The sequence below is a fragment of the Arachis hypogaea genome, chromosome 4 (assembly GCF_003086295.3).
Source record: "Arachis hypogaea cultivar Tifrunner chromosome 4, arahy.Tifrunner.gnm2.J5K5, whole genome shotgun sequence".
Taxonomy (NCBI): domain Eukaryota; kingdom Viridiplantae; phylum Streptophyta; class Magnoliopsida; order Fabales; family Fabaceae; genus Arachis; species Arachis hypogaea.
Genome location: NC_092039.1, coordinates 49,078,834 through 49,150,922, shown reverse-complemented (window position 1 = coordinate 49,150,922; position 72,089 = coordinate 49,078,834). Strand labels below are relative to the sequence as shown.

The window sequence follows — 72,089 nt, the reverse complement described above, 5'->3', positions numbered from 1 at the left end:
CTTCTTCCCCCTCTCATGCGATCGCGCGCCCCACGCGATTGCGTGACTCCCATTTTCGCCCAAACTACGTGTCCGCGTGCCCCACGCGGCCACGTGGATTCGAAAGTATAACCCCCCCCAGCCAAGCGAACCCTATCAGTCGCGTAGCGCTTCACCCCTAACCTTCTTCCCCTTTTCTCTTCTTCTTCCCCCAGCCACCGCCAGCCAGCCGCCACTCCACCACCCCGACGCCGCCGCTTCCCAGACGCCACCGTCGTACCATTCCCCCCTTCTCTCTTCTCCCTTCCTCCTCTTCCTCTTCCCTCTCCGCCACTGCCACCGCGAGCACCGCCCACCACCGCGCCGAACGCCGCCGCAGCCACTTTTTCCCTGTTCCACCCCTTCCGCTTACCAGGTTCCGCAACACGCAACCATTTTTATCTGTTCATCATTTTTTCTGTCATTTTTTCCATTTCTGTTCATAATTAGGATAGCTAGCCTTGCATGTTGTAGTGGATTTTTAGGTTGTTAGGTAGCTTAGGCTGTGGTTAGTGGATATAAGTCTGTTTCCTTGCACTGTTCTTACTTCTGTTTTATCCTATGTGCAAATCTGTTGCTGCTATATTCACGATTCATCTGCTGCTTTCTTGTATGTTGCTGCTGTTTACATTGAGTTTTTTATGTTTCTTTTATATCTATGTACATGCAGCTTGCTTTCTTTTAATTCATATGAACTGATACGATTGCTGTTTATTTTCCGGGACAATCCAATTTTAGCCGGAATGCTGCCCAAATTTTTGTTGAAAATTATTTTCATTCATGTTTTGGTTTGGCATTTCTGAACTCTATTTTACTCTGCTTTACCCAGCCTATTTCATGAATGCTATGGCAGACTTTCTTATCCTCTTTGATTTCTTGGTTCATAAACTGCATTTGTGATTCACTGATTCCAATTTTTGCTTTTTTTTTATTATTTCTATTCAAATCAGCATCACCCTGTTTCTCTTGTTCGATTATGAGTACTTCTATTCTTACCTGTGAATCACTGTTATATGAAATTTTTCTACGCTACTTACTTTAACCCGCACTTTACTAACTCCCTAATTTTAATTTACTAATTTTTTTTTCAAAATTCTAACCATACTAACCCTTTTGATCTCTTTTCTGATTATTTTCACTTTCCTCTAACTTTCTCACTATGGCATATTGATTTTTTCTCTTTCCATTTAACACTCATTCATCCACATTTCCATTACTCATTTTCCTTATTTTATTTCTCCCTTAGCGCTTTGAGTTTCCTTTGTTTGCATTGCCTATTTGCTTTCCTATTTTATCCATATCCTGGTTTTCTATTTTTCAGGATGTCTTCTTCACAAAGGAAAGGTAAAGGCAAGGCTACTGGCAAGCGAAAGCATGGAGCTTCCTCCCAGTCCATCATTGCTCTAATGCACGATTCTTCATGGCGGGAGAAGAACTTCACACAGCAGGAAAAAGCTGACCAGCTGCTCCCTTCGACTGATCCTATAAAATTTGCAAACCGGTACTGTGAACTGAAGTACCTGACTTTTGCAAACTCCATAAATCTATACCTGGAACGAACTCTGAAAATTCCAGAAGCCCTCCAGCAGTACACCACTGAGCAAATCAAACAAAGGGGCTGGTTCTTTCTGGAAAGAACACTGACAGAGGTCAACGCATCTTGGGTCCGGGAATTCTATTGCAACTACTACCTTACTACCCTTGATGCAGTAAACCTGAGGGGAAAGCAAATTCTGGTCACTGAGGAGGCCATAGAGACCATTCTCCAGCTCCCAGCCAAGTCCGATCAGCCAGATGGTTATGCACAGGCTGAGGAGGACATGAGTCAGATGCAGTTTGATTGGGATGCCGTGAAGGCACGGATAGCTCTCGATCCGACAGTTCCTTGGGAGATGGGTCAGAACACTACTATGCCCAGAGGGATCAAGAGAGTGTACTTGAATGATGAGGCTTGGCTTTGGCATCAAATCTTGAGCAACTATGTGATGCCGAGTACTCATGAGACTCAGATCCCGGTTGCCATGATTACCCTCCTCTGGTGTGTGTTAGAGGGTAAGGACCTGTACTTGCCTCGTTTTATCCGGCTTTATATGGCCAGGGCCCACGTCCGAGGCACCCTCCCCTTTCCTTATCTGGTTACACGGCTAGGCCGTCAAGCTGATGTACCTTGGGAGGATGCCGATAAGCGACCACCAGCAGCGGACTGCAGGAAGATCATCCCGCACAGCAGGAACTTCCTTGCTTTGGGCTACAGACCACCACCTGTCACTGCTACTGATGAGACAGCCCCTCCGTCTGCTGGACCTTCTTCATCCACAGCTGCTCCCTGCTTCCACCACTGCACCTCCACCCGCCTCTGAGTCGGTTTATCGCCTCGTGCACCGTCTATTCCGCCAGCTTGATCAGATGGAGCGCCGTAACAGGCACCGGTATGAGAGATTGGAGCACCGCAGCAGGCGACGCTATTCCCATCTGAAGCTGATGATCAGACAGGGCGCCGACATCCCCTCGCCTGACACTCCATCAGATCCATCAGAGGAGGAGGATGAGCACGAAGAGGAGCCTCATTCCCATGCAGAGACTCATTTCCAGGAGGAGACTCATCAGCAGGCAGCCACTGAGCAGGCTACCCCGCATCAGGAGGCTATGCCCCAGCTTGAGGTTGCGGATCCGGAGATCCCACTCCAGTCAGTCCCTCTTCTACAGCAGCCAGACTCTCAACCCACCACCGCCACGGAGACCCCAGCTACCATCCCTACCAGTGATGACACTCCTTCACACCTGGCTTGATTGAGCATCAGGGACGATGCTTCATTTTAAGTGTTGGGAGGTCGCCATCTCTGGCGTTTATTTTGGGGAACCACTACATACTTTTTCTTTTATTTTGGATATTTTTCTGTATTTTTCTTTTTACTGTTATTTTCTAAGTATTTATACATTGCTTTTATGTATTTTTACTCTATTTTCTGCATTTTGCATCTTTAGTTCATATCTTAGCCCTTTAGTTTATTTTAGTTATTTAGTTTAGTTTGCAATTCTGATTTATTAGTGGATTAATTAGTATAGTTTACCCTTTTTAGCATAAGATAGTATAGTTTAAATAGAAAAATATAAAAAGGAAGTAAGCTAGGTAATTGAACATATCAGATTTAAATCCATAAACCTTGTATATAGCATTACATGATGTAGTTAAGCTGACAGCATTTCATCAAGGAGGAACATTAAAACTTTAAAAGCCACCCTAAGTAATTTTTTTTATGAGAATAATGGGAAATTTTAACTAAACCTGCATACAATATATAAATGATATATGATGCTTGAGTTAGAGAACACACAGCCTGTGAGTCTTGAGCTTAAATTGTATGGTTGCATTCAAACCATAATTTCATTTCTGTGTGTTACATTTCTTTTTATTCTGATGTTCTTTCCTTTGCTTTAATGTATATGTCCAATTATAGAATATAGAATAGATACATACCAAGAGAATGATTGAGGCCATCATTTGATTTTAGCTCACTTATCCCAAATTAGCCTACCTTTTACATCACCCTTGTTAGCCCCCCTTGAGGCTTTTAAAACCCCTTTATTCTATTTAGCCAAATTAATAGCCTTAAGCTGAAAAACAAAAGAAAACCCCAAGTGAATCCTTGGTTAGCTTAAGATAGAAAATCATGAATAGAGTTAAATATGGGAAACCTTGTGGGAATATGAGTGATAAGAACAAAGGATTAGGAAGATTAAAAAGAAATAAAAAAATAAATTTGGGAAGCATGCTTATAGGAAAAGCAAAGTGATTTAATTACCATGTGCATAAAAAAAAAATCAGCATCTAAATAAAAGGGGATACAAAAAGAAATTCCCCCAATGAATACAATGCACATGGGATAAAAATAAAAAGTGAAACATGAGCATGTAACAATAAGTGGGAAATATGGGAAAATAGGTAAAGAAGTTTTATCTTGCTAAATATGTATGTTGGGTGAGATCTTAGTCTAATTAAGGATTCACTTATTAGCTCAGTTGACCATATACATAAATCCTTACCTTTACCTTGGCCCCATTACAACCTTAATTAAAGACCTCATGACTTTTTGGTATGACTATATTTTATAATTGTTGATTGGTTAGATGAAAAACAAAGCTATAAGAAAGTAAGAATAAAAAGAAAAATAGAGTGAATAAACCCAATAAACACTGGGTGACTAGAGAGTAAACACAAAATCCAGTGAGGGTTCAATAACTCATCAACATATATCTGTGCTTCAAATTTACTAATTGTTTTGCAAGTTTGTACAATGTTTTCTTTCCCATCTTATTTGCTAAAATGCTTTATTATTAAAGGTTTGGCTATATATATATATATATATATATATATATATATATATATATATATATATACATAACTCCTTGAGAATGTGAATTAACTTAGCTACATGTAAGCTTTATATATGAGTGAATAAATTAGAGTTGCATGATGCATCATTCATTTAGGTAGTTGCATTTAATTTAGATTGCATTGCATTCCATCACTATAACCTCATTTATTTACCTTGGATTTAGCATGAGGACATGCTAGTGTTTAAGTGTGGGGAGGTTGATAAACCCATATTTCATGAGATATTTTGTGCTTAATTTGAGTGATTTATACAATCCTTCACCTACTTATTCACATTAATTGCATGGTTTTACTTTCCCTCCCTTATTATGCCAAGCACGAATCAGCAGCGACGCAGCCGCATGACTGACGCGACCGCACGCCTTTAGCAGAACGCACATGACGCGATCGCATGACTGACGCAACCGCGTGGCAAGGAAAAGCTCCGAATGACGCGACCGCGTGACACACGCGGATGCGTGACAGAAGCCACGCACCAGAAAATTACAGAACACACCCCATCGAGTTCTAAAGCCCTTTTTGGCCCAAATCCAAGTCCAGAAGGCATAGACCAGAGGTTATGAAGTGGGGGAATGCATCCATTCAAAGGGAGCTCGCATAATTTTAGTTTTCAATGATTTAGATCTAGTCTAGAGAGAGATTCTCTCTCTCTCTTTTTAGGATTTAGGATTTCTTCTTGTTTTAAGAGTAACTCTGGATCCAGGTTTTAATGTTCTTCTATTTTAGTTCCATAATTATTTATTCCGGCATTTGAATTGATCATTTACTTTTATAATTTAATTTATGAATTATTCCATGTTCCAGATTGTTATTTGAATTAATGATATTGAGGTATATTCAGTTTATTATTGCTCTTGTAAATTTATGATTATCATTGTTTACGAATTGAAGATATTTTATTCCAGCAATTTTACTTTTTCCCCTTTTGGTTCTGATTAAGAATTTAGTAACTCAACAATTATTAGACTCAACATAATTAATAACCGTTATCTTGCTAATTGAGCTGAACCTGAATAATCCCAACCTTTTCTTAGGAAATAATTAGGATTCATAGGTCAATTTAATTAGTCCCTTGACTTTCCTTTGCTCTGGTAAAGGTTGACCAAGTGGAGTTTAGATTCAACTTTTATTATAGTTGAGAGAGATAACTAAGTTAGACCTCTAAATTCCCTTATCTTGCCAAAAGTTGTTTTACAGTTATTTATTTATTTTTAATTGCCATTTAATTCACTCCTCATTTAAATTACTTGCTTCTCACCTTCTAAACCCCAATTACAACCTTTATAACCAATAATAAGAACATACTTCCTCACAGTTCCTTGAGAAGACGACCCGAGGTTTGAATACTCGATTAACAATATTTAAAGGAATTTGTTACTTGTGACACCCAAAACGTTTGTATGAAAGGACTTTTGAAGGTTTAGAAACTATACTTGCAACGAGGATTTATCCGCAAATTTCTAGACCACGCAAAAGTTCTCTCATCAGTGGGTTATTGTTAGCCACTCCCTCTGGTGGATTAGGGTCATTCCCTTCCATCTCTTGATTCTCTTCCTCTGAGTCTGCTTCTCCAACAACTCCCTTCCCTCTTGCTTCTCTTCTCAATCTCAAGAGTGTTCTCTCTGGCTCAGGATCAAAAGATGTAGATTCACCTCTTCTTCCTCCTGACATAAAACACACACAAAACTAGAAACCAAAAGCAATTCACTCTACTGCTATAGTGAGGTTAATGTTACTTTAAACAAAAACTCAAACAGTTAGTGTGCTTGACAAAAACAAAGAAAAGTGCTTAATCTAGGTTATCACCCAACTTAATCATTGTCAATCTATATCAATCCCTAGCAACGGCACCAAAAACTTGATGAGGGAAAAGCGATTCCACACAAACTCACCGACAAGTGTACCGGGTCGCATCAAGTTGTAATAACTCACAAGAATGAGGTCGATTCCACAGGTATTGATGGATTGAGCAATTTTAGTTAGGTGATGAATTTAGTTAAGCTAATATTTGGTGATTTCGGTGAAACTTGATTAACAAGAGTAAAATTACAAGAAACTAAAATGCAGAAGGAAAATTTGCTGAATTTTAAAGTGTAGATTGCAGAAACTTAAAGTGTAAGAAAGTAAAATAACTGAAACTTAAAGTGCAAGAAATTTAAATTGCTGAACCTAAATTGCTGGAAAATGTAAATTGCTTGAAGAATAAAGGGATTTGGGTACTGGGATTCAGAATTGAACTAGAAAATGTAAATTGAAGTAAATCAGAGAATTATAAGATGAAGAGATTCAGATTAGGATCTCAATAGCAAAATAGAAATGTAAAATTGCAGAGAAACAAAAACAGCAAGAAAGCTTAGCTCAATTATAAAATTTTAAAAGAGAAATTGACAATTGCAAAAGAGTAACAAGAGCAGAAAGTAAATCAAAATCTCAATTACTCTTTTCACCAAACAGTAAGTTCAGATCCAATTTCCAATTCTTAGAACTATAAAAAGAAAAAGTAAAAGATGATTCTCACATGAAGAATTTCAGTGGAGTTCTTCAATCTGAGTTCAAAACCCAAAAAAGAAAATAGAAGTTGCAGAAGAAAGAAAATGAATACAGAAAGGAAACTTAAACCCGATCCCAATTCCCCAAATTGAAAAATTAAAAGAGAGAACTAAAAGGTAAGTAAAATGTAAGCTAAGTGATAAACCTATATTTCATGGTTTATCTTGTGCACAATTGAGTGGTTTTTATCAACTCTTTATCCACTTATTCATACTATTTGCATGGTTTTACATTTGCCTTCCTAATTATGTGCTTTGATTGAAAACATGCTTCTTTGACCTTAAGTTCCCTATGTTTAATCATCTCTTATTACCATTAGATGCCTTGATATGTGTGTTAAGTGATTTCAGAGATTACAAGGCAGGAATGACTCAGAGAATGGAAAGGAAGCATGCAAAAGTGGAAGGAATACAATAAGTTGGAGAAATTGCTAAGCTGTCTAGCCTGACCTCTTCGCACTCAAACGGCTATAACTTTAGCTACAGAGGTCCAAACGACGCGGTTCCAGTTGCGTTGGAAAGCTAACGTCCGGGGCTTCGATTTGATATATAATTTGCCATAGCTGCCCCAACGCCAGGCGACGCGAACGCGTGACCTGGCAGGAACGCAACCCGCGCGACCACGTGAGCCATGCGGCCGCGTCACTTTTCCGCGACCTGTACAGACCAGAAAGCGCTGGAAGTGACTTCTGGGCTGTTTCTGACACAGTTTTCAGCCCAGAGAACACAGATTAGAGTTTATAAAGTGGGGGAATGCATCCATTCATAATCATGCTCTCATAATTCACTTTTCATATTTTTAGATATAGTTTTTAGTGAGAGAGGTTCTCTCCTCTCTCTCTTAGGATTAGGATTTAGGACTTCTCTTAGTTTTAGGAGTGACTCTCAATCCCAGGTGCTTTATTTTTATTTATCCCAATTTAATTTATGAACTCTTCCATGTTACAGATTACTCTTTTAAATTAATGTTATTTGAGATATTTCAGATTGATGATTGCTGTCTTTTATTTATATAAATAATTTGGATTTTCCTGTTTCTCTTTTGGCTTTGGTTGAATAATTGGTGACTCTAGAGTTATCAAACTCATTGTTGATTGAAAATTGGATTTCTTCATTTCATTAATTCATATTCCAATAACTTTGGCTTTTTCCAAGGAAAGACTAGGACTTGAGGAATCAGAATTAATTTATCCACTTAACTTACCTTCACAGTTAGAGGTTAACAAAATGGGAGAAAAATCCAATTCTCATCACAATTGATAAGGATAACTAGGATAGGACCTCCAGTTCTTACACCTTGCCAAGAGTTTATTTTACAGTCATTCATTTACTTTTATTGCTTTGAAAGTATACCTGTGCCCATTGCTCAACTAACCTTTTACCTTAATCCAAAACCCCAAACACACTTTTTCATAACCAATAATAAGAACATACCTCCATGCAATTCCTTGAGAAGACGACCAGAGGTTTAAATACTTCGGTTATCAATTTATTTAGGGGTTTGTTACTTGTGACAACCAAAACATTTGTACGAAGGGATTTCTGTCGGTTTAGAGACTATATCTACAGCGCGACTGTTTTTATGAAATTCTTTACTGGCAAAAATCCTAACGTCAAAATGGCGCTGTTGCCGGGGAATTGCAAACGTGTGCCTTATTATTGGTTATTGTAAATATTTTTCAAAAAAAAATTTTCAGATTTTTATTTTTAAATTTTTTATCTTGTCTTATCTTTTTCAAAAATCATATCTTTTTCAAAATTATTTTCCTATCTTTTTCAAAAATTATATCCTTTTCAAAATATTTTCTTTTTATTAATTTTTGTTTTTGTTTTCCCCTACTACTATGAATTCTCACCCCTCTCGCTTTGAGTTTGGTTCTAACTTTGTTGAAGGAAACAGAAACCGTAGCAGGAATATGCGTCAAGGTCAGACCAATCAAAGATGGATGGAGCCAAGAGGATCTAATCAACCCTTTAGGCAACAACACCCTCCAAGATATCATGGACAACGACCATTCTACAATGCAAACCCAGCTGAAAGATATGGTGGACAACCTTGTAACTACGAACAAGTCCCACCCCGTGCCTATAGACCATCCTCTCAACATAACTTTGAACCGCCACACTCACGAGCCCCTTTCCACCATTCACCTCCATATGACCCTAACCCTCAACCACTATACCAACCACTTTATGAGCCATATGAACCATATATAGAACCACCCCAATTCCAAACCAATTACTCCCACAAAGCACCACCTCAATATTTGCCATCTCCATATCCATCAATCCAAGAGCACTATGATCCTACTTATGATAGCCAAGCGCAGCAAGATTCAACGGATAGTCTCATGGAAACATGTGCAAAACTTCAGGCAACCATTCGTCAATTCGAGCAAGCAATAATGAGTCAATTAGCTTCCCGACGTTCGGACACTCAAGGAACCCCCAGGGCTTCATGTGGGCAATCTAATGATGAACGTAGCATGAAGGAGACACAAGAAACTCCGGAGGACAGTACGGAACATGACTTTGTACTGGAACAAATTGAGGAAGCTGTAATTATCAAAGAAGAAGAATTGGTTGAAAACTTAGGAGATGCTGAACCTCCATGGGAAAGTCAAGTTATAAAGCATCCTTCAAAGATGATTGAAGCTGATGTTGAGGAGGGTATACAACCTCCAAAACATATCATGGTTGAAGACTTTGAAGGAGACGATCAAGAGATGGATTCAATCATTAATGAATTCTTATCTACATTTGAATCCTCTCCCATTGGACTTGACATGGAGATTACAGAAGAAGAAGCACAACCTCCTTTGCCCTTGGTAAACACTGAAGAAGAGATTGAATTGAAAGAAATCCACCAAGAGGAAGAGGTTGATATTGAAGAAGATTGCCAAGAGGTGGAAGATGTCGAAGAAGAGCACAAGGGAGTGGAGCTTGCACGTTCATTAGAAACACCTCCCCCTAAGTTACCATCATCCTTCACAACATTCAAGTGGGTAAAATTCATATCCCTTAGCTTTCTAATTCCACTTGAATACGGGCTACTGGAGACGGATGGTCAACTTAGAGCTCTTTGTGACATTAAGAGTAAGCGAAAGATGGCCAGTGGTAAGAATTGTCCTGCAAGGTTCATTATGGTTGGAAGCTTTAAGTTTAAACGCAAAGGTTGGTATAGAGCTCAACTGAATGGGTCTAGGAAGCTGTTTGGTCGCTGCAGTGAGACTTCAGATCACCTTTCACCCGGCTGGAAAAATGCAGATCAAGACAAAAACGGGTGTAAAAGTAAGGTTTGGGATCCTGGAATCTGTTCTGACATTTGTCACCTAGGAGCCTAAAAATCTGTTTGAAGCTTAGTAAGGGCTTTACGTGCTTAGTCTGGGACCCCGGAGGTTACTGGAGATACAAACATTGGTGGGGATTCCTGGATCAGTACAAGCATAAGCCACCATGACAGAAAGCTCATCAAATGTCCAACTTAAGGACTTTAACTAAAAGTGCTAGGTGGGAGACAACCCACCATGGTATGATTGTTCCTTTTTCATTTTTATTTAGTTTTATTTGTTTTCTAGTTTTATTTTATTTTATTTTATTTTTTTGAACCTGGAGTTTTGCAGAACATTCATATTAACACTGCATTCTTCATTTAAAAAAAAAAAGGGATTTTCGCATGCGACGCGACAGCGTCGTATGTGCGTTTGGAAGAAAATAAGGTTGAATAGAGAGTCACGCGAAAGCGTGGCTGGAGGCGCACTAATGGCACAAATTGATCCACGCGACCGCGTCGCTGATGCGACCGCGTCATATGGGAATAATGGCCTCCCACGCGACTACGTGACCCACGCGGCCACGTGACCAAGATTTCGACGTAAAATGATGCACAACCAATTATTGTGCTAGAGTGGTGCCGGATTGGTGCTGAACGCACAATTCTATCCACGCAGCCGCATGATCCACGCGACCACGTCACATTCTTCTAGAGCCCACTCACGCGATCGCATGCCCCATGCGATCGCGTCACTTAAAATTTGGCACTAATAATAATTTGAACAGAGAGTTGTGTGAGCGCGAGGCTGCCCTCGCGCCAATAGCATGAATTGTGTCACGCAACCGCGTGACCGACGCGATCGCGTCAATCAGTATCAGCGCAAGTCGCGCGACCGCGTGCCCCACGCGGCTGCGTCGCTTGCGTCGCACAACTTATTCTGATTTGCCAAATATCTTATCTTTTCTTCCCCAATCCTAATTTCTTCTATCTTTTCTTCTTTCTTCTTTCTTTCTTACTTTATTTCTTTCACTTCTCATTCTTTTTCACCTTCATCCTATTTTACTTCATTTATTTTCATATTTCATTCATTGCATTTTAAAATTGTGCATCTTTTTCTTTCCTTTTCTGAATTTTTATTGGTGTTAAAAAATTTTTCTTATTCGACCGTTGCATATTTTCTTGAATTTATTTTGGTAACTTATTTTACACTGTGGGATGATATTAATTATCGGCCAATGCCAATCTTTTATGATACTTGCACTCCATTTGCATTGGCATGAACTTGTATTGATACTTCCATTACCCACTGATGCCAGGGCATTTTTGCCAGTTTCACTGACCTTTTCTTTACTATTTTTAGGTAATTTCATGCATTTTCTTAGGAAATAAGTTAGTTTTGGGCAAATATTCACTCAGACCTTGATTCAAGCATACATTGTGTATTTTACATTATTTCATGAGGATTTTGCATGATTTTAATGACAAAATTGTATATTGCATTACCCATGACGTGGACTAGAACTTTGATGCACTCTATTGCTTGATTTCAGGACCAAAGGAAGCAAGGAATGGGAGGTAACTTGCAAAGTTAAGAAGAAAAGTGATTGCCAAAAAAAAACACTCTCAAAAGCCATCAATGCCCACGTTAAAGAGTCACGTTAACTAAGTTAACGTGAACTCTAACGTGGAGAAGAGAAGTTGAGCCAACGTTAGTGACACTTAACATTGTCACTAACGTTGGCAATTGCTCACAAATGGCCACGTTAGAGGCCACGTTAACCTAGTTAACGTGGCCTCTAACGATAAAGGGGGAAGAGAAGCCAACATCAGTGACACTCAACATTGTCACTAACGTTGGCCTAAGGTGCAAAGAGCCATGTTAACTCTCACGTTAACTTGGTTAACGTAGGAGCTAACATAAGAGATGGAGAGTTGTCGACAACGTTAGTGACACTCAACATTGTCACTAACGTTGGAGCAACCACACAAACCCCAAGAGCCACGTTAACCTCCACGTTAACTTGGTTAACATGGAAGCTAACGATGAGGAATGAAGAATGAGCCAACGTTAGTGACACTCAACATTATCACTAACGTTGGGATGGCTAAGAATGGCCACGTTAGAAGCCATGTTAACCCAGTTAACGTGGAATCTAACGTGAAACCTAGGGGCACACTTGAACGTTAGTGACAATGTTGAGTGTCACTAATATTCTCGAAGGTTGGCAAAAGCCACGTTAGACGCCACGTTAACCTAGTTAACGTGAGCTTTAACGTGAAGCAAGAAGGGGCACACTTGAACGTTAGTGACAATGTTGAGTGTCACTAACGTTCTCGAAGGCTAGCAAGGCAAAGTTAAAAGCCACGTTAACCCAGTTAACATGGGCTTTTGATGAGCGGATAATTTATACGCTTTTTGGCATTATTTTTAGGTAGTTTTTAGTAAGTTCAAGCTACTTTTAGGGATGTTTTCATTGGTTTTTATGTTAAATTCACATTTCTGGACTTTACTATGAGTTTTTGTGTTTTTCTGTGATTTCAGGTAATTTCTGGCTGAAACTGAGGGACTTGAGCAAAACTCTGAAAAAGGCTGACAAAAGGACTGCTGATGCTGTTGGAATCTGACCTCCCTGCACTCGAAATGAATTTTCTGGAGCTATAGAACTCCAATTTGCGCACTCTCAACGGCGTTGGAAAGTTGACATCCAGAGGTTTCCAGCAATATATAATAGTCCATACTTTATTCGGAAATTGACGACGTAACTTGGCGTTGAACGCCAAGTACATGCTGCTGTCTGGAGTTAAACGCCAGAAAAACGTCATGATCCGGAGTTGAACGCCCAAAACACGTTATAACTTGGAGTTCAACTCCAATAAATGCCTCAGCTCGTGGATAGATCAAGCTCAACCCAAGCATACACCAAGTGGGCCCCATAAGTGGATTTATGCATCAATTACTTACTCATGTAAACCCTAGTAGCTAGTCTAGTATAAATAGGATAAGTTACTATTGTATTAGACATCTTTTGATAGTTTAATCTTTTGACTATTCGGTCTCTTGATCACGGAGAGGGCTGGCCATTCGACCATGCCTGAACCTTTTACTTATGTATTTTCAATACAATTATTATTACTTTCTATTCAATTCTCTATCCTTATTCCAAGATATACGTTATACTTAACTTTGATGAATGTGATGATCCGTGACACTCATCATCATTCTCACCTATGAACGCGCGTGATTGACAACCACTTCCGTTCTACTCTAGGCCGGGCGCATATCTCTTAGATTCCCCAACAGAATCTTCGTGGTATAAGCTAGATAGATGGCGGCATTCATGAGGATCCGGAAAGTGTAAACCTTGTCTATGGTATTCCGAGTAGGATTCTGGGATTGAATGACTGTGACGAGCTTCAAACTCCTGAAGACTGGGCGTGATGACAAGCGCAAAAGAATCAAGGGATTCTATTCAAACCTGATTGAGAACCGACAGATGATTAGCCGTGCTGTGACAGAGCATAGGAACGTTTTCACTGAGAGGATGGGATGTAGCCATTGACAACGGTGATGCCCTACAGACAGCTTGCCATGGAAGGGAGTAGGAAGGATTGGATGAATGTAATAAGAAAATAGAGATACGAGAGGAACATAGCATCTCCACACACTTATCTGAAATTCCCACTATTGCTTTACATAAGTATTTCTATCCCTTTTTATTTTCTGTTTATTCCATTAATCAAATTTAAACTAATAATCCAATTATCCTTGAATCCGCCTGACTGAGATTTGCAAGGTGACCATAGCTTGCTTCATACCAACAATCTCTGTGGGATCGACCCTTACTCACGTAAGAAATTACTTGGATGACCCAGTACACTTGCTGGTAAAGTTGAACGGAGTTATGATCACACCAGGGATTATTAAGAATCCCAATTTATCACACCATGATCTCTTTGGGGTATTTTTGATTTCACACGAATACAAAGAGACCAACTTTGAGGATCACAATTTCGTCCACCAGCTTTAACGTGAGGTAAAGGGGTGCATGGCAACGTTAGTGACAATGTTAAGTGTCACTAACGTTCTCGAACTTGTATTTTCATTAAATGTTAAACACCCCTAACGTCTTGAGCTAAAGTCTCTGCCCACTTCACACTTTCTCTTTGCAAGTAAGCCAAGCCCAATTGAAGAAAGGAACTGCTTCAAGCTCAAAGATCCAGAGGCCCAAGACTTGAAGAGCTAACTAGAAGCTAAGAAGAGTAGTATATATAGGAGTAGTTTTGAAATAGAGAGGAGCTTTTGGGAGGAGCTAGGAAAGAGAACTACTCTTTGTATTTACTTTCTTGGCACTTCTAGCTTTATCATGTATTCTCCATCTTTGATTTTGATTTCTAGAGCTATGAACAACTAAACCCCTTTTATTGGGTTAGGGAGCTCTGTTGTAATTTGATGGATCAATATTAATTTTCTTATTCTTCTTCTATCTTTCCTTTTGATTTTACTTGAAAGCTTTCGATCTTCATCCAATTGGATAGTTATCTTGGAAAAGAAGCTATTCAAACATGGATCTCTTCGGATCCTTGAAAGAGGAATGAAGAGATTAGCTAGAAATGCTTTCTCATGCTGGACCAAATTGAGTGTGGATGGGTATGTGGCTATAACCCTCTAAGCATTTGATTTGGGAAGTGCATGTGGTATAATCAGTGACCACAGTTCATCTCTTCTCATGAGCAATTGACCAAGGAATTGGCTATTGATCAAGATTTGAGAGATTGAATTGCAAGAAATTGTGATTCAATCACTTAAGATTGCCAAGGAGATCAATGAGTGCATTGATTGAGGAAGAGATGAAAATGAAATTGATCCGGAGAATGCAACATCTCCTAAGCCCAATGAACTCCCCATTTCTGATCTTACCCATTCTCTTTATTTTCTGCAATTTACTTTTATGAGCAATTCCCCCATTCCCATTTACAATTCTGCTATTTACTTTCAGTCATTTACTTTCTCGCCATTTTAATTTCTGCAATTATCAACTCTATTCATGGATTCGCTCAACTAGATCATTCCTCTAATTAAAGTTGCTTGATCAATCAATCCCTGTGGGATTCGACCTCACTCTATTGTGAGTTTTTACTTGATGACAAATTCGGTACACTTGCCGAACGGGAATTTGTTGAGAGACAAGTTTTACCCCGATCAAGTTTATGGCGCCATTGCCGGGGATTGATTGTGCATCGACAATGATTACATTAGAGGATCACTAGATTGAGCATTTGTATTTTGTTTGATTTAATTTTCTGTTCGGTTAATTTGCTTTCCGTCTTAGTTTAATTCTTCCCCTCCCCTGTTTCTTAGTTTTTCTTTGCTATTTACAATTCAGTTCACTAACCCCACTAACTGTTTGATATATTGCATCACTGACACTAACAAGTAATTCTAACAAGATACTTTCTGCATTGCTTTTCTTTGCATGTAATCTGTGGGTTTGTATGACAGGGAGAAGAAGTGGAGCTTCAACTTTCTTTGATTCTGAACCTGAGAGAACCTTCTTAAGATTAAGAAGGGAGGCAAAAGAAAAACGTGTAGTGGGTGCTGAAGAAGATGAGGAACACTGTGAAGAATACTTTGAAACAACCATGGAAGACCATCGTGAGGAAGAGGCTCACAACCATGGTGGAGGAGGTAGAGCAAATCCTGGTGGGCTCTTATATCAACCCAAACCCAGGGAATTGCAGAAGTAGCATCCAAAAACCAACCATCCATGCCAACAACTTTGAAGTAAAATGGTGGACGAAATTGTGATACAAGAGTTCCAGGCACTGTTAGAGAATTGTTGGTATGAAGCAAGCTATGGTCACCTTGTAAATCTCAGTTAGGCAGATTAAATTGGTTTATGATGAGTTCGAAAATTAATAATAAATAGACAATAAAAAGGGACAGAAATACTTATGTAAATCAATAGTGGGAATTTCAGATAGGCGTATGGAGATGTTGTGCTCCTCTCGAATCTCTACTTTTTTATTACATTCATCCAATCCTTCCTACTCCTTTCCATGGCAAGCTGTATGTAGGGCATCACCGTTGTCAATGGCTACATCTCATCCTCTCAGTGAAAATGTTCCTATTCTCTGTCACAGCATGACTAATCATCTGTCGGTTCTCAATCATGTTGGAATAGAATCCCTAGATTCTTTTGCGTTTGTCATCACGCCCAGCCTTCAGGAGTTTGAAGCTCGTCACAGTCATTCAATCCCAGAATCCTACTCGAAATACCATAGACAAGGTTTAGACTTTCCGAATCCTCATGAATGCCGCCATCTATCTAACTTATACCACGAAGATTCTGTTGGGGAATCTAAGAGATATGCGCCCGGCCTAAAGTAGAACGGAAGTGGTTGTTAGTCACGCGCGTTCATAGGTGAGAATGATGATGAGTGTCACGGATCATCACATTCATCAAGTTGAAGTGCAACGTATATCTTGGAATAAGAATAAAAGAGAATTGAATAGAAAGTACTAATAATTGTATTGAAACTTGAGGTACAGCAGAGCTCCACACCCTTAATCTATGGTGTGCAGAAACTCCACTGTTGAAAATACACAAGTGAAAGGTTCAGGCATGGCCGAATGGCCAGCCCCCTGAATGATCAAGAGACCGAATGATCAAAGACTACAAAGTCAAAAGATTAAACTGTCAAAAGATGTCTAATACGATAGTAACTTATCCTGTTTATACTAGACTAGCTACTAGGGTTTACATGAGTAAGTAATTGATGCATAAATCCACTTCCGGGGCCCACTTGGTGTATGCTTGGGCTGAGCTTGATCTATCCACGAGCTGAGGCTTTTCTTGGAGTTGAACACCAAGTTATAACGTGTTTTGGGCGTTCAATTCCGGATCATGACGTGTTTCTGGCGTTTAACTCCAGACAGCAGCATGTACTTGGCGTTCAACGCCAAGTTACGTCATCAATTTCCGAATAAAGTATGGACTATTATATATTGCTGGAAAGCTCTGAATGTCGACTTTCCAACGCCGTTGAGAGAGCGCTATTTGGAGTTCTGTAGCTCCAGAAAATCCATTTCGAGTGCAGGGAGGTCAGATTCCAACAGCATCAGCAGTCCTTTTGTCAGCCTTTTTCAGAGTTTTGCTCAAGTCCCTCAATTTCAGCTAGAAATTACATGAAATCACAGAAAAACACACAAACTCATAGTAAAGTCCAGAAATGTGAATTTAACATAAAAACTAATGAAAACATCCCTAAAAGTAGCTTGAACTTACTAAAAACTACCTAAAAACAATGCCAAAAAGCGTATAAATTATCCGCTCATCATAACACCAAACTTAAATGAATGGGTGCAGCTGCACATCTTCTATGAAGGACTGTCATATGAATCTAAGCCGTAGACCATTCATCTGGAGGTTCTTTGAACAAGAAGAAGACCATTGAGGAAGCCATAGATGTCATTGAAACTGTAGCTGAGAATGACTACTTCTATGTTTCCGAAAGAGGGAACACTAGAGGAGTAATGGAGCTGAACAATGTAGATGCTCTGCTTGCTCAAAACAAGCTCATCACCAAGCAGCTAGCTGACCTCACCAAGAAGATGGAGAGAAGTCAAGTGGCAGCAATCACCACTTCAACTCAAGAGGAAGCAAGTGAAGAGGAAGAAGGCACTCAGGAGCAAGCCAACTACATTGGGAATTCACCTAGATACAACCATGATCCATACTCCAAGACCTACAACCCTGAATGGAGGAATCACCCAAACTTTGGGTGGGGTAATCAACAAGTCCAAGGCCAAGACCAGAGACGTCACAACCCCAACAACAACACAGCTCCCCAACAATTCACACAAAGGACATACCAACAAAACCACAGCAATACATCTCACTCTTCTACCTCTACCCCCAACATACCATCATTTGATGACAGAATCTCTAAGATTGAAACCTTACTTGAAAGCATATGCAAAGACATTCAAGACAATAAGGTGTTCAAAGAGGAGGTGAGAGCCAGTATGAAGAATCGGGGGAAGCAATCAAGAAGCTGGAATTCCAAGTGGGATATTTGTCTGAGAAGATGCCCAGACCCACTGATAGCTTCCCAAGTGACACGGAGAAGAATCCGAGAGGTGAAGCGAAGAAAGTAAGATGGGAAGACTTCAATATGGTCACTACAAATGACAAGGAGACTGAGGACAAGCCAAGCAAGCTGTCAGAACAACCTGAAAATACCTTAGTAGAGAAGGAGAAGAAAGACCAACAAGAACCAGGAATCTCACAACAGGAGCTGCTGAGACTATATGCACCATTTCCGCAACTGCTAAAGGGTGCTGTGGGAAAGAGAATATACTCAAGGTTCTTAGACTTGTTTGCATCTTTGAATGTGAACATACCGTTCATCAAGGTCATTCAGCAAATGCCAGCATTCATCAAGTACATGAAGGAACTACTTCCCAGGAAGAGCTTAGTCAAGGGGGGCCAGACTACAGTGATGAACAAGGATTGCAGCACCCTCATTCAAACACAATTGTCCGCGAAAAGAAAAGACCCAGGGAGTTTTCATGTCCCTTGTGCTATAAGGGAAACAAATTTTGATAGAGCACTTTGCGATTTGGGAGTAAGCATCAACTTAATACCCCTATCCCTGGTAAAAAGGCTGCAGATCAGTGAGATACTACCTACAGATGTAGTCATAAGGCTGGCTGACAAGACTCAAAAGCAAGCAGTAGGAGTGGTGGAAAATGTGTTGCTCAAAGTTGGAAAATACTTTCTCCCAATAGACTTTGTCATCCTGGACATGGAAGAGAGTCACCTGCACCCAATCGTATTGGGGAGACCATTTCTAGCTACTGCTAGAGCACTCATAGATGTGGAGAAAGGGGAGCTAATATTAATGAACCATGATGAACAACTGAGCTTCAGTATTTTCGAACTCTCACTGGAAAAAGATGAAGAGGACAAAGAACCGAGCAAAGGGCATCATGAGATACTAAAGGAAGAAGCAAGCACTGAAGCACAACCAGCTCATCCTGAGATTCACTAGGTTGATGGACAAGGCTAGCAGCAAGTGCCACAGGTCAAGGAAAAATTGGAGGAACCTAAGCCACCAGAAGTTTGTGAGGACATTAACAAAAGCTCATCAAAGAAGGAGGCCACCAGGAGTAAGAAAACATCACCAGGGGCAAAGAAGAAGGTACCAAGGGGGTGGCGGAACAAGAAGATTCCTACGGAAAATTTCTCTCCATGGGATAAAGTAATCTCAGCCTACTTCGCAGATATCCCACCTAATCTCCCCACTGTACCATCTCAGCTACCTAAGGTCTTCACCATCAACAGAGTTCTCTCTTTGGAGCATGTAGAGATCATTGATACAACCAACGGATACAAGTCCACTGCCAGAGGAGAAGACTTCAAGCATTACCAACCACCATAATAAGGGGGTAACGTAAAGCTAGTGACGCTAAAGAAGCGCTTCATGGGAGGCAACCCATGTTTTACATGCTTTCAGAAGTAGTGAATAAATCAATATTCATGAATTCCAACCAAAAATTGACAAACACGTGTGAAATTTGTATATGCAGAATATAGTGAAGAACAAAGTTGGTGTTCAAAGCATTATCCTTAAAACTTTGAACACAACTTTTCATCATAGTGCTCCAAACTAAGTTTGGTGTCACCCTATGGTGCCACCAATTTGCATATGAAGATACACAGTTAGTCAGTTGGTGGAATTCAGGAATAAACAAATTCTTTTATTATTCAAGCTGTAGATGTTAAAGCATTTTTGTTTCTTTTATAAAAGTAGTTCTTACTTTTCTTATTTCATCTTTATAGGGAAAAGAAAGGAGCATTGAGGAGATTGATAGGACAAGTGAAAAGAAATGGTTCAGCACTTTATGAAGAGATACAACACACACGTGACTCAAGGAAGAATGCATTGGAAAATGTTGCCATGCAACATGGAAGAAAGAGGAACCTTGATGACCGAACCAATAATCACAATAAAGTGGTGATCCTTGTCCATGAGCATGCATAACCCCAACCGTCCATCGAGCGACAAGTCCATCAATCCACACCATCCATTCACTTACAACTTCCCTATATAAGTAGCCCTTGTTCCGTACCCAGCCTTAACTCTCCTCACACACTCTTCATACATATTCATTTCGAAACGCAGCACTTCTTACCTCCTTACAAACGTTCCCCCCCTCACTCTCTTCATTGCCATAAAACCCTAAACAACCAGAAGTCTCCACAACCTTTCCATCTTCACATAATAACTATCATTCATGGTGTCCTCAAGTGCCAAGAGAAGGAAGGGAAAGGAACCCATGGAGGAACACTCGTATGATGAGAAGAGGTTTAGAAGCTTGCATCATGCATTGGAATACGGGTGGATGGTTGGTAAGGAAGTCATCTATGAGTTCGGATTTCAAGTTAAGAAGAGTGAGTGCCCAGAAATCTCAGAGAAGGTAGAAAGGAGAAGATGGGAGCTCCTCACTGACCCGGTCACTAAGGTGAATGCAAACCTCATAAGAGAATTTTATGCAAATGCAGTCCGGTATGATAAGAAAGATGAGTCGTATATAAGCTTTGTGAGAGGAAAGATGGTGGATTTTGGTCCCATGAGTGTAATGAGGGCATTGAAGCTACGGTCTATACCATTTGAAGAAGAAAGTTATCACTCAAGGATGGACAACAACCCCAATTATGACCAGATCTTGCGAGACCTTTGTGTACCCGGAGCTGACTGGGAAAGGGGCACGGAAAATAAGCCAAAATTCATCAAGAGAACGGATCTCACTCCTGAAGCCAAAGGGTGGTTTGAGCTAGTGAGGAGATCTATCCTCCCAGCTGCAAACAACTCGGAGGTGAATCTGGAGAGGGCAACAATGGTGAGAAATCAAGGTTCATGAAATCATAGCTCAAGACATTAGAAAGATGGCAGAGAAAAGTGACGCAAGAGGAACGTTAGGTTACCCCAGCAGTATTTACCGACTATGCAAGAAAGCTGGGGTGGAGTTTGAAGATGAGGATCCTGTATGGATAAAAGGAAGGCATTCCAATAACTATTCGAAGGATGAATGCTGCAGCATCCCCCATACCTCAAAAGAAGCAAAGAAAGAGTACAGGGCCTCAAGGAGTGGAAAGACAAGCCCCAGAGGGGCAAACACCATAGACCTTGGACATGCATCAACTACAGGAAGCCCTTGATGGCTTGTCTAGACAATACTTGGAAGGCCAAGGAGCACAGAAAGAGCTACAACTACAGATGATGAGGCAGCAAGAGGAAGCACTATCAAGATGGATAACTCAACAAGGAGAGTGGCAAAGGCAGATGATAAAACAGCAACAAAGTCAAGGGCAACAATGGGGAGAAACATTCAACAGGATGGAGCAAAGGCAAAATGAGCAACAAGAGTCCATCCAGAGGCTAATCAACATCCAAGCACATCAAGGGGCACACATACATGAGATGCATCGAAGGCAGATAGAACACACAGAACTACTGGACGAGCAAGGGGCATTTGCAGAAGGTGTTTACATGAGCGAGACAGGACATCACATAAACACTCAAGCCAGGCTCGGGTACCTAGTAGGACAGTTGCCTATATTACACCCAGGAATCGCAAGGTATGAAGAAGTAAGGGATGAATTAGCACGAGAAGAGAGCTAAAGGGTGGAAGAGAGCCATGAATCAGTGAGGAAGGCACTTGCGGATTGGAAGCAAGCAAGATTGGCACGGCTACGAGGAAGTGCAAGAGGACACAAGGAGGACCAGCAAGGAAAAGGGCAAGGACGGCCACATGAGTAAAAGGTGGTAGAGCTTCTTTCTTGGTTTTTAGTTTATATCATAAATAAGGAGGATCTTGTATGAAATAGAACATGCCTCCATAGTAGCTAAACAACTTTCAATTATGCATTCTAAGTTTTTAGATTAAGAAGTCAGTGCCTGCTAGCCTTTATGTTACTGCATTCGTATCTTTACTTATTGTATGCTTGTCTTTTAAATCAAATGAAAAGAGAATGTTTTATGTTTACAAAAGACCAGAAAGGAGTTCATAATATGGAAGTGCATTCATGAATCTTTGGGGGTAGTCATAAGTTAGCTAAGTTGGTTCAACCACAAGGTTAGGATGACAACTATCTATCCTGAATGCTTTACTTTTGATATACCCATGAGACTAAGATAACAACAAGATCCTAATAAGTGAAAAAGGGAAAGAACAAGGGAAGTGAAAAACAAAAGAAAAAGAGTAAGCAATAAAGCTAGGCACTAATGGTTTACCCTAAGACATGTGTCTGTGGTGATCCTATGTGAGGAATCTACTTAGAGGAATAAGCTCTTTGGGGTGCTTCATCACCTGGTAACTTGGTTTAACTAACCCGGGATTATCTGCTGAAAATCCACTATCAAGAGTAACCCTCACCACAGAGCATTTAGTAACCCAAAGAGGTGCTGGACACCAAGGTCTGAAGGAAAGAAAATAAATAAACTATATGCCTGTGGTGTGTATGTATGGGGGAGAGACTTGAGCAAGTAAGTCCTTAGGGGTGCTTCAACACCTAGCACCTTGAACCAACTGGTTCGGGAGTGTTGGCTGAAAGCTTATCCTAAAGAGTTGCCCCCTTACAAAACACTTAGCCTAAAAACACAAATAAGCCCTTGAAATAACAATAAAAGGATCAATAAATAAAGGTCTCATGGGATATAACAAAGTGAGTATTTTAGGAGATGATAAAGGTCTGAAAGCCAGTAGTGGAATGAACCTAAGTTGCTATGCATGAAACCACCATAAAATAAGTAATATGACTTCCACAAGAATGACTCATTTCTCTGGAGATTCCATTCATCATTCTCTTGTTCCAGTACTTGCTTAGGGACAAGCAAGCTTTAAGTTTGGTGTTGTGATGCCAGGGCATTTTGGCCAGTTTCACTGACCTTTTCTTTACTATTTTTAGGTAATTTCATGCATTTTCTTAGGAAATAAGTTAGTTTTGGACAAATATTCACTCAGACCTTGATTCAAGCATACATTGTGCATTTTACATTATTTCATGATGATTTTGCATGATTTTAATGACAAAATTGTATATTGCATTACCCATGACGTGGACTAGAACTTTGATGCACTCTATTGCTTGATTTCAAGACCAAAGGAAGCAAGGAATGGGAGGTAACTTGCAAAGTTAAGGAGAAAAGTGATTGCCAAAAAAAACACTCTCAAAAGCCATCAATGCCCACGTTAAAGAGTCACGTTAACTAAGTTAACGTGAACTCTAACGTGGAGAAGAGAAGTTGAGCCAACGTTAGTGACACTTAACATTGTCACTAACGTTGGCAATTGCTCACAAATGGCCACGTTAGGTTAACGTGGCCTCTAACGATAAAGGCGGAAGAGAAGCCAACGTTAGTGACACTCAACATTGTCACTAACGTTGGCCTAAGGTGCAAAGAGCCATGTTAACTCCCACGTTAACTTGGTTAACGTAGGAGCTAACGTAAGAGATGGAGAGTTATCGACAACGTTAGTGACACTCAACATTGTCACTAACGTTGGAGCAACCATACAAACCCCAAGAGCCACGTTAACCTCCACGTTAACTTGGTTAACGTGGAAGCTAACGATGAGGAATGAAGAATGAGCCAACGTTAGTGACACTCAACATTGTCATTAACGTTGGGATGGCTAAGAATGGCCACGTTAGAAGCCACGTTAACCCAGTTAACGTGGAATCTAACGTGAAACCTAGGGGCACACTTGAACGTTAGTGACAATGTTGAGTGTCACTAACGTTCTCGAAGGTTGGCAAAAGCCACGTTAGACGCCACGTTAACCTAGTTAACGTGAGCTTTAACGTGAAGCAAGAAGGGGCACACTTGAACGTTAGTGACAATGTTGAGTGTCACTAATGTTCTCGAAGGCTAGCAAGGCAAAGTTAAAAGCCACGTTAACCCAGTTAACGTGGGCTTTAACGTGAGGTAAAAGGGGTGCATGGCAACGTTAGTGACAATGTTAAGTGTCACTAACGTTCTCGAACTTGTATTTTCATTAAATGTTAAACACCCCTAACGTCTTGAGCTAAAGTCTCTGCCCACTTCACACTTTCTCTCTGCAAGTAAGCCAATCCTAATTGAAGAAAGGAACTGCTTCAAGCTCAAAGATCCAGAGGCCCAAGACTTGAAGAGCTAACTAGAAGCTAAGAAGAGTAGTATATATAGGAGTAGTTTTGAAATAGAGAGGAGCTTTTGGGAGGAGCTAGGAAAGAGAACTACTCTTTGTATTTACTTTCTTGGCACTTCTAGCTTTATCATGTATTCTCCATCTTTGATTTTGATTTCTAGAGCTATGAACAACTAAACCCCTTTCATTGGGTTAGGGAGCTCTGTTGTAATTTGATGGATCAATACTAATTTTCTTATTCTTCTTCTATCTTTCCTTTTGATTTTACTTGAAAGCTTTCGATCTTCATCCAATTGGATAGTTATCTTGGAAAAGAAGCTATTCAAACATGGATCTCTTCGGATCCTTGAAAGAGGAATGAAGAGATTAGCTAGAAATGCTTTCTCATGCTGGACCAAATTGAGTGTGGATGGGTATGTGGCTATAACCCTCTAAGCATTTGAGAAGAATAAGAAGAGAAGCCAGAGGGAAGGGAGTCATTGGTGAAGAAGTTTTTGAGGAAGAATACCAAGAAATGGAAGGGAACACTTTCAATGTTAACCAAGAGGGAGTGGCCAACAACAATGGTCAACCACAGAGGAGAGTTTTGGCTTCCTATACATTTGCAAATCCTAGACGTTGTGGGAGTAGCATCCTTACCCCAAGTGTCAATGTAAATAACTTTGAATTGAAGCCACAACTCATCACATTAGTCCAAAACAACTGCTCCTTTGGAGGAGGACCACTTGAAGATCCAAATCAACACTTATCCACTTTTCTGAGGATTTGTGATACTGTCAAATCTAATGGTGTGCATCCTGACATCTACAAGCTGTTGCTATTTCTATGCTCCCTCAGAGACAAAGCTACTCAATGGTTGGAGACATTTTCAAGAGAGAGCATCAACACTTGGGAAGATCTAGTGAGCAAGTTCTTTGCCAAATTTTACCCACCTCAAAGGATTATTAGATTGAAGACTGAAGTGCAAACATTCACACAATTGGATGCTGAATCTCTATGTGAGGCATGGGAGAGATACAAGGCTCTAATTAGGAAGTGTCTCCCTAAAATGTTCAATGAATGGGACATATTACAGAATTTCTATGATGGTTTGACATTAAAAGCCCAAGAAGCACTAGATCACTCAGCAGGAGGATCCTTACAACTCATGAAGACTATAGAGGAAGCCCAGAATCTCATTGATATGGTAGAAAACAACCAATATTTCTTTGCTCATCAGAGACAATGCCAACCATCGCAGAGGAAAGAAGTGCTAGAGTTGGAAGGAGTAGACACAATCCTGGCTCAACACAAGGTAATGCAGTAGCAGATTCAGCAACAATTTGAGAAAATGGCCAAGAGAATTGATAGCCTCCAAGTTGTAGCTGTGAATACAAGCCAACCATCAACCACATGGGTACAGAATGAAGAAAACCAAGAAGATCAGCAAGAACAAATCCAATATGTGCACAACCAAGGTTCTGGACAGAATGAAGTGTATAGTGACACCTACAACCCATCCTGGAAGAACCACCCAAACCTTAGATGGGGAGATAACCACAATCAAACCCAACAGCCATGGCAAAGAAATTCAAACCAAAACTACCCAAGAAACAACCAGCAAAAGAACAACCAAAATTCATACAGAAAACCCCAAAATAATTACCCCAACTCCAACTTTTATCCATCCAATAACCAAACCACCAACCAAAATACTTATCATCAAACCTCAACATCTCACAACCAACCACAAATCTCACAAGACTCTCAGAGAATCTCGAATCTGGAGATCTTAATGGAGAAAATGATGAAGAACCAAAAGCTTACATGCAAAAATCAGGAAGCTTCGACGAAAAATATGGAAAGGCAGATTGGACAGCTTTCCAAGCAAATTGCTATTGAGAGACCATCAAGCTCATTACCAAGCGACACCATTCCTAATCCAAAAGAAGAGTGCAAAGTTATACAGCTAAGGAGTGGAAAGACATTGGTGGACAATAAAGAAGCAACCAAAAAGCCTATTGAAAGCAACAAAGAGCCAACAGAGAAAGAGGAAGCTAACAACAAGGATGTGACAGCAAGCAAGCATACTCTAGAGAAGCTCAAAGAGAAGGACAACGAGCCACACAATTCAAGGGGAGAAAAGGAAGAACTAGCCCAAGGACAGAAGCAAGTGGGGAAAACTTTCATACATCCATTGCCATACCACCAAAGATTCAACAAAGAAGCAAAGGATCAACACTTTCACAAGTTCCTTGAAGTTTTCAAGAAATTGGAGATAAATATTCCATTGGCTGAAGCATTAGAGAAGATGCCTCTATATGCCAAGTTCTTAAAGGAGCTTATCAATAAAAAGAGAAGTTGGCATAAGAAGGAAACTATATTGCTCACTGAAGAATGCAGTGCATTAATCTAGGAAGGGCATCCCCCTAAACTTGAAGACCCTGGAAGTTTTTTTTGCCTTGTACCATTAGCAATGTGTGATTTAGGGGGCGAGTATCAATCTAATGCCCTCTTCTTTGGTGAAAACGTTGTGCATAGAGGAAGTGAAGCCAATACAAATGTCTCTAAAATTGGTGGACAAGTCAGTGATATGTCCCAGGGGTGTGATTGAAAACCTTCTAGTTAAGGTGGACAAATTCATATTTCCTCCAGATTTTGTGGTCTTAGACTCAGATGAAGATGAAGGTGATTACATTATACTTAGAAGACCATTCTTGGCCACAGCAAGGGCCATTATAGATGTGGAGCAAGGAGAGCTGACCCTCAGAATGCATGATGAAAGCATCACCTTGAATGTCTTTCCAAAAACACAACACATTGATGAAAAGAGAAACTACATGGAGATTGATAAAGGAGACTTGCAATGGAAGAAAAAAATCAACAAGACAATCATTGATTACCTTCCAAAGCAAGAAACAAATAACATAGCAGTGCAAAAGGAGAATGAAACTGTGCAGAGTAATGAGGGAAAGCAGGAAGAAATTGAAGTGTTAGTTACTGAGAAGGAAAGTCCAAAGATGCAGTCCATTGTCAAAGGGGAAGGATCCACACACAGAAAGAAGAAAAGCAAGAAAAGGGGTAAAAAGAGGTGGAAGAACAAAATGATCCCAACTGAGGGATTTCAAAAAGGGGATAAAGTGCAGTTAATCTAACAACAATTAGGGGCAAGCCAACAAGCTGACGACTACTACACTGTCAGCAAAATACTCTAACTAGAGCATGCTAAAATTGAGCATCAATGCACTAAAAGGAAGATCACAGTGAGGGGAGACAAGCTGAGACACTACAGTCATCTACCACCCTAATGAGGGGCCAATGTCAAGCTAATGACAATAAAAGAGTGCTCCATGGGAGGCAACCCATGATCTAAGATTTTTGCCTTATTTTTAAATTCAATAATCTATGATTAGTCTAGCATGCTTTGAATTCTCATGAACATACCTGATAGCTACATGCACTGTTTTGGAGCATATGCTAGACTTCTAAGTTTGGTGTGCCTGAAGGCACTCCAAATTGGCTTTTCAAGCTTTCTTAGACTATATGCTTAATCATTTCGATGAAGTATATGGCCAAATATTAAGTTTGGTGTCTACACATGCATTGATTTTTAGAAGAATTAATTTCTGTTCATAAAATCAAAGTCATGCATGAATGGATAATACATTGTTTTATTTAGGAATTCATGATAGAAAATAAAATGTATCTTATGATGAAGATACCAATTGTGATGAATTACTTTCATTTTATATTAATCCCTTAGCAAGAGACAAGTTTGATGTTCACCAATTCTTGGTTCACTGTCTAAGGAGCATAATTGGTTCTTTATGACTAAGGAACATGATAAATAAGTTTAAGCATTCATCACTACATCACCGTGCTATACTTTTATCCCAAGGCTTACCATTTTGATTTAATTGAATAGGAAAAAAGAAGATTGAGGTGAAGACAAGAAGAGAAGGCACAACCATGACAAGACAAAGGAGAAGGGTCACATGTGCTTAGAGAAGTGTGCCCCTTGGGAAACAAAATCTGCATGCTAGCACCCTTGGAGGACGTGCCTCATGCAATCAATGAAGAGGATGACCAAGAGGAGGTAAAAACTCCCAAAAAGAGAAGGCCACAAAGAGGGGAAGAACAAGGTCCTAATGCATTAGAGTTGAGTGGAATGAGAATAACAATTGAGGAAATGTCTCAACAACTCATGCAGGCACAACAAGAGCAATATCTACAGCACCAGGAGCAATATTTAAAGGATAGAGAGGAAAATAAAGCTTGGCAGCGCAGAATGGAGGAGAGACAAGAGAGCTGGCAGCAACAAATAATGGCCCAACAAAAAGAATTTCAAACAAGAAGCTATGAAGGGCAGAAGAAACAATCAAAAGATTTTAAAGAATCATATGATAAATTGTATTTGAGTCAAGCTAAGTATGGGGCATATACTCACAACTTGTATCAGTGGAAGAATATACATCATACCATTGAAGAAAGTAGGCACACAGATATAATAGAGTTTGATGAGGATACACAAGAAAAGTTAGATTATTTGACCCATAACATGCCAGTACTGAATCCACAAATCAAACCATTTGAGCAATGCCAAGAGTTAAGAGACTGTCAGCAGGCAAAGACCGAGAGGCATTCATCATGGATGCATCAAAGATTGGAGACAGCAAGACTCTCAGGTCTCATAGACTCTGTCTGGGATAGAAGGTGCCCTGGTGAAGAAGCTCAGGACTATTTCAAGCTCTGGAAGAGAAAGAAGAAGAAGGGAGAATCAAGCAAAAACCAGGGACATAACAACTATAAGGTGATGAGGTTCTTTCATAATTTCAAATTAAATAAGGAAGATGTATGTCTAAAACATGCTATGCGTCCAATTGCTCTTTGTTCTGCATTTTTATGTTTTGAGTAGTTAGCTTGAAAGTGATCTGCATAATAATTGTCATCCTTCATTATCTTGAATCTTGTTTTGTTTCCCTTCTGCTTGAATAAAATAAAAATGTTTGAATTAGAAAGTGAATATCCAATGTTGCAAAAGTTAGAATGAAAGCTAGTGGTGGTATTTGTTTGATTTAATGCATATCTCATAAAATAAAAGCTGCATAATGACATTTTCCTAGAAGTGTGAACTGGTTTGCTATTATGAAGCTTTGTATCATTGAAAATCCCTTGAAAATGAATCAAAACAGAAAGAAAAAAAAGAGAAAAGTCAAAAAGTGGCAAAGAAACAAACAATAAAGCTAGACACCAATAGCTTGGACCCTAGGACACATGCTTGTGATATTTTTGTACTAGGATATGCTTGGACAAGTAAGTTATGAGGAGTATTTCAAAGGCTGCTGCAACATTTGCCACCAAGCCTTCAATGAATAATAAGCTCTTTAAGCAAAATAAGGATAGAAAAATGAGCAAGGGAACAAGCAAAAGTGAAGCATTATAGCAGCAACCATAGTGAACATTTGAGGAAACATATCTTTTGTAACAACACTTAATAAATGAGCTATCATTGTCTGCATAAAACCCCATGAACCAAGTTCAACACTTTACTAATAAGGATATGCATACTTCTCTGTTTCATTCCATTTTCTCTTCTGTTTGATGCTTGCTTGGGGACAAGCAAGGTTTAAGTTTGGTGTTGTGATGATAAGTCATCATATGCTAGCTTTGCAAGCATTTTTCACTTGTTTTATTAGGTTTTATGCACTTTCTTGCATTGTAAGTAATTTGGAGTGGAATTGCATGGTTTTATTGAATCAATCAACCACCCTTTAATTGAGTCAAAATCATGAGGTTTAAACTAAAATTAATTGGTTTTTAAATGAATTTTAAACCCTGTGAATTTGGTGATACTTTGATTGGTTGTTTTGATTACTTGTAGGTGAAGAAAAGAAAAAAATAATGAAAGCGTGGCTCAACAATGAGAAAAGTCACAAAGCTATCTCAAATAGCTCAAATCTCTCCACAAGAGCTTTATTCAAGGACTAGAAAGCAAGGGAGCAAGGAAGCTTGGTTCTCCCACTTAACCGAGCGCAATAAAGCACCAAGGAAGCAAGAAAAATCAATTGAGCTCGATTAATGGCATTAACTTTTTCAGGCTCCTCTTCAAAGAAAAATAAAGTGAAAAACCAATGAGTGAAGGCTACAAGGTTCGAACCCATGAGCTGTGAGAATGAGGGAGCGCTACTCCAAAAAGAAATTAGCTAAAATGGGTTGGCAAGGGCTCGAACCATGGTGCTTGCACTCAAGGCATGCGCTAACTTTGTTTTCTTCACAAGAAAAATTGGTGCTGAATTGCCTCCACCAAGATTCGAACAAGGAGCCTCCCATCCAAGCAAGGAGTGCTCGGCTCTCCCCACTCACTGAGTGCAACACTTTGACACGGTCAGGGAGTGTGATGCGCCACTTGACACGGACCAGGAGGGGGCTGTGCGCACCAAAAATTTGAGGCCAAAGCAACATTGAAGCTCGGCTCTCCCCACTCACCGAGCACTCTACTGGGAGTGTCTCATGGGCCAAAACAAATCAACCAAAAATTCCATTTAAATTCAATTCTTCACTAAATTAGAAAGCCCACTCCAAATTCTAAAATCCAAAAATAGGAAGTGTATAAATAGAAGTTAGTTTGAGTTAGAGAGAACCTTTGGGATTTTTGCACTTTTACTTTTGCTTTTTGACATTTTTTCGGAGCTTTTGAGATTGGGAATTGGAGTAGAAAATTGAGTTCTCTTCTCCTCTGTTCTTACTTCTCCACTCTTCTTTCTTTGTTTTGAATCTTAGGTTGAGAATTGAAGAAATTCTGTTTCAATCTCACCTTGAGATCTCTCTTTTTTATTTTTCTGCATAATTCAAGGATTTGTGATTTGGATCTAAGTTTCTCTACCGATTTTCATTTTTACTTCTTCTGTAATTGTTCTTGGTTAGATCAAGGAAGGAACTGAGATCTAGACTTGTTTTTTAGTCTCTTGACCCCTTGGATCTTTATTCTCTTAGTGAGAGTCTGCAATTTAAGTTTGGTTTATTTGCTGTTTGCTTCTTCAAGAAATTTTACTCTTCTGTTTGAGATCTGTTTCAATTCAAGTCATCTTCTATTCTTCTGCTAATTCCGATTTACTGTCTTTTGTTTAAATTCTGCATTCCCAGCTCCCTGACCCCTTTATGATTCAAGCAATTTACATTTCTTGCACTCTAAGCTTCAGCTATTTATATTTCTTGTGATCTAAGTCACTGTCATTTACTTTACTTGTTCTTTAAGATTCAGCTCTTTAATTCTTCTGCACTTTAAATTCTTGTCAATTTCCCCTCTCCCTTTACATTTCATGCAATTTAGCTTCTGTCAGATACAAATCACTCAAATCAACTCTTGTCTACTTGACTAAATCAACCACTAAACTAAAAGTGCTCAATCCTTCAATCCCTGTGAGATCGACCTCACTCACGTGAGTTATTATTACTTGATGCGACCCGGTACACTTGCCGGTTAGATTTGTGTGTTGGGAATTCGTTTTCCAAAAATACACATCACAAGCAACCAAACAAGCAATCAAAGTCTCACCAAATTCACAAGGTCTTTGCATTGTTCATGAAATCAATTAATTCTAGCATAAAACCTATGATTTTGTGTAAAATAAATGATGTTTGGTTGATTTAACATAATCATGAAAATTCACTCCAATCACTTACTTATTGTGCAAGAAATTGCAAAAAACCTAATGAAACTAATGAAAAATTCTTGTAAAACTAGCATAAGATGACTTGTCATCACCTGTCTAGCATGCTCTTCTTTGCATGCACCAAGGACAGTGCAAATTTCTAAGTGTGGGGAGTTCGTCCGACCGACCTCCTTGGGTAACCACTTCCTTTTTCAACACCAATTCTTAATCTTCTTTGTTAGTTAGTTGTTGTATTGCATGATAGGTTGCATGTTAGTTAGAATTTATACATATTTACCCCTTCTTTTTATGTTACTACTTAGTTAGAGTGATGATTTCTTTTCCAAGAAAACTATTTTTGGGAACCCCACTGTTTCGAGGGTTACCTGAAACTATAGGTCGATCTCGGGCGAGATCTTCTGTACTGGTTGGAGCTATCATGTCCGACTTGTTGAACAGAGTGATGGTGCTGATCCTTCGTCACCGGAGGGTGGTGGTACCTGTAAGGGACTCCAATGCTTAAGTTAGCAAGGGTATTAAGAAGGTTTTTTTGTAGGATCAGAGAGTGAGTTATACCTGGGTGCTCCAGTGTATTTATAATGGTGTAGAGAGACCTTTCTTAGATAAGATAAGTTAGTTTATCTTATCTTTATCTTTGAGCAAGGTCATCTTATCTTTAAGGAAACCGCCTTTATCTCTATAGGCTTGAGCTGCCCTTGGATTTGGGTCATGTTCCTCTGTTTGGGCCCTTTACTAGGCTTTCCTGGTAGTTTGGCCAAGCTCTTTGAGAAGATGTCGGATTATCCTAACCTGAAGAGGTCAGTCGCTTTGCCGGTAGAACTTCCCGGGTTAGACAGCTCGACCTAGGGTATGAACAGCGCCCCTGCTCGAGCTCGGTTTTTGAGGTCGAGTCTTGAGTCTTAGGACTTCGATCCTTCTCTGGTGAAGCCGAACTCGAGCATTTTGTCGATTTCTTCCTGGTAGAGTTCTCCTTTGAATGCGGAACGTTTGCTTTCTTTCAAAGCGCGCATTTTTAGCGCTTTTGGCTGTGTGAACAAGCGAGGGTTTAATCCCCTCATTAATTGTTTTTTAATTGCGTCGTTTCTCTTTAGTCTTTCCCTTTTCAATTTTGAGTCTTCAGAGAAAATGGTCTCTCTTCTCTGTAACTTCCCTTTTCTTTCTCTCTTTCTGTTCTTGCTTGAAGTTTTCAGTTTTTTGTTTTTCTTTCTATGACGCTGCTTCGGTAATTTGTTCTGTGCTTTCCTTTGTTTGTGAAAGAGCGACTTTCGGACTTCATTTCCTCCTTTCAATTTTGTTGAAGCTTTCGGTTTTTCCAGGTTGGTTCTTTTTTTCCGCTTTTTTACTTCCTTCATCATTTCGCATCCTTTTTGAGAAAGTCTCGATCTTTTACGTTTAAAAAGTTTGAATCTTCTTTTGCTTGCTTGTGTCTGATTATTTCTGCAATGTGCGCTATTTTAGGGCTTCCTTAATTTGCCTGATCTTTTGCCGTTTTATTTATAGTTGTTGCCCTTAGGGCTTTGAGTTTTTGTTATTGCTTCTGATTGTGCCTTCTGGTTTCAAACAAATTTTGCTTGATTCTGAGGAAGATTGCATTTGTGATCATTTTCTATTTGGAATGCTTTGATGCTTGACAATTCCACTTGCCGATAGACTATTGGGTAAATGATGACATTTTTATGATCTTGAAATGTTGTGGTTTGAATGAGGGTTTTTTCTGTTTGAGAGATGCCAGGATGTAGACTTGAAATTTTTTCTGCCTCCTCATAACTTTGCTGCCTCCAAAGGATGCCCTTGGACCTTTTGGCATAAGTTTCGGGGTTTCCGTTTGTTTGATATGCCTGACTTATCTTTTGCATGTTTCTATTGTTGAGTTGTATCCCTTTATGGCCGAGCTGCTCTTCGCTGTCTTGCCTGAGATGTTGGATTAGTACTTCGAGTAGTTTTAGCAATCCATCTTTTCTTTGATTGTAGGACTAGTTGGCCATGTCTTCTCGTAAAAATATTATAGAGATGTCTTCTAAAGTTCCTGAGGGGATGTCTGACTGGTTAGACTCCATTGTCTTAATGTGTGTTTCGGTGGTGAATGCTGAGTTTTGTGTAGAGCTGAGAAAACATCATAGGGTTTGTGGTAGCACTGCCCAAGAGAGGGATTATGAGCTTGTAGCGCCTGATTCTGACGAGAGGGTTTGCTTTTCGACTTCAGTCAAGGGGGAGCGTCCTTTTTTTTAGGCCTATGAATATTTCTTCAGCCAATTGAACATTACTTTTCCTTTTAATGCTTTTGAGACTGATTTGTTGTGGTCATGTAACGTTGCCCCGTCCCAGCTTCATCCGAATTCTTGGGGCTTTGTCAAGATTTTTTAGTTGCTTTGTTATGAATTAGGCATCAATCCTTCTCAAACTCTCTTTTTTTATCTCTTCGTTTCGGCCAAGCCTAGGGCTTTTTCCAAAAAGAAAGCTTCTTGGGTTTCTTTTAGATCTGCTCAGGGCATAAAGTTTTTGCCATGTATGATGAATCCTTAAGGTTCGGGCTATTGAGTGGCCCGGCCCTTTTGGATTTTAAGAACTATTTCTTTAAGGTTCGGGCTGTTGAGGGGCCCCCCTTTTTTCTTGATGAAAATGATAAGCCTGCTTTTCCTCTGGAATGGCAAAAGGATGTGACAGTGTCTCGTTATACCTGGGAGATGCTTGGCAAGGTTGAGCGGGCTTTTGTGATTGTTCTAGAGGACATACGGGGGAACCCCCCCATTTCGATACCAAAAAGTTTCTGGGGGACCCGTCCCTGGTCTGAACTGTGTTGGGTACAGTCTGACTTGTTTTTTATCCTTTATTTCTTTAGCCTTGCTTCCTCTTATTCTGCGATTGTAATGTTATACTATGGTTAATTCTGTATTTCAGAGATGTCAAAAAATAATAACTCCATGAAGGCCTTCAAAAAGGCAAGGAAGGATGCTTGATGAGCGGATAATTTGTACGCTTTTTGGCATTGTTTTTAGTATGTTTTTAGTATGATCTAGTTAGTTTTTAGTATATTTTTATTAGTTTTTAGTTAAAATTCACTTTTTCTGGACTTTACTATGAGTTTGTGTGTTTTTCTGTGATTTCAGGTATTTTCTGGTTGAAATTGAGGGACCTGAGCAAAAATCTGATTCAGAGACTAAAAAGGACTGCAGATGCTGTTGGATTCTGACCTCCCTGCACTCGAAGTGGATTTTCTGGAGCTACAGAAGCCCAATTGGCGCGCTCTCAACGGCGTTGGAAAGTAGACATCCTGGGCTTTCTAGCAATATATGATAGTCCATACTTTGCCCAAGATTTGATGGCCCAAACCGGCGTACAAAGTCACCCTTAGAAATCCCAGCGTTAAACGCCGGAACTGGCACCAAAATGGGAGTTAAACGCCCAAACTGGCATAAAAGCTGGCGTTTAACTCCAAGAAGAGTCTCTACACGAAAATGCTTCAATGCTCAGCCCAAGCACACACCAAGTGGGCCCGGAAGTGGATTTTTATGTCTTTTACTCATCTCTGTACACCCTAGGCTACTAGTTTTCTATAAGTAGGACCTTTTACTATTGTATTGAGACATCTGGGTAGCTATCTTCATTTTTATGCTATCTTAGATCACTGGGAGGCTGGCCATTCGGCCATGCCTAGACCTTGTTCTTATGTATTTTCAACGGTGGAGTTTCTACACACCATAGATTAAGGTGTGGAGCTCTGCTGTACCTCGAGTATTAATGCAATTACTATTGTTCTTCCATTCAATTCCGCTTGTTCTTGTTCTAAGATATCACTTGTTCTTCAACTTGATGAATGTGATGATCCGTGACACTCATCATCATTCTCACCTATGAACGTGTGACTGACAACCACCTCCGTTCTACCTTCGATTGGGTGAATATCTCTTGGATTCCTGATTGCACGATGCATGGTTGATCGCCTGACAACCGAGTGCTCGTCTGACAAACGAGCCAACCATTCCGTGAGATCAGAGTCTTCGTGGTATAGGCTAGAACTGATGGCGGCATTCAAGAGAATCCGGAAGGTCTAACCTTGTCTGTGGTATTCTGAGTAGGATTCAAGGATTGAATGACTGTGACGTGCTTCAAACTCCTAGCAGGCGGGGCGTTAGTGATAGACGCAAAAGAATCGATGGATTCTATTCCGGCCTGACCGAGAACCGACAGATGATTACCCATGCTGTGACAGAGCATAGGCAGCGTTTTCACTGAGAGGATGGGAGGTAGCCACTGACAACGGTGAAACCCTACATAAGCTTGCCATGGAAAGGAGTAAGAAGGATTGGATGAAGACAGTAGGAAAGCAGAGAGACGGAAGGGAAGGCATCTTCATGCGCTTATCTGAAGTTCCTACCAATGAATTACATAAGTACCTCTATCTTTATCTTTATGTTTATTTCGTTCATCACCATATCATTTGAGTTTGCCTGACTAAGATTTACAAGATGACCATAGCTTGCTTCATACTAACAATCTCTGTGGGATCGACCCTTACTCGCGTAAGGTTTATTACTTGGACGACCCAGTACACTTGCTGGTTAGTTGTGCGAAGTTGTGTTTATGCCATGGTATTGAACACCAAGTTTTTGGATTCATTACCGGGGATTATTTGAGTTGTGAAAAGTATTGATCACAATTTCGTGCACCAAGTTTTTGGCGCCGTTGCCGGGGATTGTTCAGTTTGGACAACTGACGGTTTATCTTGTTGCTTAGATTAGGTATTTATTTTTTTTTTCGAAATTCTTGAAGATGAATTCTAGAGTTTCATGATGATTTGTTGAAGTCTGGCTGGCTGAGAAGCCATGTCTAATCTCATTGGACCGAGGTTTCAACTTATCATCACAAGAGCTTGTTGATCGTTATCAATCTTGCTTTTGGAGCAGTGATCTGCTAAGGCTTGGCTGGCCATTGGCCATGTCTAGTGTTTTGGACCGAAGCTTTCTTTGAGAGCTTGGCTGGCTGTGAAGCCATGTCTAATTCCTGGACCGGAGTCTTAGACTAGCATTGCACTGATTCCTGGAATTCTCATTAAGAACTTTGATGCCTTTTTCCACTTAATTTTCGAAAAACACAAAAAAATCAAAAAAATCATAAAATCCAAAAATTTCTTGTTTGAGTCTAGTGTCTCATCTTAAGTTTGGTGTCTTGCATGCATTGTTATTTGATTCTTGTTGCATTTTGACTTTTCCTTATTATTAAAAATCCAAAAATATTTTAATTTGTGTCTTCTCAAGTCAATTATACAGAGAATTGAAGATTCAGAACATACAGCAGAGGAATTATACAGAAAAAGCTGGGCGTTCAAAACGCCCAGTGAAGAAGGACAGACTGGCGTTTAAACGCCAGCCAGGGTACCTGGTTGGGCGTTTAACGCCCAAAAGGGTATAGTTTTGGGCGTTAAACACCAGAATGTGCACCATTCTGGGCGTTTAACGCCAGGATGGCACAAGGGGGAAGATTCTGTTTTTCAATGCAATTTTTTTCAGTTTTCAAAGTTTTTCAAAATCAAATCTTTTTTAAATCATATCTTATCAATCATGTGTTTTCAAAATCAATTTCTTCCAATTTTCAAAGATACTTGCTATCAATTAATGATTTGATTCAACATTTCAAGTATGTTGCCTTTTCTGTTGAGAAAGGTTTAATGTTTGAATCATATCTTTTCTTGTTAGTCAAGTTTCTAATTTTCAAAATCAAATCTTTTCAAATGTTTTTCAAATCATATCTTCTCAATCACATCTTTTTAAAAACTAATCATATCTTCTTAACCACATTTTTTTCAAAATAAGTTTTCAATCAAATCTTTTTGATTTCTAATTTCAAAATCTTTTTCAAAAGTCACTTGATTTCTTTTCCATTTCCATTTTTTCGAAAATTAAGTAATGTTTTTCAAAAATGTTTTCAAATTTTTTACTTAATTTTCGAAAATCACTTCCCTTCTTCCCACATCCTTCTATTGATGGACTAACACTGTCCCTTAATGCAAAAATTCGAACTCCATCTTCTTTGATAAGTTCGAATTTTCTACTTCTGTCTTCTACTCTTCTTTCCCTCTGACACTTCAAGGAATCTCTATACTGTGACATAGAGGATTCCACATTTCTTGTTATATTCTCTTTCTTATGAGCAGGAGCAAAGACAAAAGCATTCTTGTTGAGGCAGACCCTGAACCTGAAAGGACCTTGAAGAGAAAGCTAAGAGAAGCCAAAGCACAACTCTCTTTAGAGGACCTGACCGAATTCTTCAAAGAAGAAGAACCTATGGCAGCCGAGAACAACAATGCCAACAATGCAAGGAAGGTGCTGGGTGACTTTACTGCACCTACTCCCGATTTCTATGGGAGAAGCATCTCTATCCCTGCCATTGGAGCAAACAACTTTGAGCTTAAGCCTCAATTAGTTTCTCTAATGCAACAGAATTGCAAGTTCCATGGACTTCCGTTGGAAGATCCTCATCAGTTTTTAGCTGAGTTCTTGCAAATCTGTGACACTGTCAAGACTAATGGGGTTGACCCTGAGGTCTACAGACTTATGCTATTCCCTTTTGCTGTAAGAGACAGAGCTAGGACATGGTTGGACTCTCAACCTAAAGAAAGCCTGGACTCTTGGGAAAAGCTAGTCAATGCCTTCTTGGCAAAGTTCTTTCCACCTCAAAAATTGAGTAAGCTTAGAGTGGAAGTCCAAACCTTCAGACAGAAGGAAGGAGAATCCCTCTATGAAGCTTGGGAAAGATACAAATAATTAATCAGAAAGTGTCCTTCTGATATGCTTTCTGAATGGAGCATCATAGGTATTTTCTATGATGGTCTCTCTGAACTATCCCAGATGTCTTTGGATAGCTCTGCTGGAGGATCTCTTCATTTGAAGAAGACGCCTACTGAAGCTCAAGAACTGATTGAAATGGTTGCAAATAACCAATTCATGTATACTTCTGAAAGGAATCCTGTGAACAATGGGACTAGTCAGAAGAAAGGAGTTCTTGAGATTGACACTCTGAATGCCATATTGGCTCAGAACAAAATATTGACTCAACAAGTCAATATGATTTCTCAAAGTCTGTCTGGAATGCAAAATGCACCAAGCAGTACTAAGGAAGCTTCATCTGAGGAAGAAGCTTATGATCCTGAGAACCCTTCAAGGGAAGAGGTGAATTACATGGGAGAACCCTATGGAAACACCTATAATCCTTCATGGAGAAATCAACCAAATTTTTCATGGAAGGATCAACAGAGACCCCAACAAGGTTTCAACAACAATAATGGTGGAAGAAATAGGTTTAGCAATAGCAAGCCTTTTCCATCATCTTCTCAGCAACAGACAGAGAGTTCTAAGCAGAATAACTCTGACTTAGCAACCATGGTCTCTGATCTGATCAAAACCACTCAAAGTTTCATGACTGAAACAAGATCCTCCATTAGAAATTTGGAGGCACAAGTGGGTCAGCTGAGCAAGAAAATTACTGAACTCCCTCCTAGTACTCTCCCAAGCAATACAGAAGAAAATCCAAAAGGAGAGTGCAAGGCCATTAACATGGCCGAAATTTGGGAGGAAGGAGAGGCAGTGAACGCCACTGAGGAAGGTCTCACTGGGCGTCCACTGGCCTCCAATGAGTTCCCCAATGAGGAACGATGGGAATCTGAGGCTCAAACTGAGACCATAGAGATTCCATTGGACTTACTTCTGCCATTCATGAGCTCTGATGAGTATTCTTTCTCTGAAGAGGATGAGTATGTCACTGAAGAGCAAGTTGTTAAATACCTTGGAGCAATCATGAAGCTAAATGACAAGTTATTTGGAAATGAGACTTGGGAGGATGAATCCCCTTTGCTCACCAAAGAACTGGATGACTTGTCTAGGCAGAAAATGCCTCAAAAGAGACAGGATCCTGGGAAGTTTTCAATACCCTGTACCATAGGCACCATGACCTTCAAGAAGGCCTTGTGTGACTTAGGGTCAAGTGTAAACCTCATGCCTCTCTCTGTAATGGAGAAGTTAGGGATCTCTGAGGTGCAAGCTGCAAAAATCTCACTAGAGATGGCAGACAATTCGAGAAAACAAGCCCATGGACTTGTAGAGGATGTTCTGGTTAAAGTTGAAGACCATTACATCCCTACTGATTTCATAGTCCTAGAGACTGGGAAGTGCATGGATGAATCCATCATCCTTGACAGACCCTTCCTAGCCACAGCAAAGGCTGTGATTGATGTTGATAGAGGAGAGTTGATCATTCAAGTGAATGAAGAATCCTTGGTGTTTAAGGCCCAAGGATGTCCCTCTGTCACCATGGAGAAGAAGCATGAAGAGCTTCTCTCAAATCAGAGCCAAACAGAGCCCCCACAGTCAAACTCTAAGTTTGGTGTTGGGAGGCCACAACCAAACTCTAAGTTTGGTGTTGAACCCCCACATTCAAACTCTAAGTTTGGTGTTGGGAGGTTCCAACATGGCTCTGAGCATTCCTGAGGCTCCATGAGAGTCCTCTGTCAAGCTACTGACATTAAAGAAGCGCTTGTTGGGAGGCAACCCAATGTTACATTTTATCTATTTTCTTTTGTTATTTTATCTTTTTTGTAGGTTGATGATCATGAGAAGTCACAAAATCAAAGAAAAAAGCAAAAACAGAATGAAAAATAGGAAGAAAAATAGCACACCCTGGAGGACGCACCTACTGGCGTTTAAACGCCAGTGAGGTTAGCTGTTGGGCGTTTAACGCCCAGTCTGGCACCATTCTGGGCGTTTAACGCCAGAAAGGGGCACCAGACTGGCGTTAAACGCCAGAAAGGGGCAAGAAGCTGGCGTTAAACGCCAGAAATGGGCACCAGCCCGGCGTTTAACGCCAGAAATGGCACAAAACGTGATTTTGCTTGCCATTTGGTGCAGGGATGACTTTTCCTTGACACCTCAGGATCTGTGGACCCCACAGGATCCCCACCTACCCTACCACTCTCTCTCTTCTTCACCCATTCACCAATCACCTCAACACCTCTTCCCCAAAAACCCCTCACCTATCAAATCCCATCTTTCTCTTCACCACTCACATCCATCCTTCATAAAACCCCACCTACCTCACCATTCAAATTCAAACCACTTTCCCACCCAAACCCACCCTCAAGTGACCGAAACCTACCCTTTGCCTCTCCTATATAAACCCTCCTTCACTCCTTCATTTTCACACAACATACACACCACTTCTCCCCTTCTTGACCGAAAACAAAAGCCATTCCCTTTCCCCTCATTTCTTCTTCTTCTACTCTCTTCTTTCTTTTTTTGCTCGAGGACGAGCAAACATTTTAAGTTTGGTGTGGTAAAAGCATTGCTTTTTGTTTTTCCATAACCATTTATGGCATCCAAGGCCGGAGAAACCTCTAGAAAGAGGAAAGGGAAGGCAAAAGCTTCTACCTCCGAGTCATGGGAGATGGAGAGATTCATCTCAAGGGTGCATCAAGACCACTTCTATGAAGTTGTGGCCTTGAAGAAGGTGATCCCTGAGGTCCCTTTTTCACTCAAAAAGGGTGAATATCCAGAGATCCGACATGAGATCCGAAGAAGGGGTTGGGAAGTTCTTACCAACCCCATTCAACAAGTCAGAATCTTGATGGTTCAAGAGTTCTATGCCAATGCATGGATCACCAAGAACCATGATCAAAGTGTGAACCTGAATCCAAAGAATTATCTTACTATGGTTCGGGGGAAATACTTGGATTTTAGTCCGGAAAGTGTGAGGGTGGCGTTCAACTTGCCTATGATGCAAGGAGATGAACATCCGTACACTAGAAGGGTCAACTTTGATCAAAGGTTGGACCAAGTCCTCACAATCATATGTGAAGAGGGCGCCCAATGGAAGAGAGATTCAAGAGGAAAGCCGGTTCAATTGAGAAGGCATGACCTCAAACCCGTGGCTAGAGGATGGTTAGAGTTTATACAACGCTCAATCATTCCCACTAGCAACCGGTCCGAAGTTACCATAGACCGGGCTATCATGATTCATAGCATCATGATTGGAGAAGAAATAGAAGTTCATGAGGTTATAGCTCAAGAGCTTTATAAGGTGGCGGACAAGTCCTCTACCTTGGCAAGGTTAGCCTTTCCTCATCTCATTTGTCACCTCTGTTATTCAATTGGGGTTGACATAGAGGGAGACATCCCTATTGATGAGGACAAGCCCATCACTAAGAAGAGGATGGAGCACACAAGAGACCCCACTCATCATGAGATCCCTGAGATGCCTCAAGGGATGCACTTTCCTCCACAAAATTATTGGGAGCAACTAAACACCTCCCTAGGAGAATTAAGTTCCAACATGGGACAACTAAGGGTGGAGCACCAAGAACACTCCATCATCCTCCATGAAATTAGAGAAGATCAAAGAATCATGAGAGAGGAGCAACAAAGACAAGGAAGAGACATTGAGGAGCTCAAGCACTCCATAGGATCTTCAAGAGGAAGAAAGAGCCGCCATCACTAAGGTGGACCCGTTCCTTGATTTCCTTGTTCTTTATTCTTCTGTTTTTTGAATTTTATGCTTATGTTTATCTATGTTTGTGTCTTGTGATCATTAGTGTCTTAGTGTCTATGCTTTAAAGTTATGAATATCCTATGAATCCATCACCTCTCTTAATAAAAATGTGCTTAATTGAAAAAGAAAAAGAATTGCATGAATTTTGAATTTTATAACAGTTTAATTATTTTGATGTGGTGGCAATATTTTTGTTTTCTGAATGTATGCTTAAACAGTGCATATGTATCTTGAATTTGTGGTTCATGAATGTTGGCTCTTGAAAGAATGATGAAAAAGGAGACATGTTACTGAGGATCTGAAAAATCATTACAATGATTCTTGAAGCAAGAAAAAGCAAAAAAAAAAATCGAAAAAAAAATCGAAAAAAAAGAAAAAAGAGAAAACGAAAAAAAAGAGAGAAAAGAAAGAAATAAAGTTGTGATCCAAGGCAAAAAGAGTGTGCTTAAGAACCCTGGACACCTCTAATTGGGGACTCTAGCAAAGCTGAGTCACAATCTGAAAAGGTTCACCCAATTATGTGTCTGTGGCATGTATGTATCCGGTGGTAATACTGGAAGACAGAGTGCTTTGGGCCACAGCCAAGACTCAATAAGTAGCTTTGTTCAAGAATCATCATACTCTACTAGGAGAATCAATAACACTATCTGGATTCTAAGTTCCTAAAGAAGCCAATCATTCTGAATTTCAAAGGATAGAGTGAGATGCCAAAACTATTCAGAGGCAAAAAGCTAAAAGCCCCGCTCATCTAATTAATACTGATCTTCATAGATGTTTTTGGAATTCATTGCATATTCTCTTCTTTTTATCTTAGTTGATTTTCAGTTGCTTGAGGACAAGCAACAATTTAAGTTTGGTGTTGTGATGAGCGGATAATTTGTACGCTTTTTGGCATTGTTTTTAGTATGATCTAGTTAGTTTTTAGTATATTTTTATTAGTTTTTAGTTAAAATTCACTTTTTCTGGACTTTACTATGAGTTTGTGTGTTTTTCTGTGATTTCAGGTATTTTCTGGCTGAAATTGAGGGACCTGAGCAAAAATCTGATTCAGAGACTAAAAAGGACTGCAGATGCTGTTGGATTCTGACCTCCCTGCACTCGAAGTGGATTTTCTGGAGCTACAGAAGCCCAATTGGCGCGCTCTTAACGGCGTTGGAAAGTAGACATCCTGGGCTTTCCAGCAATATATGATGGTCCATACTTTGCTCAAGATTTGATGGCCCAAACCGGGGTACAAAATCACCCTCAGAAATCCCAGCGTTAAACGCCGGAACTGGCACCAAAATGGGAGTTAAACGCCCAAACTGGCATAAAAGCTGGCGTTTAACTCCAAGAAGAGTCTCTACACGAAAATGCTTCAATGCTCAGCCCAAGCACACACCAAGTGGGCCCAGAAGTGGATTTTTATGTCTTTTACTCATCTCTGTACACCCTAGGCTACTAGTTTTCTATAAGTAGGACCTTTTACTATTGTATTGAGACATCTGGGTAGCTATCTTCATTTTTATGCTATCTTAGATCACTGGGAGGCTGGCCATTCGGCCATGCCTAGACCTTGTTCTTATGTATTTTCAACGGTGGAGTTTCTACACACCATAGATTAAGGTGTGGAGCTCTGCTGTACCTCGAGTATTAATGCAATTACTATTGTTCTTCCATTCAATTCCGCTTGTTCTTGTTCTAAGATATCACTTGTTCTTCAACTTGATGAATGTGATGATTCGTGACACTCATCATCATTCTCACCTATGAACGTGTGACTGACAACCACCTCCGTTCTACCTTCGATTGGGTGAATATCTCTTGGATTCCTGATTGCACGATGCATGGTTGATCGCCTGACAACCGAGTGCTCGTCTGACAAACGAGCCAACCATTCCGTGAGATCAGAGTCTTCGTGGTATAGGCTAGAACTGATGGCGGCATTCAAGAGAATCCGGAAGGTCTAACCTTGTCTGTGGTATTCTGAGTAGGATTCAAGGATTGAATGACTGTGACGTGCTTCAAACTCCTAGCAGTCGGGGCGTTAGTGACAGACGCAAAAGAATCGATGGATTCTATTCCGGCCTGACCGAGAACCGACAGATGATTACCCATGCTGTGACAGAGCATAGGCAGCGTTTTCACTGAGAGGATGGGAGGTAGCCACTGACAACGGTGAAACCCTACATAAGCTTGCCATGGAAAGGAGTAAGAAGGATTGGATGAAGACAGTAGGAAAGCAGAGAGACGGAAGGGAAGGCATCTTCATGCGCTTATCTGAAGTTCCTACCAATGAATTACATAAGTACCTCTATCTTTATCTTTATGTTTATTTCGTTCATCACCATATCATTTGAGTTTGCCTGACTAAGATTTACAAGATGACCATAGCTTGCTTCATACTAACAATCTCTGTGGGATCGACCCTTACTCGCGTAAGGTTTATTACTTGGACGACCCAGTACACTTGCTGGTTAGTTGTGCGAAGTTGTGTTTATGCCATGGTATTGAACACCAAGTTTTTGGATTCATTACCGGGGATTATTTGAGTTGTGAAAAGTATTGATCACAATTTCATGCACCAATGCTGCTGCTCAAAACATATTGGCCAAGGCGGCAGGAGAGGGGTCTTCTCAAGTTCAGGTGAAGCCGCCCAGGCCGAGTTCACCCGGGCCAAGGAGGGTGATCCCTACTCCCCGGGTTTATCTGGCTGACCTTCCACAAACTTTGGCTGCTGCTTCTGGCGCTCCTCCTCCTAAAAAGCAAAAAATATCTGAGCCCTTTAACCTTGATGCCCCTAATTTTGATGATGTTGAGTTTGTTGATCAGCAAATTACCCCCTATGGAGGTCTTTCAATGGATGATGTGTCCATTCTTCATCACTTGGAGTTCATAAATAAAAGTAGTGTGAAGATGGCTCATATGGGTGCGGCTCTTTTTCGAACTGCTCAGGGTATCCCAGTTCATACTACCAAATCTTTCATGATGGAGGCTAAGTCGGAGTTTGATAGGATAAAAGGTTTGAAGGAGGAGCTGGAGGTAAAGTTGGCACAGGTGGAGAAAGAATTAGAGGGTGAAAAGGTTAGTTTTGTGGCTTTGGCGGCTTCTGTGAAGTTGGCCGAAGACACTGCACTGAAGCACAAGGAGAGCTATGTTTCGGCTTACAGAGAGGTGGTGTGTCTCTGTGGTGAATTGGAAACTGCCCGGGATGATTATGCCAACTCTAGGGTCACCTCGTGGGCAGCGTGACTACTGCTTATGATAACTTAAAGGAGCAGGTACGGGTTCTTGCACCCGAGCTCGACCTTACCCTTTTTAGTCTTGACAATGTTGTGAGGGACGATAAGATTGTTCCTGATGACCCTGATGATGATGATGCTGATCCTCCTCCTGCGTCTGCCACCAAGGCTTCTGTCGTGCCGACTTCTTTAGCTCCTGCAGCCAGAATTGAGTCAGAACCTGACTGTCAGATCTTGAACCAAGAGGATGGGACTATAGATGTTGTGTCTCTACAAACTCGCCCTCCTCCACCCCATGTTGATGCTGCTACTGGGAAGCCTCTGGATCCTCTTTAGTTATTCTTGGTATTGTGTATAGTTAGCCCGACTTGTGGGCTTTTGAACTTTTGCTTTTGTAAATGGTATTTTGTTGGCTGTTGACACTTTCTTAGTTGCTTGTTTAGCAACTTTATCTTGAAAAACAAAGTGGTTTCCAGGCTTTTTGGGCTGACCTTTGGTGGCCTCTGATGCTTGCTACTATTATAACTCTGTGTTTTTATACCATGTCCGTCTGCACTCGTTTTGGTACCTTTGTAGGCTTTGGAGTGTTGGAATTTTGTCCGACCTGATTGGCTTGATTCCTTGGCCTGATATTATTTTCAGCAATTTATTTTGTTCGAACTTTGTTCAGGTCTTTGTAAGGAATTATGTTGTGGTTGCCAATTTTGTCAGGTCGATTTTTTCTACCAGTTGCTATTTGTAATCCTCTTTTTTAAACCTCATTTAGGTCTCTTTCAAGGGTTACTTTGTAACTTTGTGTTTTGGGTTGACTTTGTCATGTCGGGCCCTTCCAAGTTATTTTTGTAATCCTCTTTCTTGGACCTTGTTCAGGTCACTTTCAGGGATTACTTTTATAACTTCTTTGTGGGGGTCCGACATCATCATGTCGGGGTCTTCTAAGTTATTTTTGTAATCCTCTTTCTTGGACCTTGTTCAGGTCTCTTTCAGGGATTACTTTTATAACTTCTTTATGGGGGTCCGACTTCATCATGTCGGGCTCTTCTAAGTTATTTTTGTAATCCTCTTTCTTGGACCTTGTTCAGGTCTCTTTCAGGGATTACTTTTATAACTTCTTTGTGGGGGTCCGACTTTATCATGTCGGGCTCTTCTAAGTTATTTTTGTAATCCTCTTTCTTGGACCTTATTCAGGTCTCTTTCAGGGATTACTTTTATAACTTCTTTCTGTTGGTCCCACTTCACCATGTCCGGCTCTTCTAAGTTATTTTTGTAATCCTCTTTCTTGGACCTTGTCCAAGTCTTTTTTAGGGATTACTTTTATAACTTCTTTGGGGAGTCTGACTTCATCATGTCGGTCTCTTATAAGTTATAGTAATCCTCGTTTATAGGGCTGGCCAGACCTCCTTCCAGGGCTTTACATATAACTTCAGTTTTTGCGACTGGTCCGACTTCTTTATGTCGGTCAGCCTTTAAGTTATTTTTTTAGCAATCCATTTTATTAGGACCTCGTCAGGTCCTTTCTATGGATCACTTTCTATAACTTCTTGCATTATTCTGTTTTCATTTTTGCCGATTTTGTAGAGACTGGGTTAACCCTTGTTTGGTCAACCTTTTAATGAATTTGGTTTTCATCTTTGGTCTTTATCGTGATCGCATATTAAATTTAATTTTCACTTTCTGCCGATCTGTAGCTTTATAATTAGACGATGAACATTTCAGATTAATGCGGCTTGAACATTTGTAGAAGACCTAAATAGATTTTATTCAAAAGAAAATGCAAATATATACATGCGGGAGGTTTATCCTCTAAGTCAGGTGATTTATAGGTCTTGTCTTGGCGCCTCGTTAAAAAACCTTTTCAGGAAAAAGAGTGCGCTTTATCCCAAGATCCTTTATCATCCCTAGCTATACTACCTTCTTAGGTTGCACGCGTGCCATGACCTAGGAAGCTCTCGCCCATCGAGTTCGGACAGTCTGTAGTAGCCCTTTCCAAGTTCTTCTATGACCCGGAAGGGTGCTTTCCAGTTTGCTGCCAGCTTTCCTTCTCCAGGTCGGGCTGTTCCGATATCATTTCGGATTAGGATAAGGTCGTTCTCATCAAAGACTCACTGTACTACCTTTTGATTGTATCTCGCAGCCATTCGTCCTTTCAATGCTTCTTCCCTAATCCGAGCTCTTTCTTGGACTTCCGGAAGCAGGTCGAGTTCTTCCCTTTGAAGTTGGGAATTGGCTTCTTCACTATAGTAAATTACTCTAGGCAACCTTTCTTCAATCTCTACCGGGATCATTGCCTCCATTTTGTACGCTAATCGGATGGGTGATTCCTTTGTGGTGGAATGTGGCGTTGTTCGATATACCCATAGGACTTGTGGGAGTTCCTCGGCCCAGGCTCCCTTTGCATCCTGTAATCTTCATTTTAGCCCAGCCAATATGATTTTGTTGGCAGCTTCGGCTTGTCCATTGGCTTGGGGATGTTCTACGGAAGTGAACTATAGTTTTATATTCAAGTCGGCCGCTAGCTTTCTGAAGCATGCATCTGTAAACTGGGTACCATTGTCTGTGGTGATGGAGTATGGAACCCCGAACCTCGTGACAATGTTCCTATATAGGAATTTTCGACTTCTTTGAGCAGTGGCATTAGCTAAGGGTTCTGCCTCGATCCACTTTATGAAATAGTCTATTCCCACTATGAGGAATTTGACTTGTCCCGATCCCTGAGGGGAGGGTCCGAGGAGGTCAAGTCCCCATTTTGTGAATGGCCAAGGTAAGGTTACGCTGATGAGCTCCTCTGGTGGGGTGATGTGAAAGTTGGCATGTTTCTGACATGATGGACATGTCTTTACGAACTCTGTGGCTTCTTTTTGTAGAGTTGGCCAATAAAACCCTGCGCGGAGTACTTTCTTGGTAAGTGTCTGTGCTCCTAGGTGATTGCCACAAATGCCACTGTGTACTTCTTCTAGGACTTCCTTTGTATTAGAAGTCGGTATGCATTTAACAATGGTATTGAAATCCCTCTTTTGTATATAGTATTGTTTAAGATAGTGTAGTATTGTGCCTCCCGTTTCAACCTCTTTGCCTCCTTTTCTTCTGTGGGGAATGCTTCTGTTTTGAGATAGTTAATTATGGGAGCTATCCATCCTTGATCCTGACATGTTATAGTCAGGATTTTTTCTTCTTCAGAGATTGATGGATTTTGTAGAATTTCTTGGATGAGGCTTCTATTGTTGCCCTCCTGGTTTGGTGCTGGCTAGTTTTGAGAGTGCGTCAGCTCGGGCATTCTGTTCTCGGGGTATGTGATGGATCTCATATTCTCCGAGTTGTTCGAGCTGTTCCATGGTTTTGTCCAAGTATTTTTTCATAGTGGGTCTTTGGCTTGATAGCTTCCTGCTATTTGCGAAGTGACTACTTGTGAGTCGCTGAAGATGATAAGCTTTTGAGCTCCAACCTCCCTAACCAGCTTCAAACCAGCTAACAGTGCCTCATATTCCGCTTGGTTGTTTGAGGTAGGGAACCCGAATTTGAGGGAGAGTTTGATTTGGGATCCTTGGTCACTTTCAATTATTACACCTGCGCCGCTTCTAGCTTTATTTGAGGATCTGTCAATGTAGAAATTCCATTTTGTGCGGATTTTCGGTGTATCTGTAAATTCTACAACGAAGTCGGCCAGGTATTGTGGTTTGATGGTTGTCCGAGCTTCGTATTGGAGGTCGAACTCGGACAACTCGACTGCCTATTACAAGATTCTTCCTGCCAGGTCGGTTTTCTGTAAGATCTCTTTTATGGGCTGGTTGGTCCAAACTCTGATGGTGTGGGCTTGGAAGTATGAACAAAGTCATCGAGATGTTAGTATGAGAGCGTAGGCGAACTTCTCTATTTTTTGGTAGTTCAACTCGGCTCCCTGTAGTGCTTTACTAATGAAGTATACGGGTTGCTACCCGTTGTCGTCTTCTCGGACTACGGCTGAGGCTATTGCCCGACATCCTACTGCGAGGTACAATATGAGTGGTTCTCCTTCCCGTGGCCGAGTTAGGATAGGTGGCTGTCCCAGGAACATTTTGAAATCTTGGAAGGCCTGCTCGTACTCCGTTGTCCATTCAAACTTCTTTCCCTTCCTTAGAGTAGCGTAGAAGGGAAGAGATCTTATTGCTGATCCAGCTAGAAATCTGGATAAGGCTGCTAACCTCCCATTGAGTCGTTGTACCTCTTTGACACAAGTTGGACTTTTCATGTCGAGTATGGCCCAATATTTATCCGTGTTTGCTTTGATTATTCTCTGTGTGAGCATAAAATCTAAAAATTTGCCGGCTTCTACGGCGAAGGTGTATTTTGCGGGATTGAGTCGCATGCCATGCCGTCTTATAGTGTCGAACACCTGGGTCAGGTTGGACAATAGCGTCTCTTCATTTTGTGTCTTTATTAGCATATCATCTACGTAGACTTCCATGATTTTTCCAGTGTGATCCGAAAAGACCTTATTCATTAATCTCTGATAGGTAGCTCCCGCATTTTTAAGACCAAAAGACATGATGATGTAGTAGTAGTTTGCTTTCGGGGTTAAGAAGGAAGTTTTTTCTTAGTCGGGTGGATACATTGGGATTTGATTGTATCCCGAGTATGCATCCATAAACGAGAGGTATTTATATCTGGAGGAGGCATCTACTAGAGCGTCGATACTTGGGAGTGGATAAGGATCCTTTGGCAGGCTTTGTTGAGGTCAGTGTAGTCGGTGCACATTCGCCACTTCCCGTTTGATTTTTTCACTAAGACGACGTTAGCTAGCCATAGTAGGTATTTGACTTCTCTTATGAATCCTGCCTCCAATAGAGCTTGTACCTTCTCTTCCACAGCATGAGATCGTTCTGGTCCGAGCTTTCTGCGCCTCTGTTGAACTGGCCGAGATATTGGGTAGACTGCTAGTTTGTGGCACATTAACTTGGGGTCTATGCCTGGCATGTCTACGGCCTTCCATGCAAAGAGGTCGACGTTATCTCGTAAGAACTGTATGAGCGATTCTTTTATGTCTCCTTGTAGGATTGTACCGATACTGGTCGTTTGGTCCGGGGTATCCCCAATCTGGACTTTCTCCATTCTGCCTTCCGGTTGTGGGCGGAGTTCTTCCCGCCTCTGAACTCCACCGAGTTCAACTGTGTGGAATTCTTCTCTTCTACTTCTGAGGTCTAGACTTTCGTTGTAACAACGGCGTGCCGTCTTCTAATCTGCCTTTATTGTAGCTATCCCTTCTGGAGTTGGAAATTTCATGCATAGATGTGGAGTTGAGACTATTGCACCTAGCTGATTTAATGTTGTCCGGCCTATTAAGGCGTTATAGGCTGAACCTACGTCGACCACGATGTAATCTATCTTGAGTATTCTTGATTGGTTTCCTTTTTCAAAGGTTGTGTGCAATCAGATGTATCCGACTGGTTGAACCGAGGTGTCTCCTAGTCCGAACAAGTTGTTCGGATATACTCTGTGTTTTGTCTCTTCTAAACCGAGCTTGTCGAAGGCAGTTTTGAACAAGATGTTGGCGGAGCTCCCTTGGTCTATCAATGTGCGGTGGAGGTTTGGATTCGCCAGTATAACAGTGATAACCATGGGATCGTTGTGTCCCGAGATTATGCCAGATGCATCTTCTTTGGTGAAGGTAATCGTGGGGATGTCGGGTGCTTCCTCCTTCCCTTCGACATGATATACCTTTTTCAGATATCTCTTGCGAGATGATTTGGAGAATCCTTCTCCCTCAAATCCACCGTGTATCATGTGGACGTGTCTTTCTGGTGTACGACATGACCTCTCAGTTTGTCTGACATCTTCTTCCCTTCTTCTTTTTCTTTGCTCATCATCCCGGGTGGCCAGATACCGATCTAGCTTCCCCTCTCGTACTAGTTTCTCTATGACATTTTTTAAGTCAAAATATTCATTGGTGGAATGTCTGCGGATTCGATGATATTCACAATATTCAACCCGATTTTCTCCTCCTTTTTTGCATTTGAGTGGTCAAACTGGGGGTATTTTTTCAATGTTGCATACCTCTATGTAGACATCCACGAGAGACACCCATAGGGGGGTGTAATTGGGATATTTTTTCATTTTTCTCCATGTCGATCTTCCTTCTTTTTGGATTCTCTGTCCTTATCCGTGGAGGTGAATCCAGATTTCAAAGTCTCCCCTAGTCGAGAGTTTTCCTCCATGTTGATGTATTTTTCTACTCGTTCTTGTACTTCGTTTAGAGATGTGGGGTGTTTTTTCGATATAGATTAGCTAAAAGGTCCCTCTCGCAAGCCATTGATGAGGCCCAAAATGGCAGCCTCTATTTGTAGGTTCTGTATGTCTAGGCACGTTCTGTTGAATATTTCCATGTAGTTGCAGAGAGTTTCCCGTTCTCCTTGCCTGATTCCTAATAGGCTTGGAGCGTGCTTAGCCTTGTCTTTTTGGATGGAGAATCTGGCCAAAAACTTTTTGGCCAAGTCGTCGAAACTCGAGATGGACATAGAAGGTAGATTGTCGAACCATCTAATTGCCGTCTTTGTTAAAGTAGTTGGGAAGACTTTGCAATGAATTGCATCTGAGGCATCAGTGAGGTACATTCTACTTCTGAAATTACTGAGATGGTGGCTGGGATCTGTAGTACCATCGTATAAAGTCATATCTAGAAGTTTAAAGTCTTTTGGAATTTCGGTCTTCATGATATCCTTGGAGAATAGATCTTGTTCCTTGCGGGAGCTGTCCTCGTGAGGGGATCGGTTAGCTTTGGTCTCGAGATCGGCTTCGAGTTTTAAGAGTTTGTCCTCCAATTCCCGGCGTCACCTTATTTCCTTCTGTAGGTCTTTCTCAGCCTCTTGTTGTCGTAAGGCTTCTTCTTCCAATTGTTTTAAACGGTCTTGAAGCGCTTCCATGGCTCCTGCATTTGGCGAATTCTTTTTGTTGTTAAGTTGAGAAGTATCCTTTGGGGTAATGTCCGCGTTTTTGTGCGGCATTCTATCCTCTAGATCTGAATTGTGATCGTTGTCATGGTCGTCCGCCATAATGATGGGATGACTTCCAGGTTCCTCGACAACAGCGCCAAATGTTCTGAGGTTTACCTGAAACTGTAGGTAGATCTCGGGCAAGATCTTCTGTACCGGTCGGAGCTGTCGTGTCCGACTTGCTGAACGGAGTTATAGTGCTGATCCTTCGTCACCGGAGGGTGGTGGTACCTGCAAGGGACTCCGATGCTTAAGTTAGCAAGGGTATTAAGCAGGTTTTTTTGTAGGATCAGAGAGTGAGTTATCTTATCTTTATAATGGTGTAGAGAGACCTTTCTTAGATAAGATAAGTTAGTTATCTTATCTTATCTTTATCTTCGAGCGAGGTCATCTTATCTTTAAGGGAACCACCTTTATCTCTATAGGCTTGAGCTGCCCTTGGATATGGGTCGTGTTCCTCTATTTGGGCCCTTTACTGGGCTTTCCTGGTAGTTTGGTCGAGCTCTTTGAGAAGAGGTCGGATTGTCCTGACCTGAATAAGTCGGTCGCTTTGCCGGTAGAACTTCCCGGGTCGGACAGCTCGACCTAGGCTATGAACACCCACCAATTTGAAAATTTTTTTTTTGTTGAACTTGCGTGAAGGAATTAATTTTGGAACATGGTTTTTGAGATAAGAACACAAGCATGTGAGTTTTGAGCCCAATTGTGTGGTTACATCTTATAACTACTTATTTCCATTCTTGTGTGCATTGTTCTCTTTCTATGATTGTAATCTTTGATTTGTTTGATTCTTTATGTCCATTATTCCATGTATACATGCATTTATATGATTGAGGCCATCAGTTCATTTAGCTCAGTTACCCAAATGGCCTACTGGTGCACGAAATTGTGATCAATACTTTTCACAACTCAAATAATCCCCGGTAATGAATCCAAAAACTTGGTATTCAATACCATGGCATAAACACAACTTCGCACAACTAACCAGCAAGTGTACTGGGTCGTCCAAGTAATAAACCTTACGCGAGTAAGGGTCGATCCCACAGAGATTGTTGGTATGAAGCAAGCTATGGTCACCTTGTAAATCTTAGTCAGGCAAACTCAAATGGATATGGGTGATATACGAATAAAACATAAAGATAAAGATAGAGATACTTATGTAATTCATTGGTGGGAATTTCAGATAAGCGCATGAAGATGCTGTGTCCCTTCCGTCTCTCTGCTTTCCTACTGTCTTCATCCAATCCTTCTTACTCCTTTCCATGGCAAGCTTATGCAAGGGTTTCACCGTTGTCAGTGGCTACCTCCCATCCTCTCAGTGGAAATGTTCAATGCACCCTGTCACGGCACGGCTATCCATCTGTCGGTTCTCGATCAGGCCGGAATAGAATCCAGTGATTCTTTTGCGTCTATCACTAACGCCCCGCCTTCAGGAGTTTGAAGCACGTCACAGTCATTCAGTCATTGAATCCTACTCAGAATACCACAGACAAGGTTAGACCTTCCAAATTCTCTTGAATGCCGCCATCAGTTCTGGCCTATACCACGAAGACTCTGATCTCACAGAATGGCTGGCTCGGTTGTTAGGCGAGCACTCGGTTGTCAGGCGATCAACCATGCATCGTGTATAAGGAATCCAAGAGATATTCACCCAATCTAAGGTAAAACGGAGGTGGTTGTCAGTCACACGTTCATAGGTGAGAATGATGATGAGTGTCACGGATCATCACATTCATCAAGTTGAAGAACAAGTGATATCTTAGAAGAAGAACAAGCGGGATTGAATAGAAGAACAATAGTAATTGCATTAATACTCGAGGTACAGCAGAGCTCCACACCTTAATCTATGGTGTGTAGAAACTCCACCTTTGAAAATACATAAGAACAAGGTCTAGGCATGGCCGAATGGCCAGCCTCCCAATGATCTAAGATAGCATCAGAACCAAGATAACTACCCAGATATATCTCCATACAATAGTAAAAGGTCCTACTTATAGAGAACTAGTAGCCTAGGGTGTACAGAGATGAGTAAATGACATAAAAATCCACTTCCGGGCCCACTTGGTGTGTGCTTGGGCTGAACATTGAAGCATTTTCGTGTAGAGACTCTTCTTGGAGTTAAACGCCAGCTTTTATGCCAGTTTGGGCGTTTAACTCCCACTTTGGTGCCACTTGGGTGACTTTGAACGCCGGTTTGGGCCATCAAATCTTGGGCAAAGTATGGACTATCATATATTGCTGGAAAGCCCAGGATGTCTACTTTCCAACAGCAGGGAGGTCAGAATCCAACAGCATCTGCAGTCCTTTTTAGTCTCTGAATCAGATTTTTGCTCAGGTCCCTCAATTTCAGCCAGAAAATACCTGAAATCCCAGAAAAACACACAAACTCATAGTAAAGTCCAGAAAAGTAAATTTTAACTAAAAAATAATAAAAATATACTAAAAACTAACTAGATCATACTAAAAACATACTAAAAACAATGCCAAAAAGCGTACAAATTATCCGCTCATCACAACACCAAACTTAAATTGTTGCTTGTCCTCAAGCAACTGAAAATCAAATAAGATAAAAAGAAGAGAATATACAATGAATTCCAAAAACATCTATGAAGATCAGTATTAATTAGATGAGCGGGGCTTTTAGCTTTTTGCCTTTGAATAGTTTTGGCATCTCACTCTATCCTTTGAAATTCAGAATGATTGGCTTCTTTAGGAACTCAGAATCCAGATAGTGTTATTGATTCTCTTAGTTAAGTATGATGATTCTTGAACACAGCTACTTATTGAGTCTTGGCTGTGGCCCAAAGCACTCTGTCTTCCAGTATTACCACCGGATACATACATGCCACAGACACATAATTGGGTGAACCTTTTCAGATTGTGACTCAGCTTTGCTAGAGTCCCCAATTAGAGCTGTCCAGGGTTCTTAAGCACACTCTTTTTGCCTTGGATCACAACTTTATTTCTTTCTTTTTCTTTCTTTTTCTCTTTCTTTTTCTCTTTTTTTTTTGAATCACTACTTTTTCTTGCTTCAAGAATCATTTTAATGATTTTTCAGATCCTCAGTAACATGTCTCCTTTTTCATCATTCTTTCAAGAGCCAACATTCATGAACCACAAATTCAAAAGACATATGCACTGTTTAAGCATACATTCAGAAAACAAAAGCATTGCCACCACATCAAAATAATTAAACTGTTATAAAATTCAAAATTCATGCAATTCTTATCTTTTTCAATTAAGAACATTTTTTATTTAAGAGAGGTGATGGATTCATAGGACATTCATAACTTTTAGGCATCTAATGATCACAAGACACAAACATAGATAAACATAAGCATAATTTAAGAAAAACAGAAAAATAAAGAACAAGGAGATTAAAGAACGGGTCCACCTTAGTGATGGCGGAATGTTCTTCCTTTTGAAGGTCTTATGGAGTGCTTGAGCTCCACAATGTCTCTTCCTTGCCTTTGTTGCTCCTCTCTCATGATTCTTTGATCTTCTCTAATTTCATGGAGGAGGATGGAATGTTCTTGGTGCTCCACCCTTAGTTGTCCCATGTTGGAACTCAATTCTCCTAGGGAGGTGTTTAGTTGCTCCCAATAGTTTTGTGGAGGAAAGTGCATCCCTTGAGGCATCTCAGGGATTTCATGATGAGTGGGGTCTCTTGTTTGCTCCATCCTTTTCTTAGTGATGGGCTTGAGGTCATGCCTTCTCAGTTGAACCGGCTTTCCTCTTGAATCTCTCTTCCATTGAGCGCCCTCTTCACAAATGTCTGTGAGGACTTGGTCCAACCTTTGATCAAGGTTGACCCTTTTTGAGTTTGAAAGGGACCTCATGGATCACCTTCTTCATGGCCACAACTTTATAGAAGTGGTCTTGATGCACCCTTGAGATGAATCTCTCCATCTCCGATGACTCGGAGGTGAAAGCTTTTGCCTTCCCTTTCCTCTTTCTAGAGGTTTCTCCGGCCTTGGATGCCATAAATGGTTATGGAAAAACAAAAAGCAATGCTTTTACCACACCAAACTTAAAAGGTTTGCTCGTCCTCGAGCAAAAGAAGAAAGAAGAGAGTAGAAGAAGAAGAAATAAAGGAGATGGAGGGGGCTTTGTGGTTCGGCCAAAAGGGGAAGAAGTAGTGTTTAGGTTGTGTGAAAATGAAGGAGTGAAGATGGGTTTATATAGGGGTGGGGGGAGGGTGATGTTCGGCTATGGGAGAGTGGGTTTGGTAGGGAAAGTGGTTTGAATTTGAATGGTGAGGTAGGTGGGGTTTTATGAAGGATGGATGTGAGTGGTGAAGAGAAAGATGGGATTTGATAGGTGAGGGGTTTTTGGGGAAGAGGTGTTGAGGTGATTGGTGAATGGGTGAAGAAGAGATAGAGTGGTAAGGTAGGTGGGGATCCTGTGGGGTCCACAGATCCTGAGGTGTCAAGGAAAAGTCATCCCTGCACCAAATGGCAAGCAAAAATGCGTTTTTAGCCAATTCTGGCGTTAAACGCCGGGCTGGTGCCCATTTCTAGCGTTTAACGCCAAGAGCTTGCCCTTTTCTGGCGTTTAACGCCAGTCTGGTGCCCCTTTCTGGCGTTAAACACCCAGAATGGTGCCAGACTGGGCGTTAAACACCCATATGCTAGCCTTACTGGCGTTTAAACGCCAGTAGGTTCTTCCTCCAGGGTGTGCTATTTTTCTTCCTGTTTTTCTTTCTGTTTTTGCTTTTTCAATTGATTTTGTGACTTCTCATGATCATCAACCTACAAAAAACATAAAATAACAAAAGAAAATAGATAAAATATAACATTGGGTTGGCTCCCAACAAGCGCTTCTTTAATGTCAGTAGCTTGACAGAGGGCTCTCATGGAGCCTCACAGATACTCAGAGCAATGTTGGAACCACCCAACACCAAACTTAGAGTTTGAATGTGGGGGTTCAACATCAAACTTAGAAGTTGGTTGTGCCCTCCCAACACCAAACTTAGAGTTTAACTGTGGGGGCTCTGTTTGACTCTGTTTTGAGAGAAGCTCTTCATGCTTCCTCTCCATGATGACAGAGGGATATCCTTGAGCCTTAAACACCAAGGATTTTTCATTCACTTGAATGATCAATTCTCCTCTATCAACATCAATCACAGCCTTTGTTGTGGCTAGGAAGGGTCTGCCAAGGATGATGGATTCATCCATGCACTTCCCAGTCTCTAGGACTATGAAATCAGTAGGGATGTAATGGTCTTCAACTTTTACCAGAACATCCTCTACAAGTCCATAAGCTTGTTTTCTTGAGTTGTCTGCCATCTCTAGTGAGATTTTTGCAACTTGCACCTCAAAGATCCCTAGCTTCTCCATTACAGAGAGAGGCATGAGGTTTACACTTGACCCTAAGTCATACAAGGCCTTGTTGAAGGTCATGGTGCCTATGGTACAAGGTATTGAAAACTTCCCAGGATCCTGTCTCTTTTGAGGTAGTTTCTGCCTAGACAAGTCATCCAGTTCTTTGGTGAGCAAGGGGGGTTCATCCTCCCAAGTCTCATTTCCAAATAACTTGTCATTTAGCTTCATGATTGCTCCAAGGTATTGGGCAACTTGCTCTTCAGTGACATAATCATCCTCTTCAGAGGAAGAATACTCATCAGAGCTCATGAATGGTAGAAGTAAGTCCAATGGAATCTCTATGGTCTCATTTTGAGCCTCAGATTCCCATGGTTCCTCATTGGGGAACTCATTGGAGGCCAGTGGACGTCCATTGAGGTCTTCCTCAGTGGCGTTCACTGCCTCTCCTTCCTCCCAAAATTCGGCCATGTTGATGGCCTTGCACTCTCCTTTTGGATTTTCCTGTGTATTGCTTGGAAGAGTACTAGGAGGGAGTTCAGTAGTTTTCTTGCTCAGCTGACCCACTTGTGCCTCCAAGTTTCTAATGGCGGACCTTGTTTCAGTCATGAAACTTTGAGTGGTTTTGATTAGATCAGAGACCATGGTTGCTAAGTCAGAGATATTCTGCTTAGAACTCTCTGTCTGTTGCTGAGAAGCTGATGGAAAAGGCTTGCTATTGCTAAACCTGTTTCTTCCACCATTATTATTGTTGAAACCTTGTTGAGGTCTCTGTTGATCCTTCCATGAGAAATTTGGATGATTTCTCCATGAAGGATTATAGGTGTTTCCATAGGGTTCTCCCATGTAATTCACCTCTTCTATTGAAGGGTTCTCAGGATCATAAGCTTCTTCCTCAGATGAAGCTTCCTTAGTATTGCTTGGTGCATTTTGCATTCCAGACAGACTTTGAGAAATCATATTGACTTGTTGAGTCAATATTTTGTTCTGAGCCAATATGGCATTCAGAGTGTCAATCTCAAGAACTCCTTTCTTCTGATTAGTCCCATTGTTCACAGGATTCCTTTCAGAAGTGTACATGAATTGGTTATTTGCAACCATTTCAATCAGCTCTTGAGCTTCTGTAGGCGTCTTCTTCAGATGAAGAGATCCTCCAGTAGAGCTATCCAAAGACATCTTGGATAGTTCAGAGAGACCATCATAGAAAATACCTATGATGCTCCATTCAGAAAGCATATCAGAGGGACACTTTCTGATTAATTGTTTGTATCTTTCCCAAGCTTCATAGAGGGATTCTCCTTCCTTCTGTTTGAAGGTTTGGATTTCCACTCTAAGCTTACTCAATTTTTGAGGTGGAAAAAACTTTGCCAAGAAGGCATTGACTAGCTTTTCCCAAGAGTCCAGGCTTTCTTTAGGTTGAGAGTCCAACCATGTCCTAGCTCTGTCTCTTACAGCAAAAGGGAATAGCATAAGTCTGTAGACCTCAGGGTCAACCCCATTAGTCTTGACAGTGTCACAGATTTGCAAGAATTCAGCTAAGAACTGATGAGGATCTTCCAATGGAAGTCCATGGAACTTGCAATTCTGTTGCATTAGAGAAACTAATTGAGGCTTAAGCTCAAAATTGTTTGCTCCAATGGCAGGGATAGAGATGCTTCTCCCATAGAAGTCGGGAGTAGGTGCAGTAAAGTCACCCAGCACCTTCCTTGAATTGTTGGCATTGTTGTTGTTTTCGGCTGCCATGTGTTCTTCTTCTTTGAAGATTTCTGTTAGGTCCTATACAGAGAGTTGTGCCTTAGCTTCTCTTAGTTTTCGCTTCAAGGTCCTTTCAGGTTCAGGGTCAGCCTCAACAAGAATGCTTTTGTCTTTGCTCCTACTCATATGAAAGAGAAGAGAACAAGAAAATGTGGAATCCTCTATGTCACAGTATAGAGATTCCTTGAGGTGTCAGAGGAAAAGAAAAATAGAAGGCAGAAGTAGAAAATTCAAACTTATCAAAGAAGATGGAGTTCGAATTTTGCATTTAGGAATAGTGTTAGTCCATAAAATAGAAAGATGTGAGAATAAGGGAAGCAATTTTCGAAAATTAAGTAAAAGATTTTGAAAACATTTTTTGAAAAACACTAATTGATTTTCGAAAATCAAGAGTGGGAAAGAGATCAAATGATTTTTGAAAAAGATTTTGAAATTAGAAATCAAAAAGATTTTATTGAAAACTATTTTGAAAAAGATGTGATTGAGAAGATATGATTAGTTTTAAAAAGATGTGATTGAGAAGATATGATTAGTTTTAAAAAGATGTGATTGAGAAGATATGATTTAAAAAACATAAAAAAAAATTTTGATTTTGAAAATTAATGACTTGCTTATCAAGAAAAGATATGATTCAAACATTAAACCTCACTCAACAGAAAAGGCAACATACTTGATATGTTGAATCAAATCTGTTCCGAGGGTTACCTGAAACGTGTAGCTCGGTCGTCTGGCAAGACCCGAGGTGAGGGTGCTGTGACCCGAGCTTGATGTGCCGAGCGGCTGGTGGTTGTACCTGCAATGACACTCCGATGCTTAAGTTAGCATGGGTCCAAGCAGATATCGAGTAGAATTAGAGTATGAGTTATACCTGGGTGCTCCAGTGTATTTATAGTAGTTGGTCGTGATCCTCCCTGGATAAGATATTCTTATCTTATCTTATCTTTTGGGAGCTTTATCCCTATCTTTGTGGAACCGCCTTTCTTTAGGCCTTTTCGGCCTTTAGGTTTTGGGCTTCGTTCCTTCTGATGGGCCTTCTTAGCTTATTTGTCCGAGGTCCGACCTCAGGCGTGGGCCTTGGGACGAGGTCGGACCTTTCTATGGACTTCCGAGTTGGGGGAGCTCGGTCAGGGTATCAACAGTGCCCCTGCCCGAGTTCGTCCTTTGAGAGGTCGAGCTCGGGCATAGTTCAAAATTTTCAAAAAATGGCCGTTTTCAGCATTTATTGCTTTTTACCGTTTCTCCTCGATTTCCGTTCGGGCTCTGTTGAAGGCATTATTTATTTGCCCCTTTCCTCATTTTCTTCGTTTATTCTGTTCCCTTTCCATTTTCTGAGTTTTCGCCATCTCTCTTTCGAGCGCCGCTCCTTCTTTGTTCTTCTTCTCCGATTCTTTCTGTGCGTTTTTCCGGGGTTTCCTCCTCGCCGCCGTTTCCGTTTTCCTTGCATCGGAGCTCGTCGTCTTCTTCCTTTCTTCCAGGTTTGTTCTTGTCTTCATTTTCTTTGCGCATATATGCTTCTGTTTTTCTTTTTCTTCTATGCCTGGGTTGCCCCGAAAAGAGGCGCCGCCATCGCTTTGGTTGCTTGTATGTGGGGGGGGCTCTTTTCTTTTGGTACTTTGTTTTCGGGTTGCTGCATTTTCTTTCTAAAAGAACTTTGTTTTCTCGTTTTGCTGAATGGGTTTTTGCTGTCTGCCTTTACGTGATTTTTGCCTTTGCTTTTGTATTCTTCTTTGTAGGCAAGATTTTTATGTCTCGAAAGGTTCTTCAAGCAATGTCGACCAAGATTCCGAGTGGTCTTGGTTGGGTAGATCCTGTTCCTTTAAGAGTCCCTTCCGTGGTAGATTCTGAGTATTTAGCTAGGTTTCGTAGGCAATGTAGCATATGTGAGGATAGGGAGTCTGAGAGGGATTATGAGTTAGTAGCCCCGGATTCCGAGGAGAGAGTTTGCTTCCCGCCTTTAGACAGTTCCGAGAAGCTCTTCTTTTACGCCTATGATTGTTTTTTCTCTAAGCTGGGTGTCCGACTTCCTTTTACCGACCTGGAGTCCGAGGTGTTGTGGTCCTGTAACCTTGCCCCTACGCAGCTCCATCCAAATTCCTGGGCATTTTTAAAGCTGTTCCAACTTTTGTGCCAGTTTTTGGGTGTCCCTCCCTCTATTTCTCTTTTTTCTTATTTGTTTGTGTTGACGAAGCCGGGTTCGGGTGGGGGGAAGGTGTCTTCGGTCTCTTTTAGGGCAAACCAGGGGAGGAAGTTCTGTACCCTGTATGATGAGTCTTTTCACGATTTTAAGAACTATTACTTCAAGGTCCGGGCTACTGGGGACGTCCGACCTTTCTTTCTAGATGAGAGTGGGGAGCCTTCTTTTCCTCTTTGTTGGCAGGAGAATGTAGTGTCTGTTAAGTATACGTTTGAGAGTCTAGATGAGGTGGAGCAGGCTTTTGTGGGTGTGGTAAGCAGTTTATGGGGTCGGGCACCTCACTTGGACACGAAGAAAATGTTGGGAGATCCAAGCCTTCTCCGTTCCGAGTTAGGTAGTTCCCGACCTCTTTGAGATTCCGACCTTTCCTTTGTGATTTGCTTTATTTTTGGTGGAATTTCTGTTGTGGTAATCCCTTTTATTTCTTGCAGAGATGTCTTCTCAGGCGGATTCCATGAAATTTCTTCGTCGGACGAAGAAGTCGGTGGCTGCTCGAAATCTCGAGGCCGGGGATGCTTCTGTCCGATCCTCTCCGCAGAAGACTACCGTGGGTGTTCAGACTCGGTCGAAGACTATTCCGACTCCTCAGTTCCGAGCTGTAAGCCAGGATCCTCCGACCTCTGCTACTTCTTCTCCTCCTCCGTTCTCGGGTCCTCCTCTTAAGAAGCAGAAGACCTCTCAGGAGCTTGCCAGTTTCAATGATAAGGACTTTGATGCTCTAGGTTGGATTGAGCAGCATATCCTTCCTCAGACCTTTATTTCTACTGATGACGCGTCTATGGAGCATCATTTTCAGTATATGGCGCGGAGCTGTGTCCGGATGGCCAGTCTTCATGCCGCTATTGCCCGGGAGTTCAAGAAGTCCCCATTGGTGCGACCAGCTCCCGACTTGAGAAGGCTCAGTCCGAGCTTGATAAGATTAGTCAACTGAAGGCTGCCAGGATTACTGAGCTGGAGGCCTCTTTGGAGAAAGAGAAAGCTAGGGCTACCGCGGCTGTGGCGTCAGCGAAGACATCTGAGGAGATGGCGAAGGCGGCTACAGAGAATTATACTCGGCTATATGCCGAGCTTGTGGAGACAAAGGAGGAGCTGCAATCTGCGCAGGACAAATTTTATGAGCTGGAAGGTCACGTGGCCAAGGGTATGGATGCCATGTTTGAAAATCTGAAGGCTCAGGTCCGGGTTCTTGCTCCCGACCTAGATCTGAGCTTGTTCAGTACGGATAACGTCGTTGTGGAGGGAAAGATCGTTCCTGCTCCAAACGAGGATGAGGTTCCGGCGTCCGACCTCGAAGTTCCTGTTGAGAACCCGACTTCCTCTTTGGCCGGGGATGGATCTGGCGTGGGGGTTTCAAACCCGGGTGACGTTGCTGTCGATGCAGTCCCGATTTCTATGTTTGCCCCGCAGCCTTCTGTTGATGTGGAGTCCGGAAAGGACCTTGACCCTCTGTAATTTTTGGTGTTTTGCCCGACCTTTGGGCTCTTTTGTTTTTGGATGGTTACTGTGAACGCTTTTGGACACCTTTTTGCTTTTTAGCTACTTGTAGTAACTTTTTAGCTTTATTTATGTGGTGTTCGCGTTTTGGCTTTTTGTCCCGCTTTTATGCTTTTTAGTTGTTTTTTGAATAACAACTTTTTCAGCTAGCGTTTTGAGACTTCCTTTGGTTTCGTTCTTGCGCTTGTACTTTTTAGTTGCTTTTGTAAAGCAACTTTTAGCCAGCGTTTTGACCTTTTGTTTCCGCTTTTGTACTTTTTAGTTGTTTTCGGGTAACAACTTTTTAGCCAGCGTTTTGACCTTTTGTTTCCGCTTTTGTGCTTTTTAGTTGTTTTCGGGTAACAACTTTTTAGCCAGCGTTTTCCTTCGATTTCGTTCTTTCGCTTTTGTGCTTTTTAGTTGTTTTCGGGTAACAACTTTTTAGCTAGCGTTTTGACTTTTTGTTTCCGCTTTTGTGCTTTTTAGTTGTTTTCGGATAACAACTTTTTAGCTAGCGTTTTGAAACTTCTTCTGATTTCGTTCTTTTCGCTTGTACTTTTTAGTTGCTTTTGTAAAGCAACTTTTTAGTAAGCGTTTTTCGAAATCTTGGTTCTTGCCGTTTTGAGGCTTCTTTCTTGGGTCCGAGCTTTTTCTCGGACATCGGGTGCTCGAGTACCTCCTTTTTGTTAGGTCCGATTTTGTCGTTGGTCGGCCCTTTTAAGTTATTTTTGTAACCTCTTTTTCATTTGGCTTTTCGAGCCATTTCAGAGTTACTTTATAACTTCTCACATTAATTTGAACCTCGTCGCTTCATCTTTGCCGACCTTGTATGGTCTCTTGGCAAATGATTTTTTGCGTTTTGCCGAGCATAAATTAATGCACCTTGGTGGGGTACTTTCTAGGATTTGCTTCATCATGAGGAAGAGAAAATAGAGAAATTTGATTAGTATTAAAAAAGAAGGAATATTTACAAACTGTTTACCCTTTGACTAGGTCGGGTATCTTACTTAGCCGGGTGTCTCATTAAAAAACCCTTGTAGGGAAAAAGAGTACACCTCGGGTTAGGTTTTTCTAGCTGTAGTACCGTCTTAGATTACAGGCGTGCCAGGCCCTAGGCAGCTCATTGCCTTCTAGATCGGATATTTTGTAGTAGCCTGTCCCTAAGACTTCTGTTACCTTGTAGGGTCCTTTCCAATTTGCGGCTAGCTTTCCTTCTCCCGACTTTTGTGTTCCGATGTCATTTCGGATTAGAATCAGGTCGTGAATGGAGAAACTTCGCTTTATTACTTTTTGATTGTATCTGAGGGCCGTTCGCCGTTTTAAGGCTTCTTCTCGGATTCGGGCTCTTTCTCGGACCTCGGGGAGGAGGTCGAGTTCTTCCCTTTGTGCCTGTGGGTTGCCTCCTTCGTTGTAGAAGATGACTCTGGGCGACCCTTCATCTATTTCGATAGGAATCATTGCTTCCATCCCGTAGGCTAGTCGGAATGGGGATTCTCCCGTTGTAGAGTGCGGGGTTGTCCGATATGCCCATAGTACCTGGGGGAGTTCTTCGGCCCATGCCCCTTTGGCCTCTTGGAGTCTTCGTTTTAACCCGGCCAAGATGATTTTATTTGCAGCCTCTGCTTGTCCATTGGCTTGTGGGTGCTCGACCGATGTGAATTGCTGTTTGATTTTTAGTTCGGCCACCAAGTTCTGAAAACATGTGTCCGTGAACTGTGTTCCATTGTCTGTTGTGATGGAGTAGGGGACTCCGAACCTCGTGACAATGTTTTTGTATAGGAATCTACGGCTTTTCTGAGCCATAATAGTGGCTAAGGGTTCAGCTTCGATCCACTTTGTGAAGTAGTCGACCCCTACTATGAGGTATTTGACTTGCCCCGGTCCTTGTGGAAACGGGCCGAGTAGGTCGAGTCCCCATTTTGCGAAGGGCCATGGCGCAGTGATGCTGATGAGGTCTTCGGGCGGTGCCTTGTGAAAATTGGCGTGTTTTTGGCAGGGGGGGCATATTTTCACAAACTCCGTTGCGTCTCTTTGCAAGGTCGGCCAGTAGAACCCGGCTCTGACTACTTTTTTGGATAGTGCCCGAGCTCCGAGATGGTTCCCACACATGCCTTCGTGGACTTCTTCGAGGACGCTTTTTGTTTCTGAGGTCGGAACGCATCTAAGGAGGGGATTTGAGAATCCTCTTCTGTATAATACGTTGTGAATTAATGTATAATTCTGGGCGTCCTTTGTAAGCCTTTTAGCTTCTTTTCTTTCGGCGGGGAGAGTTCCCGACTTCAGGTAGTTGAGTATGGGGGTCATCCATCCTTGTTGTTGGTTGGATATATTTAGTATTTCTTCCTCTCTTAATACGGAGGGAGATTGTAAGGTTTCTTGTAGGAGACTTCTGTTGTTGCCTCCAGGCTTGGTGCTAGCAAGCTTTGAGAGGGCGTCTGCCCGGGCATTTTGCTCCCGAGGTATGTGCTGGATTTGTATTTCTGGGAAGTGGCGTAACTGTGCCTGTGTTTGGTCCAGGTATTTTTTCATAGTTGGGTCTTTGGCCTGGTAACTTCCATTTACTTGTGATGTGATGACCTGGGAGTCGCTGAAGATTGTGATTCTCTGGGCTCCGACCTCTTCGGCTAGCTTTAGTCCTGCTAGTAGGGCCTCGTATTCGGCCTGGTTGTTCGAAGCCTGGAACTCGAACTTTAGGGATAGTTCTATCCGCGTTCCTTGGTCGCTTTCAAGTATAACCCCGGCTCCGCTTCCTGTTTTGTTTGAGGACCCGTCGACATACAGGTTCCATGAGAGTGGGGTTCCAGGGGTCTCAGTGTATTCTGCGATGAAGTCGGCTAGATACTGGGATTTTATGGCAGTCCGGGCTTCATAGTGAAGGTCGAACTCGGACAGCTCCACCGCCCATTGTAGGATTCGTCCTGCCATGTCTGTTTTTTGCAGGATGTGTCTCATGGGTTGGTTTGTCCGGACTTTGATGGTGTGGGCCTGAAAGTACGGACGGAGCCTCCGAGCTGTGAACACTAGGGCGTAGGCGAATTTTTCTATTTTCTGATAGTTTAACTCGGCCCCTTGTAGTGCTTTGCTTACAAAGTATATGGGGTGTTGTCCTTGGTCATTTTCTCGTATTAATGCTGAAGCGACTGCTCGATGTCCGACCGAGAGGTATAGTACGAGCTCTTCCCCTTTCAAAGGTCGGGTTAGGATTGGTGGCTGCCCGAGGAATTCCTTGAATTTTTGGAAGGCGTTTTCGCACTCCGGGGTCCACGCGAAGGGTTTCCCTTTCTTTAGGAGTGAGTAGAGAGGTAGTGATTTTATCGCTGATCCTGCCAAGAATCTTGATAGGGCGGCTAGCCTTCCATTCAGTTGTTGTACTTCTTTGACACACGTCGGGCTCTTCATATTGAGTATTGCTTGGCATTTATCCGGGTTTGCTTCGATGCCTCTTTGAGTCAGCATGAAGCCTAAGAACTTTCCGGCTTCTGCGGCGAAGGTGCACTTTGTCGGGTTAAGTCTCATGTTGTGTTTCCTGAGAGTGTCGAAGACACTGGTGAGGTCGGCCACCAAGTTTCTGTCTTCTCGTGTTTTTACCAGCATGTCGTCGACATACACCTCTAGCTGTAGTCCGATGTGCTCTGAGAACACTTTATTCATTAGCCTCTGGTAGGTTGCCCCTGCGTTCTTCAGCCCGAAGGGCATTACTACGTAGCAGTAGTTTGCCCTTGGGGTTATGAACGAGGTTTTTTCTTGGTCGGGTCCGTACATCGGGATTTGGTTGTATCCCGAGTATGCATCCATGAAGGAGAGATATCTGTAGCCTGAGGCTGCGTCGACTAAGGCGTCGATGTTTGGTAGTGGATATGGGTCTTTGGGGCAGGCTTTGTTGAGATCCGTGTAGTCGACGCACATCCTCCATTTTCCATTGGGCTTTTTTACCAGGACCACGTTTGCGAGCCATAGGGGGTATTTTACTTCCCTAATGAACCCTGCATCTAGTAGTGCTTGTACTTGTTCTTCTATTGCTTGCATGCGTTCGGGCCCAAGCTTCCTGCGTCGCTGTTGGACAGGTCGGGATGCCGGGTACACTGATAGCTTGTGGCACATTAGGTCGGGGCTTATGCCTGGCATGTCGGAGGCTTTCCAGGCGAAGAGGTCGGAATTCTCCCTTAAGAGGGTTATGAGTTCCTCCTTTAGGCCTGTTTCGAGGTTTGCTCCTATGTTTGTTATCTTTTCAGGTGTGTTCCCGATCTGGATTCTTTCAGTTTCTCCCTCTGGTTGTGGCCGAAGGTCTTCTCGGACTTGAACTCGCCCGAGTTCTATTGTGTTGATCTCCTTTCCCTTTAAGCTCAAGCTTTCGTTATAGCATCGCCGCGCCAGTTTTTGGTCGCCTTTTAGGGTAGCGATTCCTTTTGCGGTAGGGAACTTCATACAGAGGTGTGGGGTCGAGACTACAGCTGCTAGTCTGTTTAGGGTTGGTCGCCCAATGAGGGCGTTGTATGCTGAGGTAACGTCGACTATAATGTAGTCGATGCTTAATGTTTTAGATTGCTCGCCTCTTCCAAAGGTAGTGTGTAGCGATATGTATCCTAAGGGATGGATCGGGGTGTCCCCTAGTCCAAATAGGGCGGTGGGATAGGCCTTTAGCTCTTTTTCTTCAAGTCCGAGCTTGTCGAAGGCCGCTTTGAACAGGATATCTGCTGAGCTTCCCTGGTCAATCAGGGTTCGATGTAGGTTGGCGTTTGCTAGGATAATGGTGACCACCATTGGATCGTCGTGCCCGGGTATTATCCCTTGAGCATCTTCTCGGGTAAATGAGATGGTAGGCAACTCGGGCAGGGGACTGTCTTCTCGGACATGATAGACTTCTTTGAGGTGTCTTTTTCGCGAGGATCTGGATGTTCCTCCGCTTGCAAAACCTCCATTTATCATGTGCACGTGTCTTTCAGGGGTTCGTGGGGTTTGTTCGGCCCGATCCTCGTTATCTCCCCGCCTTCTTTTTCTGGTTTCTTCTCCTTTTTCTGCTATGTATCTGTCGAGTTTTCCTTCTCTGGCCAGCTTTTCTATAACGTTTTTTAGATCGTGGCAGTCATTAGTAGAATGACCGTAGAGCTTGTGATATTCGCAGCATTCGGACCGATCTCTCCCCGCTCTTTTATGTTTTAGCGGTCGAGGTGGTGGGATCTTTTCGGTGTGGCATACTTCTCTGTAGATGTCTACCAAGGAGACTCGGAGGGGGGTGTAACTGTGATATTTACGTGGCTTGTCCGAGTTGGTTTCTTCTTTCTTCCTCTGCTCCCGATCTCGATCTCGGAGGGGGTAGGTTGATTCCTTCCTAGAAGAGTCTCTTAACTGGGAGGTTTCCTCCATGTTGATATATTTTTCTGCTCGCTCCTGCACCTCGTATATGGAGGTCGGGTATCGCTTGGCTAGGGATTGGCTAAACGGTCCCTCCTTTAGGCCGTTTGCTAGTCCCATGATGGCTGCTTCAGTGGGCAGGTGTTGTATGTCCAGGCAGGCTCTGTTGAATCGCTCCATGTATTCTCGGAGAGTTTCTTGGTTACCCTGTTTGATCCCGAGTAGACTGGGGGCATGTTTGGCTTTGTCCTTTTGAATAGAGAACCTTGTTAGGAATTTTTTGGTTAAGTCTTCGAAGCTGGAGATTGATCCTGGTGGCAGGTTGTCAAACCACTTCATGGCCGACTTGGTGAGAGTGGTGGGGAAGGCTTTGCACCTAATCGCGTCGGAGGCGTCGACCAGGTACATTCTGCTTCTGAAGTTGCTGAGGTGGTGGCTTGGATCGGTGGTGCCGTCGTAGAGATCCATATCGGGCGGTTTGAAGTTTCGCGGTACTTTCTCCTTCATGATCTCTTGTGTGAAGGGATCATGATCGTTTTCGGGGGTGGTGCTGCGTTTCGTCCGGTCTTTCAGGTTGGCCTCTATTCTCCGCAATTTTTCTTCTAATTCTCTGCGCTTGCGAGCTTCCCTTCTCAGATCTTGTTCAGTTTCTTTCTGCTTCTTTATGTCCTCTTCGAGTTGTTTTAGCCGGTTTTGCTGTGCCCGAACTGTTTCTAGAATTTCCGAGTTCTTTTCCTTCTCGGGATTTGGTGGATCTTTGTTTGGGAGTGATGTCTTTGGGCGATTCTGTTTGTTTCCTCCTGGAGTGCGTGGTGATAGAGGGCTGTCCGGTCGTTCGCCGGTGTCAACTTCCTCTTCTTGTTCTGATATAGCGTGGTTATTGTTGGGAGGGTCGTCCGCCATGGCGAAGGGATGACTTCCAGGTCCCCGGCAACGGCGCCAATGTTCCGAGGGTTACCTGAAACGTGTAGCTCGGTCGTCTGGCAAGACCCGAGGTGAGGGTGCTGTGACCCGAGCTTGATGTGCCGAGCGGCTGGTGGTTGTACCTGCAATGACACTCCGATGCTTAAGTTAGCATGGGTCCAAGCAGATATCGAGTAGAATTAGAGTATGAGTTATACCTGGGTGCTCCAGTGTATTTATAGTAGTTGGTCGTGATCCTCCCTGGATAAGATATTCTTATCTTATCTTATCTTTTGGGAGCTTTATCCCTATCTTTGTGGAACCGCCTTTCTTTAGGCCTTTTCGGCCTTTAGGTTTTGGGCTTCGTTCCTTCTGATGGGCCTTCTTAGCTTATTTGTCCGAGGTCCGACCTCAGGCGTGGGCCTTGGGACGAGGTCGGACCTTTCTATGGACTTCCGAGTTGGGGGAGCTCGGTCAGGGTATGAACAAAATCATTAATTGATAGCAAGTATCTTTGAAAAAAAGAAAGAAATTGATTTTGAAAAAGATTTGATTGAAAAGATATGATCTGAAAAAGATTTGATTCTGAAAAATTTTGAAAACCTGAAAAAAATTTGCATTGAAAAAAAAATCTTCCATCTAGTGCCATCTTGGCGTTAAACGCCCAGAATGGTGCACATTCTGGCGTTTAACACCCAAAATACTACCCTTTTGGGCGTTAAACGCCCAACCAGGTACCCTGGCTGGCGTTTAAACGCCAGTCTGTCCTTCTTCACTGGGCATTTTGAACGCCCAGCTTTTTCTGTGCAATTCCTCTGCTGTATGTTCTGAATCTTCAATTCTCTGTATTATTGACTTGAAAAGACACAAATTAAAAATATTTTTGGATTTTTAATAATGAGGAATAATCAAAATGCAACTAAAATCACATAACAATGCATGCAAGACACCAAACTTAGCAGTTTGTATATTACTGACACTAATGAGAATGCATATGAGACACATAAACACTTAAGTCAAGAGAATTCAAAGATCAGAGTAAGAAATCATCAAGAATTACTTGAAGATCCTTAAGACACATGAATGAAAGCATGCAATTAACACCAAACTTAAAATGTGACACTAGACTCAAACAAGAAATTTTTGGATTTTATGATTTTATAATTTTTTTTTTTGTGTTTTTCGAAAATTAAGTGGAAAAGAAAATAAAGGTATCAAAATTCTTAATGAGAATTCCAGGAATCATGCAATGTTTAGTCTAAGACTCCGGTCCAGGAATTAGACATGGCTTTACAGCCAGCCAAGCTTTCAAAGAAAGCTTCGGTCCAAAACACTAGACATGGCCAATGGTCAGCCAAGCCTTAGCAGATCACTGCTCCAAAAGCAAGATTGATAGAAATCAACAAGCTCTTGTGATGATAAGTTGAAATCTCGGTCCAATGAAATTAGACATGGCTTCACAGCCAGCCAGATTTCAACAGATCATCATGAAACTCTAGAATTCATTCTTAAGAACTCTGAAAAAAAATACCTAATCTAAGTAACAAGATGAACCGTCAGTTGTCCAAACTCAACAATCCCCGGCAACGGCACCAAAAACTTGGTGCACGAAATTGTGATCAATACTTTTCACAACTCAAATAATCCCCGGTAATGAATCCAAAAACTTGGTATTCAATACCATGGCATAAACACAACTTCGCACAACTAACCAGCAAGTGTACTGGGTCGTCCAAGTAATAAACCTTACGCGAGTAAGGGTCGATCCCACGGAGATTGTTGGTATGAAGCAAGCTATGGTCACCTTGTAAATCTTAGTGAGGCAAACCCAAATGGATATGGGTGATATACGAATAAAACATAAAGATAAAGATAGAGATACTTATGTAATTCATTGGTGGGAATTTCAGATAAGCGCATGAAGATGCTGTGTCCCTTCCGTCTCTCTGCTTTCCTACTGTCTTCATCCAATCCTTCTTACTCCTTTCCATGGCAAGCTTATGCAAGGGTTTCACCGTTGTCAGTGGCTACCTCCCATCCTCTCAGTGGAAATGTTCAACGCACCCTGTCACGGCACGGCTATCCATCTGTCGGTTCTCGATCAGGCCGGAATAGAATCCAGTGATTCTTTTGCGTCTGTCACTAACGCCCGCCTTCAGGAGTTTGAAGCACGTCACAGTCATTCAGTCATTGAATCCTACTCAGAATACCACAGACAAGGTTAGACCTTCCGGATTCTCTTGAATGCCGCCATCAGTTCTGGCCTATACCACGAAGACTCTAATCTCA

At 41.6% G+C, this 72,089-nt stretch overlaps 2 non-coding genes across 2 annotated transcripts; one reads left to right on the top strand and one right to left on the bottom strand.

Moving 5' to 3' along the window:
* Positions 1 to 38,769: 38,769 nt before the first annotated feature.
* Positions 38,770 to 38,877, bottom strand: LOC112799199 (small nucleolar RNA R71). The gene has a single exon (XR_003200775.1). It is a non-coding gene; the product is annotated as a small nucleolar RNA R71 (small nucleolar RNA).
* A 20,476-nt stretch (positions 38,878 to 59,353) lies between these two features.
* LOC112799060 (small nucleolar RNA R71) lies at positions 59,354 to 59,461 on the top strand. The gene has a single exon (XR_003200646.1). It is a non-coding gene; the product is annotated as a small nucleolar RNA R71 (small nucleolar RNA).
* Positions 59,462 to 72,089: the final 12,628 nt, after the last annotated feature.